The sequence below is a fragment of the Manacus candei genome, unplaced genomic scaffold (assembly GCF_025592945.1).
Source record: "Manacus candei isolate 608988 ecotype Guabito, Panama unplaced genomic scaffold, ASM2559294v1 h1tg000067l, whole genome shotgun sequence".
Taxonomy (NCBI): Eukaryota; Metazoa; Chordata; class Aves; order Passeriformes; family Pipridae; genus Manacus; species Manacus candei.
Genome location: NW_026138115.1, coordinates 2,309,723 through 2,380,543, shown reverse-complemented (window position 1 = coordinate 2,380,543; position 70,821 = coordinate 2,309,723). Strand labels below are relative to the sequence as shown.

The 70,821-nt window shown below is 40.7% G+C and overlaps 4 protein-coding genes and 1 long non-coding RNA gene across 10 annotated transcripts in view; 1 reads left to right on the top strand and 4 right to left on the bottom strand.

The window, feature by feature from the left end:
* The window catches only part of LOC127479554 (alpha-1-antiproteinase 2-like), a 9,565-nt gene extending 7,379 nt beyond the window's left edge, over positions 1–2,186 (bottom strand). The window contains exons 1-2 of one of the 2 annotated variants that reach the window (XM_051806691.1): positions 2,081–2,121; positions 1,502–1,593 (exon numbers count right to left, since the gene is read on the bottom strand). The gene's annotated coding sequence lies outside the window, so the exon portion shown is untranslated. Of the gene's footprint in view, positions 1–1,501; positions 1,594–2,080 lie in introns of both variants that reach the window. The other variant, XM_051806692.1, reaches the window with a different exon arrangement.
* Positions 2,187–26,209: 24,023 nt separating this feature from the next.
* LOC127479556 (alpha-1-antitrypsin-like) lies at positions 26,210–33,074 on the bottom strand. 5 transcript variants are annotated; one of them, XM_051806697.1, is made up of 7 exons: positions 32,470–33,074; positions 31,799–31,870; positions 31,003–31,052; positions 29,497–30,144; positions 28,608–28,878; positions 27,902–28,049; positions 26,210–26,536 (listed from the first exon to the last, which is right to left on the bottom strand). In XM_051806697.1, exons 4-7 carry the CDS (start codon positions 30,125–30,127, stop codon positions 26,327–26,329), a joined length of 1,260 nt encoding a protein of 419 aa, XP_051662657.1. In that variant the 5' UTR covers positions 30,128–30,144; positions 31,003–31,052; positions 31,799–31,870; positions 32,470–33,074; the 3' UTR covers positions 26,210–26,326. The 5 variants fall into 5 exon arrangements, with proteins under 5 accessions (XP_051662657.1, XP_051662658.1, XP_051662656.1 ...); XM_051806698.1 differs by lacking the exon at positions 31,799–31,870; XM_051806696.1 differs by lacking the exon at positions 31,003–31,052 and having other exon boundaries at positions 31,799–32,006; positions 32,470–32,724.
* A 5,770-nt stretch (positions 33,075–38,844) lies between these two features.
* Positions 38,845–46,582, bottom strand: LOC127479553 (alpha-1-antitrypsin-like). The gene is made up of 5 exons (XM_051806690.1): positions 46,391–46,582; positions 42,850–43,519; positions 41,119–41,389; positions 40,318–40,465; positions 38,845–39,346 (listed from the first exon to the last, which is right to left on the bottom strand). Exons 2-5 carry the CDS (start codon positions 43,502–43,504, stop codon positions 39,155–39,157), a joined length of 1,266 nt encoding a protein of 421 aa, XP_051662650.1. The 5' UTR covers positions 43,505–43,519; positions 46,391–46,582; the 3' UTR covers positions 38,845–39,154.
* On the top strand, positions 43,766–46,381 carry LOC127479570 (uncharacterized). The gene is made up of 3 exons (XR_007907601.1): positions 43,766–44,483; positions 45,104–45,193; positions 45,316–46,381. It is a non-coding gene; the product is annotated as an uncharacterized LOC127479570 (long non-coding RNA).
* A 10,461-nt stretch (positions 46,583–57,043) lies between the features above and the next one.
* On the bottom strand, positions 57,044–61,575 carry LOC127479550 (alpha-1-antitrypsin-like). The gene is made up of 5 exons (XM_051806682.1): positions 61,441–61,575; positions 60,000–60,689; positions 59,262–59,532; positions 58,396–58,543; positions 57,044–57,688 (listed from the first exon to the last, which is right to left on the bottom strand). The coding sequence occupies exons 2-5, from the start codon at positions 60,670–60,672 to the stop codon at positions 57,482–57,484; spliced, it is 1,299 nt and encodes a 432-aa protein (XP_051662642.1). The 5' UTR covers positions 60,673–60,689; positions 61,441–61,575; the 3' UTR covers positions 57,044–57,481.
* Positions 61,576–70,821: the final 9,246 nt, after the last annotated feature.

Sequence of the window (70,821 nt, the reverse complement as noted above, 5' to 3'; positions counted from 1 at the left end):
GTGTGTTACAATGACAATACATTTGTGGTATTCAAGAATATCTTGCTTAAAGAAGAGCTTTCAATCGAACCAGATAATGACACAAGCACATGCCAACGCTGGGAGGACAGTGTTTTCAGCAATTTATCTGTAGTAGACTTGGTGATAACACTTGCTGAGTATATTACCTCTTCCCTCTCACACAATCTTCCCTACCATGCAACTCAGCAAGAAAATGGAGAACACTGGGATTAGCTGAAGCTACCCTAGAATAATTCCACCAGAAAACCTGGAAGTGAGCTGGACTGAGTTTTCTGACCGACAGAACTTGCTTCTTTGTGGATATAGCTAATTTATCCGTTTGGGGGCTGATTTTAACTCTATGATTTGGAGAGACAATTCTGAAGACAACTTTCTGCCTTTAGAGTCCCATGTAATATTCCAGGAGATGAATATTCATCCCATACTTCTCCCATAAGGGGTACTCCTGATAATCTCATTTCAGTCAACATGAAAACTTGCATTACTCAAAGACATATGCAGGCATGAAATAGAAAAGCTGTTTGCTCACCAGATGGTGCTGCTACCCTCCTAATTGTTTCCGAATGAGGAAATCTGAGAAATTTGTTTCCTGAAACCTGCACTATGGGAGCACCAGGCATATCAAGACACAGCACCACCACTACCACCATCAGTGGGGTCTGCTGAACTAATATCAGCTACTCAGAAATATACAAAAAAAATCACCCAAGCACACAAAAAAACCCACAAAAGAAAGACTTGACTAGCCATATTTGTGTGTGAGAACATGACCTCAGGATCCTGCTGTAGGACTAGCTACTCAAACAGCACAACAAACTCATGTGTTTTCCTGGCTGGCCAGAAAGCTCTCTGCATACTTCATTATATGCACCTGGACATGATCAGGGCCTTTTCCAGACTGATCATCTAGACATTTACTTCTCTTTTCATTCAGAGTTTTGATGCCTCTATGCCTGAGGCCCCCAAAAGGTTGCAAACACAAACCAAGGGCATTGGATTCTTCACAGAAGCTAACCACTGTATTTCATTAAAAGTAATTCCTTTCACAGCAGAAACATGGAAGCCAAGTTTACATTATCCTCTAGAAATGTATGTGACTATTCACAGAGCTGTTTTCTGTTTCTTCTATCTTCTGTAAGCCAGTTTAGCATTGCGGAGCTCACCCAGAGAGTGGCATCACCCACTTCTAGGCCTCCTTTTACCTGGAAACAGGTGAACATGAGCTTTCACTGTTCTACCAGGCCATCACGTGTATTTGCTGTTGAACCTGAGTTAATGCACACACTCAGAGATGAAGCATTACTGAGGCCAGAGGATGAAAAAGTAGATAAAAAAGAATGAGTGCAGTGGTTAGGGAAGTCAGGTGAGACAGCAGAGATTTTCTTCTCTCTGCAAGAACAGATCAGACCAGGTTCCCAGTTTCTACTTTCCAGTGTACACCTGACCACAGCCCAGTCTCTGGCTCATTGAGAGTGTTGACCTCACTGTGATCTTCACTCCCCTGAGCACGTGAAGTTTTCTCTCCTTCCCTCTCAACGGTCCTGTAATCTGATGATTAGTGCAATGTCTCCTCTGAAAGGGAAGCAGATAATAGATATACCACCCCCTAAGCAAAGTATTTCTTGTAGACCTTCAATACAAAAATCAGCAGAATTACTTAAAAAGAATCACTAATACATTAAAAAAAAAAAAAAGCTCTAATCACCCACCCTCAGGCTTTTAATGGAGCAGAGCCTATTTCTTCTAGCAGGGGGTACATCACGGAAAGTCCCACTTTTAGGATTTCTTGGGTCCAGAGATCACCTTGCTGTCCTGCAAGGCAACTAGATACCCTACTCTGGTTTTTAGATTTTTACTCCTTCTGTCAGCCACCTGACAATGTGTAGGCAACTCATTGCCTCAATTGTGATACCTATGTCCTTTATATCCAGTTGACCCAATAAAAGCCTCTTTATCTAGGACAGATTTCAATTTAAGATGAAAAGATTTAAAATCAACTGCCTGCAAAAAGAGGAGACACTTTTGAAGTCTCTATAGGAAGCAAAAAATCACTACTTACAGCAGCTTCAAAGGATTCTGCTGTCTTCAGCAGGACTATCCCACAGCTCCCTCTCTTATTTATACTGTTAAATAGCATTATGAAAGCAAAGCGTCCTCTAGAAAACATTAACCAGGGCAGACAAGTGTTACTACTTTAGAAATGGTGCAGAGTAAACAGTGAAGACAATTTTTGGGGGCAGGCACCTGATTTTTGCTGTATATGCATGGCCAAACCCTGCCTTTGCTTAGAACAGTCATAAGAGTCCTCCTGCATTTCTACACATCCTCCTGCTGGGAATCCAGATACTACTCACTCTACCAAATACTTCACATGCATCATTAACTTCTGTAAACTGCATGAGTTCATATAGTAGAAGTACTGAAGTGAGTAAAATTAAACATATATATAATACTAGACAGGAGCCTAAGGAAAAGACAGCTGGATGAATGTTGCAGCCAGATCTCAAGTTAGTATTTTGCACAGAAATATTTTGCTTCCTCTACACCAGACTTTTCATTGCTTTTCTTTGTCATATTTGTTTAAAATGATACATTATTTCTTAATTATCTACATTACCATTAATAAGGGCCAATTTCTGGGGACATCTCTAATAGTTATCTTAAAATACAAACTGATGTTTGTAGTAGCTGAGGGTTACTGTAGGGATGGCAGCATGAAGGCAGAGATGGGCATTCAGGAGCCCATGGTACCCAGCCCACCTCAGCCAGACTGGGGTCACTCTTTACCTCATGCAGCAATTGGTTGAAGGACAGACTGCTGTGTTGTGCTCCACAAGTGTGAGCTGGCACAAGGTGCAGACACTGCCAAAGGACAGGCAAGGAAGTGGCAGGCCAGTACACCAGAGCATGTTTTCACACAGAGCTGGACCCATGTGGTCACACCACCTGTGTTTTACATGATCCCCCTGTAAGGGTGCTCCTGCAGCACCCACGGAGGGGCAACCACAGGGGTTGTGCTAATGTGGGTATGGACTGGAAAAACTCACAGGTCAGTGCCCTGGTGAATGCCTTCCACTGAGAAGGAGCATTCCCTTGGGAGATAGGCAATTCAAGGAGAAAAGGTGCTATACTTAGTAGGATCATAGAATCATTTAGGTTGGAAAATACATCTAAGATCTCTAAGTCCAACCATTAACCCAGCACTGCCAAGTCCACTACTAAACCATGTCCTTAAGTACCAGATCTACATGTCTGTTAGATAACTGCAGCCTGTTCCAGTGCTTGATAATCCTTTCAATGAGGAAATTTTTCCTAATACCCAAACTAAACCTCTCCTGGTTACCTCAGCAACTTGAGGCTGTTTCCTCTTGTCCTATACACTTGTTACTTGGGAGAAGAAGCCTCACCTTGTTACAATCTTCTTTTACGTAGTTGTAGAGTGATAGTGTCCCCCCTGAATCTCATTTTCTCCAGGCTAAACACCCCCAGCTCCTTCAGCTGCTCCTCATAAGATTTATGCTCCAGACCCTTCACCAGTTTTGTTTCTCTTCTCTGGACATACTGCAGCACCTCAATGTAGTGAAAATGTCTTTTCTTGTACTACACTTTCAAGGAAGAGTCTTTCAAAAAGAAAAACTTTATAATAATGGGATAAATGTTTTGGTAGGATTCTCCTATGGGTTAGGAATAAAGGTAGGCATTATGACTGCACATGCAAAACTACTAGTAGGTTCAGCATAGAAGGTTCTGTGCATATTGGGCTGTTGGAGCTGCTGCCAATCCTTTCCTTCCTGGCTTCTCCTCTCTTTCTCCTCTTTCACCTGCACAAAGGTGAGCAGAGCAGTTCAATACGAGTTTTGGTCCAGACTGCTATGAAACGTGTTTGAATTGTTTACGGGCTGAAAAACCAGCAGCTGGGCACATGCAGACTGCTTCTCTGTAAACTAACAAATGAAAACAGCCTCTGAGGTTACATAGACTTACCTAGAACATATTCAGACTGAAGATGAATAATACTTGCACCAAGAGACAAATGAGAACACAATTAAAAAAAAAAAAAGTGCAGCTATGAATAAAGTTACTGAGAAAAGTGAAGAAAAAAACAATCGACCTAACATGACTTCATTTAAGAGCAATTTGGTCTTGCAATTGAAAGTGCCCTTCACCTGCTGATGTTTCTGTGGGAGTGCAAGAGGGAAAATGAAGTAAAAAAAATCTAATCTGCATCAATCTCCAGTGTTATATGCAATGCGAAAACTGATTTCTTTTTCCTCATATATACAACAGTTTCATTCAATCATGTAAGCCATCTTGAAATTTGCTGAGACACTGTTTCAATATCTGAAATTAGAATATGTTGCATATGAACTTGCAGCTCTCTCTTTGTGCAGGCAGTAGGCTTATGTAGGCAGTGCTCTGATATTCTGAAAGACAGGAATCCTTCCCTTTGGTCCTCTTGGTCTGAAACAGTAGATGTTTTATTACTTTGAACCCCAAGTTACTTTGTAGTTTTTAAAATATTATTATTATTACAAGATCTTAATAATACTATTTAATTTTTCAGTAAATTGGCAACATTAACAAGAGTCATCCAGCATGAATTCCCTTGGAAACAGGCTAGCTGTAGTCCAAAAAGAATTAATTATTTAAATTAGAAGAACTGTATACTTGCTTTTCTAGTACAGAAACATTTTTGTATTTTTAAAATATTTAGCTAATTTCTCTAAAAGCCTTTTTAAAACACAATGAATTGTGTCTGTTCTGATAATGCCCTCTGGAGTACAGAGAGCACAGAGTCCCTCTTACAATAGTGCTGAATGTAAATGTCAGCATGGAGCTGATGAAAGCTGTATCTTTCTCTGCACTGCCAGGCCAATGTTTAATTTGTGGAGCTCTGTTTCTCACCATGCTTCAAAAGAAAAGGTTAGATGGAACAATTCAGCAGTGACCTGCTGGAACAAGTGCCAATACAGACCAAGTACAACTGTGTCAAGGGGCTGCTCCAGTCCTTCCAAGTGACCATGCAGCAGACCTTCAGCTTTAAGTTAATTCTTTGTTTTTCGTGCTTGCCCCCTGCCAGCCTCCACAATAGGTCTGGGCTCACTCCAAGGGGGAGTGTCTTGCTCAGATGTTAATTCCAGCTCCAATTAGGGAACACACACACAGTATGGTCCTCTGAGACAGTGAGTCCCTTCCCTTTTTTCCAGTCTAGCATCAACCTCTTCCTGCAATACAGCATAGACTCTCTGGGTCCCAAGGAGACTGTTACTTTCTATCACTTCCAGAATTTGGCTTGGAGTCCACTTCTTTTTTTTCTCAGGCTGTGGTTTCACAATTGTTTTAACCTGACCAAAGTGCAGGATGCTGCTGCCAGACATATCTCATCCTTCTACATCCTTGCTGTCTCTTTGAGATGGTTGATGGCCTCTGGGAGCTGAAGCCCAGGACAAATGGGGAGAGGCTGGAGGAGCTGGTTTTTTTCAGCCTGGAGAAAAGAAGCCAAAGGGAGAGGCTGTACTTGCTGTTCTCACCTACATAATGGGCAATGTTAGAGAGAAGATGGAGCCAGAGGTGTGCACTGGTAGTGAGTAAGGCAGGGGATGAAAGCTGCAGCATGATAAACATAAAAGAGATGTAAGGAAAGTGATATTCACAGAGAGGTGAAATACAAGGGCACATCACCATGTGAGGCTGTGAAATTGCCATCCTTGTAGACATCCAAAACCTGGCTGGACATGGCCCTGGGCAACCTGAGCTAGATTCCAGGCTGGTGCTGCTGTGACCAGGTGGTGGGATTGGGGTGCCTTCCAAAGTAAATTATTCTCCTTTTATAATAAAAATTACTGAGAAACCATGCTCTCAGGAGTCCCTGTCTCCACTTGCACTGCAGGTTTGCATTTCACTCTGCAAAGAGACTCCCCTCTGCTTCTCACCACATGAGTACAGAGGCTTTTCCCTGGAGCACTCAGCCCCCCAGGAAGGTGTCATCTCCCTTGTCCCCTGGTATGCCCCAGCACAGCCAGCACAGGGCAAGCAGACAGCCTCCGTCCTGGCTGCCCAGACACAGGCTCTGCCAGAGCACAGCACACAGTTATGCACACAGGGGACATACAAATCTGGTGGACCATCTGCCACGCTCCCAGCATGCCACAGCCATGGCATGTGGCACACACTCCTCTGTGATACTGCCTATGCTCAGACTTGCAACACTGCACAGGAGTCTGCTTTTCTCCTCAGAGTCTTCAAAAGTTTCCAGCACTGACTGGATCTCAGCAGGATTCACGTAGCTGCCTTGATTTCTCTAGACATACCTGTAATTCAGGCCAGCTACTGATACACTTTCTAATAGTCTACGTGGTGGGGAGAAGGAAACTGTTGAACTTTGGAACAGCCAAACTTGAATGGGCTATTTAAAAATTAGAAATAAGTCGCTACCAAAGAAACATTTGATACTGCCATTTTCCTTCACATATGTCCATTAAGATGGTAAGTTTTAGGATGTGTCCTTAGTGGGGTGTTCAAGAGGTTGCATTTTAAATCCATTTGCTTCCTTAGTGTGCAAGAAGCATCTCCAAAGAGGAAGCTTTTGATAGCCATTGGGAGAGCTGTCTCTGGTGACAAAATACTTTAGCACAGAAGAACAGAGTCTGGAAAATGTTCAAATGCATGTTTGATTTTGCACATATATATTTATTATTATCTGAGTAGACTTATGCTCTTCTTTCTTGAGCCATGAATAAAAAATATATGTGATTGGGTCTGAGAACACATGTCGATAGTTCTTTACCTTTTATGTGGTCAAATTGCCTTCCTCTCTGTGTTTGTTTGTAGTTGTTCCCTCTGGAGAACTGTGGGGAAGAGGAAGATTCAGTGAACCTGTTGTTTCTATGCTCTAAAATTATGTCATCTGAACATTCTCAGTGTTAGATCTTTTTTTGATAATAGTTGTTTTTTTCACTGAAGAAAAGCCCTAGGCTGCTGCAGGTTTAAAATGTCTACATGCCTCTTGCCCTGAGCCGTGAGAAATATGGTCCATAAAAGATTTGAACCTTGGAAGCTGCTCAAGGGGATACCAACTTCTGCACATGTCCTGTGGAAACATTTTCTTCTTTCAAATACCTCCTTAAAAAGCACATCACCTTTGCTCAGATGCCTTTAGATCTCTCTGAAATGGCTAGGAAGTTGAAGACTGGCCACTTACAGAAAGACCCAGCAGACTGAAAACTAGCTCATTATTTAGCTTGATTGACCCCATAAGTCTACCATCTCCTGTGTGTTAGGCTGATTGCTCCAGCATTTGCATTGTCTTGTCTTCCATAGAATCTCATTTTCTGTTCCATCCACCATCTGTAGCAATTATTATGCACACCTCAGAAAATGGTAGTGTGGGATACTGCAGGTGATAAAGTCTGGGACTTTTGGATGGGCTGTCACATGCCAGGCACCTCAGCAGGACATATTAACTGCAAACTTCTACTGTTAGAGAATGCCAGGATGAAGGTGGTTGTGCTGTGCTTTTTGGACCGCTGGGGTCCTGCCTGCTGACACTGATTTGACATTACATTTCCAGAGAAAAAACTGGATCCTCCATAATCCTGTACCCAGCTGCTGTATCCTGCCCCTGGGCTCCACTCTGCCTCTCCCCCCCGTCATACCTGGTGTTTTATACCAGTGATAATGAAAATGTTGAATCAGCCTACACCCAGAGCACACTCCTGAGAAAGCCCAATTTTTCCTTGAGGCTGGATCACTAAAACCTTTGAAAATTGTTTCCAATCTTGCACTAATATTATAGTACATTTCTGTACCTTATGTAAGAATATGTCATGTAAGACAATAATGTCTTACTGACCCTAAATATAACCTTGCTGTTGCTCAGCTAAGCTGTACTTTAGCCCAACTATTTCCTAATGACAAGCCTTGTTACTCTGCCATTGGAGGGGATTAGGTTGGTCTGATGTGGTTTGTTTTTGACAAAACCATTTTCATTTTGTCATCTTTCTTTTTTTTCTTGCTATTTATCATCTTTAGATGCTTTCCTAATATTTCCAGCATTTTCCCAAGCACTGGAGTTGGGCTGAGCAGCTTATAATTGCCTAACTCTTCTTTTCTCTCTCTCTCTTTTGTTTTAAGAAAACTTTTTTATCCTTTTCCAATGCTCTGAAAAAAATTTTTTTGTTTGTTTGATTGGTTAGTTTGTTGCTTTTTCTTTAATGTTGGCTTATTTTTCACTTTGAAGCACAGTCTTCTTTGACCCTTTGTTGGATCTGAGAGAGACCTGGGACTCTCAGAGGAGCTAAGGGGTATCTGTAACTGGGGTGGGGAGCTGAGGGAAGCTGTAAATGTAAATCCAGTCCAACTGTCCAGTCCAACCCAATATTTTTAAGAACATTGTCCCCTGAACAAAAAATCATTGACGTTTTTCACTGAGCAAACAGGACTGTTCTTGCACTCTTGGCACTGGAAAATATCTCCCACCTGTGCTGTGTAAAGATAGTGAAAACACCATGCACCATAGGAAGGCTCAAGCACATTGCCAGGCCTGTCGCACACATCAGTATCCCCACAGATGGATAACATAAGCATAGTGGTTCACTCTCATCCTTAATTAAAAAAAGGAAAATAAAATAAATCTCATTCTGACAGACAGCTCTCTGTCTTTGGTCTAATTCAAGCAACCCATGAGAGAGTGCTGTGGATTGTGTAGGCATAGGACAATAGGACAATAGGAATTGTCTTGTTGAGTTGAGCTGAGGGCTGGGGTGAGAGCCAGTGGTGACACACCCAGGCACAGAGAGGGTGCTCTTGTCCCTGGAGCATATGAAGGTTCTTAGCTAGGAATGATGCATTAACGTACTTTTCATCAAAACAAGAAGGAATTGCTTGGGTCTGGGTTGACGAAATGTCTTGTGGGTAGGCAGACCCTTCTTGAAGGTATATACAGAGGTATGTCCAGGCATTGCTCATCTGCTTGGAACAGCACAGTTTCACTTCTGAGTAATTCCCAATAAGCATGGGCTGTTTTGATGAATACTTTGTTCCCATTCATTTTCCTGAACAGGTCCATTCACTCATGTCAACTGGACAATCTTGGGCTACACAAGCATTTGCCACTGTTCAGGAAAAGAAACCTCTAATAAAGATTAAAGCAATTAAGTGACTTTACTGTTTTAAATATTATAGAATACTTTGCATCCACATCAAAAAAGTCTTTATTCACAACCACTAAAAGTTACTGTTTGTATTGCTCAGGAGACTGGCTCGTTGCAATATCTGGGACTTGTACACATTATTAGGGTAACTGAGTGAAGATTTTGGCACAAGTTTCACTTCTTTGTACTTGTGACATGTTTAAACTGGTATCATCTTACACAGACTACATAATCACCCATCTGCTCTGTAGTTATTTGTAGCAGATGTTAAATACTGTATACAAATATACCTACAATATATAACAATATAGTTTTAATTCTACCACATGTATGCAACATAGCTAGTAATCTTTTGCTGGGTCTGGTTGTGAAAGTATCTGACAGTGAAATGACCCTGCACTCTTCAATAAATATTCAATCAAAAATCTCAACAATTTTAAAACAGTATAATTATGTCTTTGCAAGTTACTTACAACACTTTTTGCACTAAATTGTTTTTAAATAGATGATCAGCCACTGGAACTCCAGATGCTCTTCCTTGGGAAAAATTTTCCTGCTTCAAGCACATTTAGGCAAATGCAAAATCTTTTTGAATTGAGACTACAGGTAGCATCAGAAATATGACACTCTTTTAGTCTTTTACAAAGCTTTTAGGTGGATTACTGGTATTTTTAGCATCAATAGAGTTCAAAACCCTATACCCACCATAATTACACTTGTATGCTTGCAAATTAATATCTTTTAGAAGTACCTTTGTCACTATTCTTACTGCAAATGACAGAACAAAATTGGCCAAGACAAAATTTCTGTATGCTTTTCTACAAATGCACCCAAGATCTGCAGGTCTCAGAGACAGAGTGACTGCACTCAAATGTTCATAAACGCTCGTCAGTATGCACTGTGTTGCAGCTAAACACTGCATGATCCATCTCTCCAAAAAGCCACAGGCTGATGCCTCTGGAGTGTATTTCACACCATACTTTGTGGTTTAGAGAGCTCTCAGCACTCTTATGGCTTTACATAAGTGCTGAGTGAGGAGTAACAAGCTCACTGAAGATGGTTCTTTCCTCCCAGGTGTTCCAGGGCTGCAGTCCTTGCTCATGGCACTTGCTGCTGAGTGGGGGTAGCATCACACTGTGCCCCTAGGACCTCTCTGGCATCACAGAGGTGACTGGGAGAGATGAATGACATCACTGAGTGAGATGTGGCAGGACTGCACATACTATTCTTGTATTGTGCTTCCTACAATGAGTAAAATGTTGTTGACAAGAATTATCACTTTGCCTATGGGATCAAAACCTTTGGCTTCATAAGTGATTTTCTCAAATGCTTTCTGCTTTTTGTAGTTACTGATCTGCTGGTCAGTTTTGGTGGAGCACCAAAGGTCACTACAGAAAGCATCTGTTTCATAAACATCTTTCACCTCTGTAGTAGCTGCAGTCACTTAACTGTGAACTTGACATTTCCCACATTTAATTTTATGAGAATATTTTATGAACAATTTAGCATCTTAATGAGATGACATGAGCTTTTTCTTATCTCCTTTTCCTCAATTCTCTGGCAAATTAAAGAAAAAGCCTTTTTGTGTTCAGGTCATCCTGGAAAATCTCTTATCCAACACTAAGACTGCAAAAACAGTGGAAGTACTGATTGCGAAGAAGAAAATATTTCAGAAAATATTGTGGTTTGACTCAAAAAATGTGCATTGTCAGGCTGGTCTGTGTCTTTGTGATGATCAACCATACCCAAGCTACTGAACAGAAGGGATGGTAGTAGTGTAGGATCCTGTGATGCCAAATAGCCTCACAGACACTAGAGTTTTCAGGCTCACAATTTGCTGTGGGTCAGGGAGGCCAAGACAGGGAGTGGGTTTGCTACTAACATGATGTTGTTTCCACAGTATCACAGCATATTTCAGTTTGGAATGGACCTTTAAGAGACATCTTGTCCAATCCTCCTGCAAAAGATCAGGTTGCTCAGAGCCCCATTCAGACACATGAATATTTCCAGGGATGGGACATCTACCAACCTTCTGGGCAACCTGTTCCAGTGTTTCACCACCCTCACTGTAAAGAATTTCTTCCTCATATCTAGTCTAAATTTACCCTCTTTTCTTTAAAACCATTACCCCTTGTCCTATTGCAACATGCCAAAAGTTTGTTCCCATCTTTCTTATAAGCCCCCTTCAAGTATGGAAAGGCTTCAATAAGGTCTCCCTGGAGCCTTCTCTTCTCCAGGCTGAACTAACCTCAACTCCCTAAGCCTGTCTTCACAGGAGAGTTGCTCCACCCCTCTGATGATCTTCATCTCCTCTGAACTTACTCCAACAGGTCCATGTCTTTCCTGTGCTGAGGACTCCAGAGGTGGATGCAACACTCCGGGGAGGGCCTCATCAGTGCAGAGTAGAGGGGCAGAATCCCCTTCCTTAACCCACTGGCCTTGCTGCTTTTGCTGCAGCCCAGGATACAATTTGCTTTCTGCAAGTGCACATTGCCGGGGCATGTCCAGCTTTTAATCTACCAGTACCCCTAAGTTCTTTTCTGAAGAACTGCTCTTGATCCCTTTTTCTCCCTGCTGTATAGATACTAGGGCTTTCCTGTATTTGTTCTGGTCCTGTTGTGGGTAAGAAGGATTTCACCTCCCTCTATTAAAGGTTTTTGCTGTTGGCTGGTTGCCTTCCTATAGGCTTGGGGGAAAATGCTTCTTACATTTCTATTCAGTTCTTCCTGCCATCTGTATATTCCTCTGCCATATTCTCAACTGCCTGTGCAACCCATGACTTTCGGCTTTCCAGCACAACTCCTAATTTTTGATTCTAAGTTGTATAGATGGAAAAAACTCAGCTCTGGGGCCTCAGTCTCACTTTCAACCAGAGATATTCATATACTTGAGACAAGCAATATCCAGCATTTTTTTCAATGTAAAAATAAGGTGCCTTCCCAAAAGCAGATTTAAAGATATCTGCATAGGTGGTCTTGAGACACATTTGTCAGGGCCACACCAACTTCTGTATTTCCTAATATGTAAACAGACAGTTGTGCAAATTCAGCATTGATTTAGCTCAGTTTTTAGTTGACATTGATTATACTTTGTTTGCTACTATTTACATGATAGTGACCATGGACATGTAGCAAACAGACACAACTTTTCTTGACCATCACCATGAGTAACCTGGGTGTATACAGACATATCCAACACAATCTGGCCAAATAGTGCACTGATATTAGCAGATAAGAGTTACCTTATGTCTTTGGGTAAAGATAAATGGCCTGACACACTTCTTATTCACTAAAAATGCATTTTAATGCCAACTTTCATTGTTAGTCTTGTTTTGCTTATAACAAGACTTGTGTGGTCTTATTTTGACTTTAAACTTCCTACCTTCCTACCTTCAGAAACTCACCCAGATTTTGGGAGATGGTGGCCATGGAAGGGATAGGAGACGACAAGCTAAAAGGAACAGCTTGGTCTTTTGGACCTCCAAAGGTTTCAGTTTATGGAAGCTGTTCAGTAGCTGTTTCTAAATCTGGCCATTTGTTGGAGATACATATTCCTGCTCTAGTCAATTATTTCCAATGTACATGGAGAAGGTCAGAGAAGCGGATTTCTTTGAGTCTGTCCTGTTCTTCATATTTCTTCAGCTGTTGAACAATGTTATAAACCCACACTGCATCAAAAACATTAACCAGACAAGGGACAGATAATCACTCCCGAGGAACAGCCAATAATGTAGATATTGCCTGTGTTTCTTTTGTCACAAATAGCGAGGGACTTTCTACTTAGGGGAAGGTCAGCTGCATGGCAAAGAGGGGACAGCCTTTGACAGGGTGAAATATTCCTGTCAAAGCTCATCTTCATTCAAGCATATTGTGTCAGGTTGCCCAGAGCAACTTCTGAAGCTTTTGCTGAATCTGCTGAATAGTTTCTCCCCAAATACTGTTTAGATGAAAAACTAAAGCATTTAATTTTGACAGTTTCTGAACTGGAACAGTATTTTAAAAGCTTCTTTAAAATGTTGTCTGACTCTTACAGTACTTCCTCTAGCTCAGTAGTGCACTGCTTTTCAGCTGGGGTCAAACAAAACATGCTGATCACTTGGAGAAACTTTCAGCTCATTTACTTAGAAAATGAACTGTGGTTTTCTGACAGTGTTTTTCATCCAAAGGGCAGAATTGAAACTGGTGCTTAGATCTGCCCTAGCATGGTGTTTCATTCACTCAGGAGCAGATCCGGGGATGAGATCAGTGGGAATTAGGGAAGGATGTGGAGGACTGTGTACAGGCACCAACCTGCCTCCAAGGGGAAATGCTCCCATCCCACACACACTCACTTCAGCAGCAGCTGAGTCCTGCTTCTGGTAACTGAAACTCCTGAATGCCACAAAATTACAAGGAATAGATGGCATAACTGATGCATGGAAAATTCTAGTAATCAATTGCTATGAAATATTAATAATAGTGTTGCTCTTACAAAATCTGTTTAAGTTTTGGAGGTTTTTTTCTTCTTTGTTCAGGTGTGTTTAAGGAGAACAATACTGATGGTTGTGAGAGACCAGCTGGTCCCAGGTCTGAGGTGGAAATCAGTCACCTTAATCAGTCAGAGGAGGTCCTGTGTCTTCTGGACTCAGGTAGTTTAAGCAGAGGAGGGTGATCCAGCAATGTGAAATGTACACTTATTTTCTCAATAAATTGAATTCACATTTGGAAAAAAACAGTTCAGGAAGAAGGCTGTGTTTCTGGTTAGGATCAAGAAGGAAAATTTCCAGTAAAATAGAAGTGGAAGAAAACCAACAAGAAACCAGAGATAGTCCATAAGATGATGAACTGTAATGTGGAATCTGCCGGTGTCTAAAGCACATCATTTATATCCTCTTTTGCCCTTAGACATGCAACATAACACTTTGTTACAGTTTCCAACTCATCCCTGGTAAGGACCAGCTGCAGTTGGTGGGTTGTGAGCAAAGAGAAAGGGAAGGACCAGTGGAACTGTAGATAGTGGAGTGCTGCCTTGCCCTGGTAGTAGGAACATTATTGGACCCCCTGTGACTTCTTACCAGGCAACCCAATAGCCAAAGAAAATGAAAAGTGGCCGGGCACTTACCATGATCAGTACAGAGAGCAGCGTGGATGTCTATTGATAATGCTATTTAGCTATTGTATTTTTCCTGTGCCTAAAGCAGACTGGGAGGGGCAAAGATGTAGTTGCAGACAACAGCATGTTTAGAGCATGTCAGTGGATAGACACCTGCAGTGGCTGCTACACACCCCTATTCCCTGTGCCGCTCTGCCTGTCAGCCCAAGCAGCAGCAGGGAGGAAGATGAGGGAAAGTGATGAGCAGTGACTGGTGGATCTTTTCCACTGAAAGGAAATGTACAAATCCAATTTTAGTAGCACAGGCATTGCAGGGAAAGGCTGAGCACAACATGTCTTTTTCTTTTTTATTTTTTTCCTTTTTCTTTTTTTTCCCTCTCCTCTTAAAATGAGTGTGGTGGACCACAAGGGTTTCAGAATCAAAAGAACTGAGCTGATGTTCAGAATGGCAATGGGCAGAGAGGTTCTTCATTACCTCTGAAGTGTTGTTAACTGAAATGATTAATAACAAGCATTTGGAATAAGGAAATCAACAATCCTTTCAAATCCTTCTGTAGCTTCTTAGGTCCCTGGTCCTCAGGATTTCCCCAGAAAGACTTCTGGAAACCTGCACTGGAATTTGTTGGGAGGATCTAATTTTCTCGTTCTGTCTAAGAGAAGAATTTGTTTCCTTGATGAGTTTCCTAATTCTTGAACTCACTTCCAGTCTTCCCTGGATGGTCACACTGCACTAGCTTGGGGTCACAAGGTTGTCTGCTACAAAACGCTCTTCCCCCTCTAGGTGTCGTTTGTTCATCTGGATTCTATTCCCTACCAGAAGCTCAAGATGTAAGAAATAATTGTTAACCATGACATCCTAGTACTATTTACAAGAATTAAGGATACTACGAAGTCAACTTTTTCACCTTGAACTCTGTCAGGAATTTCCATGTGTTTGTTCCAGCATGTTGTGACACCAATGAGGGCTCCCTCTGTTCTTTCTTATTTTCTCTCTGTTCTTTAATATTTGCAGATCAGCTATCCAGATCTCCCGTGTTTTGACTAGTCAGCACACTGTTGCACATTGGGAATAGAAATGTCTTTAGGAAAAGGTGATCATGGAGTGAAGGACTCTAGGTCCAAATGCAGATAATTATTATTGCTGTAGAAGTGTTATGTGGAGTTACACAAAGTGGGAAGCTACTTACAGATGATCAGTTAGCAACAGTAAAAGAAGCAGCTACCAGTAGTGTCCCCATGCAACAATCCTAGAATTTCTTGAGACTTTTGTCTTGGCGGTGTCCTGTATGTATCATGAGTTTATATACAGCCAAGTATGCCATATGCTCTCAGTTCTTCTCAGATAGGGATCCCAAATTCAGGTGTTATAAAGATGAAAGAAATTGAGAGTGGAAAGTGAATGTTTACATGCAACGTTCTTCCAGAAAAGTGCAGTTATTGCTAAGCAGGTTTTCTTTTTCTTCCTGAAGAGGATAGGGCTTTAGTATGGATACTTCTGAGTTAGACATGAGAAGGGAGTTGGGAGATATGGTCAGAAGGAAGATTGATTTAGCTGGTGGGTCTGAACACAGACTTAAACACTGTGCATCTGTGCATGTGTTTAAGCAGATAGGCAGTGGATAAAAGCAGTGGGTGGCAGAAGTCCTTAGCTGCAGCAGAAACCTTAGAAAGGTGTCCCAGGGGACGAAATTCTCCTCTCCCTTACCTGAGGCTGCCGCTGCAGTGGCAGATGTTTTGGGAAGGGTTACACGCTCTCAGATGTGGCAAAGCATCTCTATCCCTTAAATATTTCCATCTCAATTCTCTTTCACAATTCTGCTATTTTAATTTATTCTCTAGGTAATCACAGATTTGTTTTTCAGGCTAGGAAGTTTTTGGGAACCTTCCAAAAGTATTAACATCATGCAGCATTTAGGAACCCTCCAGAAGCTTGTGAATTAGTGATGCTTGGTCATCTGCTGCTGTCATGCTCATTCAACAGCTGGAGGAAACGCTGAAAACCCTCAAGGATCTCTTGCTTCTCCAACCTTTGTGTAGCTGATTCCATGTGGCCATTTTGGTCCCAGGAGAGCATTGCAAAGATCATGGAGATGCTTAAAGAAAGGAAGAAAATTACACTGTCACCTGCTTCTGCTGAGGCCTGATTTTAGAATGTAATGCAAAGTTAGTGTTCCTGGAGGCTGCTTAGGATCAGCCAGGTTTTCACATCAGCCCCTCCTTCATTTGGGAAATGTTGCTCTTTCTGTTCACTATGATGGTCAAGATAGGGGCTGATACGGGACTGCAGCTTGGGATATAGTCAGCAGCACACTCTGGAAAAGGACTGTGCTCACTGTCTGCTGTGACCATTCTCTTGGATAACGTAACATTGGTTATGAGAATCTGCCTGTGTATTTTCCAAATGGCCAAGTCACAGAATCACAGAATCAACTAGGTTGGAAAAAGACCTCTGAGATCATCGAGTCCAATCGATGACCAAACACCACCTTGTCAACTAGACCATGGCACTAAGTGCCACTTCCAGTCTTTTCTTACACTTCTAGGAATGGTGACTCCACCACCTCCCTGGGCAGCCTATTCCAATGTACAGTCACTCCAGTCCTGCTGTTGCTCAGTGTCACCATCCTCAGCATGCTTTCATCACCACTTCTTTTTTATCTTCTTATTGGTCTACTTATCCTATCCTCTTTTTTCCCCTCAACTCCCTCCTGTCCCTTTCCACCTCTCAGTTGCCTTCACAGAAAGGGCCCTGATCATCATTATCCACATTGGCACCAATCCTTTCATGCCCCTCAGATTCCTGTCCTCTGACCATACCAATGACCAGACACAGGGTGTCCATTCATACAAAGCTGTAGATTTGCTTTTGAGTTTCCTGATTCTCTCTGCAGGTTTTCTGCTATCAGACTCCCTGGATCTATTCTATGCTACGAGGCCTCTGCTCTGACAGGTTCTATGTGTTGAAGTATGTGGGAGTAGTCATCTATGTACCAAGGAAATAGATACCCTAGTTATCTGCTAACAAGGAGAACTAGTCCTTCCCAAAAATCCTTCATCTTTCTATAATTTTTGCTCAGTGATTCATGTTTGCCCTATTGCTCTTTAAAAATTTCACTCAAAAATCACCTTCCTGGTAGTGAAAACCTCCTCTGCCTTCTTAGCTGGCTTAAAGAAGAACTTCTTTGTATGACATAGATTGCCATAGTGAGCTACATCAACTGGGCATGAATTAATTAAAGTATTGAATGGACTAATCTATGACACAGATAGCTAACATGAGTTTAATGTCCCTGGCTAATAAAATTTACTGGTATTCACTGCACTTTCAGAAGGAGCGCACCACATTCATCTGACCTTTACTGCTTTTTGCACTGTTTTTATGTTGTTTGAACAGGCTTACACAGTGAGCACACTGTTATACATTAAACAGAGCAAATAAAGTTCATACGGTAGCTGTAGAGCAAGCAGTGACAACATTGCTTTTCTGGGCACAGATTCATGCCAGCACAAGAGAGTAAAAATAACACAAACTTAGTGTGTCTGGATCCCAATGGCTCCACTGTTTCTTGCTGTCTCCTAAGGCTGATGTCAGAAATGAAAGGTGGGGAGATTTTCACACAGCTTTTCTTGCAAAAAGCTGGAAGGATGTAGTAAATACTCTCCTACCCCTGCTTCTCTGTCTCAAAGTCTTCAGAGGAAAGGCAACAGCAGGCTGGCTCCAAATTCAGAAATATAAAGTAAAGCTGTTTTCTTCATAAATCCCAACAAGTTATAGTACTAGTTGCATGGGACAGATGCAACATTTCTTGAGACATCTTTTCTAAATTGCATTTCATACTTGAAAAATCCACCTCTCCTTTGAAGCTAAGCATCTCTTTTGTTCTCTTCCCCATATCTGGTTACTAGAAAGAGATGATATTTCAGTCAGTTAAATTTCAAAATCTAGAGAAATATTAAGATTAATTAAAATAATAATTACAAAGTTGAACCCAACTATATTTCATCTGGTACTTTGAATAAACTTAATGACAGACACTATGCTGATCATAAACAGCAAATCATGTCTATCTTAGTTTATTTAATATTTGAGTGTTGAACAAATTTTCCTAGTTTATGGCTCTAAGATTAATTAAAACTTTAGACCCAAGTTAGCAATGTGGTGTCATGATGAGATGCTCTTTGGTTAAGGCTAAATAGGAAGCCTTTAAGTGGTATATTTGTAAATGAGATGTCTAGTACCCTGAATATTGCCAGAGATGCTTAGGCTGACTATACCCACTCTAAAACATCCCTAAGAATTTTGATCCCTGTATCTTGCAAGGCTCAGCGTGATGAAGAGTTCAAGGAAACAGCCCAGAGTTCACAGAGAGCAAGGTTTAGTAAAAACCTTGTGTACCTATGTGCAAGGTTTCTTAAAAACTCTTGAAGCCCAGTTCAGGAAGACCAGATACCCAGTTAGAAGAACAGAGTGGTTAATTAGAGTGACCTCAGTATGGGACTGGGAAACTGGGTGTCCATGTGAATGAATAATGAGAATTCAACTGTCTTAAATATGTGACCTAAATTGTGCTTGGGTTAGTGTCTGCCTGCACACAGGTTTGTGGTTTCCAAGTCTGACCACTATGTTAATACACCAACTGTTTTGATAACCTTTGTGAGCCTGTGTCAACCCAACTGGAGCCCGAGCTGGCATTACCACTTGGAGCAGCAGCCAGGCTGTTGTGTAAATGAATAAATCAACAGAATGCGGGGGGCACATATTTCTTTTCTCTGGGCTTCCTCACTCAGACCCAAGACTTTGACCCTTTGAAGATTTCAATGGCTTTTCTTTGTTATTACTGCACTGGTAATTCCTTCTCTTTTGTTTCCAAGCTCTTTGTAAACTCTGACCTTTTCTATCATCTCCTATTTGGTATAAAGAAGTCAAATCCCATTTTTTATTCAACTTTTGTGATAATTTCCATTTGTACTGCCAGAAAAATACTTTAGTTTTCACTCCCTATTCACTGACTCACAAACCTATTTTAAGATAGTCTCCCTAATTACTCCTTTAAAGTCTCTCTTGAGCATAAAACACCCAAAAAATACTATTTCACAATTAAACTACTCCTTATAGTGTTGAAGGAGCTAAGTAGGGGGACTTATAGTTTTCCATACTGGAGTATCAATTAGCAGGCTCTGCTCCAGTAGGAAGGGAGGGAAATGGTCTTATTTCATTTGGGATATGATGACCACATGACCATGACATGGGGTATAATGACCACTGATTCCACATGACCGCTCTGGGGGAAATGCTAAAAGAATGATTCACTCTGCTCCTTCCCACCAGTTGTGCAAGATGCTGAAGCTATCACCTTTGAGGGAATTGTAAACCTTGACATCACAGCCCACAAGCAGAAATATCCTGGGAAGAAAAGGCTTCCATTCCATATATGCCATTCAGCTTCAAGCAAAACTAGGGAAGGAGCACTTCCCCCTTTCACAGTAGACCTTTAGAGGCAAAAGGGGTTTTTCCAAGGAGAATGAGAAATGTATTGCCCATGTAGTATTGTCTGAAAAGCAAGAGACCACAGTACACTTGTATTGTCAAGGCATTTGTTTCTGTACTTTCCTGGCCTCAAGTGCATGTAAACATAGCAACCAATAAAAATTTATACTCCAATGAATTTTTTTTCTGGGTTTTTATTGCATGTCATTCCAATGGACCTTCTATTCCTCCTTCATTTTCATTTCTGTAAGATAAACAAAAAGAGATTTACTATGTCTATGGGATTTCACCACCCAGGCAGGCAGGCAGTCAGTGCTTGTGAGGCTCACTATAGTATTTACTCAGTTTGGTCCTTGTTTGGCCTTTAACTGATATTTTGGCATGATCCTGGGTCATTTTATAATGAAATTCTTTGTTCATGAGGCTTTTGAGAAACAGTGGAAAATGAAGCTAAAAGAAGCAAAAGAGGAATCATTAGGAAATATTCAATGAATCTTGTTTAGCTAGGTTTGTTTTGATTTTTTTTTTTGACCACAGAAATCTTATTTCTGCAATGGCATATTTACCCTGTAACCAAATGGCTGGATTCACCAAGTAGTACTCATAACTAGTGGTGCTTTGAAAGTTTTACTGGCTAATAGTATTTCTGGTGAAATGCATAGAAACCGATTTTCTTTAAGTCTGCAGTTTTAGGAATTCTAGTTTTCTGAATTGCTTTTCTAAGTTGTTTCTGCCATTTTGCTGAGGCCCTTGCATATGTTTCAGATCAGCTCCAGATCAAACTGTCTCATTTTTGGATATACAAGGAAATTAATAAACCCTCTATTTCTTTGGTGCAACTGAGAATTCTTGCCCTCGACCCTTACAACATGTGGTTCGATGGCTGAGTCAGAGAGCTGGCCCATGTTTAGCTTATATTTAATTTACTTTCCTTCTGTAATAGCACAGGGAATGCAAGAGATAGGGATGTAGATGGAAAAGCGACAGGCATTCAGAGATTTTATTTAAGATAGCTGGTTGGCTTTTTTTTTTTTTTTTTTAGTTTGGAATTGTTGATATCATCCAACTAATTTGAAAGTTATGAGAGGACTTTCACACAACTTACTTTCCATTTACAACCCTCTCAGATTACGAAAAATCCTCTACACCAAACAGCTTGCAAGATGGAAAATTCAATTGTTCGAAATTGGTTCTGTCAAGGAGAAGGAATCCTGATACTGTTTTCTCACTTTCACATCCATACGCACATGTGGGCCTCAGCAGGGTTGTAGGTGAGGTAGCAGCGACACTGGGAAATCTGCATCTCAAGCTTGACCTACTGCCACCTGCTGTTTTGGGGAGGAACCTGATTCTTCCATCTGAACTGCTTCATCAGGGTCAGCTTGACTACTTTCTGAACTTTCACAACACATTTACAAAAGTACAGCTATAGATTTGTTTAGTTCTTACGGTGAATGTCCAGCATTGCAGACTGTCTCTCAGAGGAGAGAATAGATAGTGCTCAGTTTTGGGCACTTTGTTCTTGAATGAGAGTTGAACAAAGGGCAATGTAAATGCACTGTACGTGATTGAATGCCACAGATCCTGCAGAGATTTGGAAAGAATGGCTGTATTCCTATATCAGACAGAAGTTGTGGATTTCTATTTCCTTTTTCAGTGCATTATTTAAATGCTATCTGCAGTACAGACAATCAATACATATCTATAGCTCCCACTGACTTCCACACAGCACGTAGGCATGCAAAATTTTAATGTAAATGTGATGTACTTGCCTAAAGGCTCACAGATTCACAAATGAGGACTAACAAGTTTCATGGAAAACATTAACAGAGCTAGAATGAGTTACAGTTTTAAAAGACTAAAAACCTGATGTGTCCCTTTGACACAAGCTGCCCCAGCACTGCCTGTACTGGCACATCTTCAAAGAAATATAGCTGGCAAGAAAATCCACTTGACTGTGCATATAATAGCTATTGGCTAAGCCAGAAGTTTTCCCAAGGGCTAACGAGAAATTCTTTGCTTGAATTCTCAACCACCAAGGAGCTCCAGGTGTTACTGGAAATAACACATGCCAAGTGGGGTAGCAGTACCTGGTTTTCCAACCAAGGAAGTCAAGTGCATTGGTCTTTTCCACAGTCTTATGAAATTCCTTTAATGCACATGGACCTGAGATCCCCAGATGCAATTCCTTCCTTGCAAGGCAGTTGTGAAGGAGATACCTTAGCAAACTGGGAGGTACTGCAACCCTGCAGAAGAGAGGGACTTGAGAGACCCGGAACAGAAAAGGACTCCAACCTAACAAGCTGTTGTAATACACTTTTAACACATGATTTTATGTTAGCCAAGGGCAAATCATGGTGGGTTTTTCCAGAATCTTTCTGATTTGGGGCTATTTATTGTTATTATTTCAATAGGTGCATTTCAGATAAATCAAGAGAGTTCACAGTAACTTTCAAGTGCAATATGTTGCTTTTCAAATATGACAGCTTGCTGTTTACAACATTCCCTGTTGCTTCTAAAAAACCATAAAATTGCTGGATGTCAGGTCAGACTGTTTGGAAATACAAAACATAAGCACTGCTCAGATAATCTCCATCCCCACTTATGGCTGACTGTAGGTAGTGCTGGGTCAGGTTTCCTGTGACTTAAGCAACAGCATTGCTGCCTCTGAGCACTTCAGAAATGCCTTCTCAGCTAGGGCCTTGACATGAAAAGTAGCAGAGACAGATGATTAATGAAGGCATAGAGAGACCTGGCTGTCAAAATCTATGCAAAATGGAGGCAAAAGCTTGCAAAGTTAATGCAATCTAGTTTTAATTGTCAATGTGCTTACAGATGCTGTATGCCCAATATTCCAGTACAGTAGGGGTAGATGCTACTGTTTCAGTTAACAAAGGAAATCATCAAGGATCAAAATCCCCATCCTTGAGATTTTAGCTAGTTACCTGCAGGTGCTATTCTGGTGGAGGACAAGGCAAGGTTAGTTATCCCCTGATAACACAGGGGCACAACACATGGGCAGTCCACTCTATGTGCTGGCTCCAAGTTTTCTTTCCCTTGTCTTAAGTGTCTTAAGTGTGAGGAGCATCGGGATGTTGGAGTGTGGCCAAGGGTTCCTTGTCTTCTTCAGAGAGATTTTACTCTCCCACCCCTCTTCTTTCCATGTTGCTCCAGAAAACATGAAGGCTCAGCAGTCTGCTGGTGTTATCTTGGCCCAGGGTGATTTGTTTTCCTCTTGGTAGAATTTCAGTTTCAGCCAGAGGTGATTCAGGATATCTACAACTGGGCCACTGTGTTGCCTTTGGTTTTATGGCAGACTTTCCAAACATCTGTAAACCTTTCAACTTTTTCTGTTAAATCATCATGTTCTTGCTATACTCCCCCTAGCTCCATCATGGAGCTAAAATTGCTGAGCAAATCAGCTCAACAGTCTTGTTCTCTTCCAACTCTTTAAACCCCTTTCCAAAACCCGTATAAATCTCCAATAAAGTCTTTGAATTAAACTGCTTATTTGAGAAATCACTGGTCTGCCTTTTAAAACTTTTTTTTTGAGTGGTTGTTCTTATTTGCAGTTGCAGGGAAGTTACAAAAACATAGCTGGGACCCATCTTCTCAGCCAAAATAATTTTTCTACCCTCAAAGAACTGCTTTTAGGCACCGAGCAAACTTGTACTATTTTCCATAAGAAAATCTCACAGTTCTGATAAAGAGATAATTAAGAATTTTTACAAAGGTTTCCATTTCAGATACTTATTACTAAACAGTAAAACTGGAGTTGTTCCTGGGTTTCATTTTCCAGAATTGGGCAGAGCAGGGGGTAAGCAATGAGGCAATATGAACAGTTTCCTATTTACTCTTACTCTTGCCTTCCCTCTAACATGTCCCAAGTAGCACACAGTTAACTGCTCCCCTAAACCTCACCACTCCCAAAGCAGGGGAGCAGTGACTGGGCAAGCTGTATTAGTAGCTGTGGATGAAAAGACTTGTAGCTTGTGCTACAACGTGCTGTGCAACGCTGAAATCCTTGGCTTGGCTCCAACAGCAGACGTTTGCCCCTTCAAGCAGTGTTGAAACAATTGATTTTATTTTCCTGAGAGACAAAATGAGCTAGACAGGTATAGGTGACTCAGATTTTCCATGAAGCATTGCTGGGTTTCTGTCTTCAAACTTTAAAGTGGTTGATTATAGAGAAAATATTTTTCATTAAGCAAGTCTTTGGGTCTGCGTGAGTAGGTTGGCTAGAGGTTGGGTTTTTTCTGCCCGTAGGACTGGGAAAAGGTCTGTGCTTGCTCACATGAAAGGCTCTATTATCTTTCACTGCAAATACACACACTATGGTTTTCTCTCAGCTGTATGACCTGTCAGGGCTCTCCCAAACCAAACCACAATGGGAAAAGGATTTAGCAGCTCTGACCCAGTCTATGCAGAAACCACAGCCCTCCAGCAGTGTCAGGGAGTCCCAGGCCTGCTCAGGGGATTGTTTGAATCCAGCTTTTCCGAGGGAGGAGAGCAGAGCTGAGGCTGGAAACCTCAGAGGTGGGGTCGGGGCAGGGGAGGGAGAGGTGCTCAGCTCAGGCTGTGTTTGAGGAGTGCCCTCCAGTTCTTGATGCTGAGAGGATGCTGTGAAGGGAGCCTAACCAGAGCTCCTGGCAGTTCATTAGCACCATCAAAGTGTTCTACCCATCCATTAAATCGCATTATCCATAGTGAACCTCATATGAGGATTGAGTTTCTGCATACCGGGTGTCTGTGCAGAGGTGCTGCCAGAGGGGGCTGCAGGGTGGCTTCTGTGAGAAGAGGTCAGGGCTGTCCCGTGCTGGAAAGGGCCAGTTCCAGATGGCTCTAACAGACCCACCACAGAATACACCTGAGCCCCTTAGCCAAGATGGTGGCATCTCTGGGAAGCATATTTGAGAAAAGGGGAAAAAACATTGTGTGGCAGCTCTGAGAGGGAGAACTCAAAAAAAACAAGTGAGAGAAGCAGCCCCACAGACAGTCAGGTCAATGCAGAAGGGAGCAAAGGAGGTGCTCCAGGTGCTGGAGCACAGATTCCCCTGCAGCCCCTGGAGAAGACCCTGGTGAGACAGGATGTCCCCCTGCAGCCCATGGAGGACTGTGGTGGAGCAGAAACCCACACTGCTTGCTGCCCTGGAGGACCCCACATGAGAACAAGTGGATGGATCCTAGAAGGAAGTTGTAGTTTATGGAGAGCCAACTCCGGAGAGAGGTCCTGGCAGGAACTGCAGCCCCATGGAGACGAGTCCATACTGGACCAGTCTGCTCCTGATTGTATCCTGTAGGAAAGACCCATGCTGGAGGCATTCGTGGACTGTCGCATATGGAAGGGACATCATGCTGGAGCAGGGGAAGTCTGGGAGGAGGAATGATCAGCAGACGCGAAGCTTTGTAAACTGACTGCAATTCCCATACCCTCATACCTCCTTTCCTGTGCCATTCAGAGGAAGTAAAGGAGCTAGGAGTGAAATTGAGCCTGGGAAGAAGGAAGCAGGTTGGGGGGAAGGTGTTTTTAATCATATCTTTGTTTATTACTATCCTACTCTATTTTTAATTGCTAATTAATTAATTAATTAAATTTGATACTGCAACACAGCTCTCCATCACATGGTAATGCTGGTAACACTGGCTTCTGCCTACTCAGCACTCAGGAAGGTGTCCAAGTCACCCTTCTGTACCCTCAACATCAGCTTAATGGCAAGAAACCTCTTGGAAGCACTGATCAACCTGAGCTTGCTGAAGCGAGTGGAGGAGAACAGGATCAGCTGGCAGGTGGACAATGGAGACATGACCCCCAAACAAAACCCTCTGTTTGGGTTTTGCCAAATCCTGTTCTCCTAGGGATCTCATGCTTTACTCTGCACGTACAAGGCTATTAAGCATGATAATTTGAATAATTATATTCAACTTTCATAGACACAAAAGCTAAATTCTTGCCCTGCAGGAAAAGTTTGGCCCCTTATTCTGGAGCAACTATTGAGGAATGCGGAACAGAGCGAGGGTTGGAGATGGTAGGGGGCAGTTGCCAAGCTGGAAGAAAGAGGTTTATTCTTTACCAAGGAGCATCCATCATCTAGGAGAGGAAAAGTTTAATAGGTCTATGTCTCTGTTTCCCTTCTTAGCCATTGAGCCCTGGAAGGTGAAGGAGACTTCTGCTGGGATTCACAGTGGAATGAAAAGGAAGGAAAAGATGGTTTTTCAGCTGAAAGGGATAGATTTGGGGTTTGTGAGCTGAGGACGGGGAATGGGAAGCATTGGGAGTTTCTCAGCCAGCAATAGGAAGCTGTATTTGCATACAAAAAACCCTGATAGCAGTGATAAGTGCATGGAAAATGTCTGTTGAAGATCCCACGGCTGCCTCTTTGGCCTGAGTCATTTTGTACACATGGCCTACTCATGTTTGTACCCAACTCTCTGTTTCTAAGTAAAGAAAAACTTGACATAATATTTATTTACTTATTAATTCAGGATCAGATCAATTCTAGTCCCATCTTACAAAGAAATTCCTGGGATGCACACAAGCTTTCTTCTCTGCACTTGCGAGTACAAGTGCTCTGGCCTAGTCTTCCCTAGCAGTTGGGTTCACAATTTTCCCCAGGAAGAGCATGCTGTGGGTGGTTTTGTCAATAATCATCATCAGGAAGGGCCTGTTGAAGGTGATGTGAAGCGGAAGAGGAAACCGTCGAGACAACAGTGTTATTTCTAGCATGGTCGCTGCAGAAGCCTCTGTGCCATTCTCTCTAACATCGACCGTGGCCTTGTGAATTGCCTGGAAGGAAAGTAAAGATTAACCAGCTGGGGAAAAAATTGCTTGCCTTAACACTGTGAGAAGGTAATCTTTAAAAGAAATCACAGAAATAAACGTAGAACTTGTGTGAAAAAAATACTAACGTCCAGCCCTTCCAAGACAAGCAAAGCCTGCTCTGAGTTTAGGGAGAATTCTCTTCAACACTCTGTTGGAGTCAAACTTGGCTGCTAGCAAAGACTGAGCAACATAGAGGATATTTACTGTTCTGTTGTTTCTCAGAGTAAGATTTTGTCCTTAGTATTGAACATAGAAGTAAGTTTTCATTTTGCATCAATTTCTGTGTATGCAAAAAAAATTCTTTCTGCAAAGGCACAATAGTGACAAGCTTTATAATTTTTCTTTCTGTAACATAGCCCACAGATAAGACTTTACAGAGCTTTCTATGGGAAGTATAGCAAATTCATATTTAGGAATTCACATGATCTTATTTCATTGTCTTTGGTTAGCCCTCTGCTTTCTTCTTTCATTGTCCATAGCACATCTAAAATTTCCTCTCATGAGTCCCTGCTACCCTTCCTCTATTTACCTGTCCTGTATCCATAATCTAGATGTCCATATGTTATAAGACATTATACATTATGAGGAATTACCAAGTCATTAAACAATATATAATGGAAGGACCTGTAGAGGCCATCGAATGCAACCAATGCTACACTGTGTCACCTCTCACACTGGATAAGGTTACACGGGGTCTAATCCAGTCAGGGTTTGAATATTTCCAAGGATGGAAATTTCATAGACTCTCTAAGTAATCCATACTAGTTTTTGATCACCCTTGTGGTGAATTTTTTTACATATCTGATCAGAATGTCCTATTTTCTATCTTGTGTGTGTTGCCCCTCGCCATATCACTGTGCATCTGCAAGATTGTGTCCACCTTCCCTGCATCCTCCTAATAGGCATCTGTAGCCAGTGCTAAGAACTCCCTCTTCACCATCTCTTCTTCTGACTGAACAACTCTAGGTCTCCCAGTCTCTCCTCATACATCCAGCGCTCCAGCCACATAGCCATCCTACTCACCCTCCAGTGGACTCACTCTGCTCCCATGTGTCCACATGTCCCTTGTGTTGGGAGCCCCAAACTGGATGTTTAGTACTCCAGATGTAGTTTCACAAGTGCAGAATAGAGGGGAAGGATCACTTCCCTCAGGACACAAAGCATATATCCCACAGGACACTGGAGAAATAATTTTGTTTATCTGTATATTCATTTCTTGTTTGTGAAATGGGGCTATCCCGGTGCCACAAGTCTGTTGTCCATATAAATTCTGAAGTGCTCAGATAACAAAAGCTATATACATAATACCATCTCTCTTTGCATACTTACTTTGGAAACCTTCAGAAGGGTTTCTTCTGCCACTCCGGAGAGGTCAGCCTGGTTACTGAACACCTCTGTCACACCCATTTTCTCAAACAAGCTCTTAACATCATAGGAGCCAGAGACAGAGAATTTTGGAAGGTCCAGGTAGACTTCTCTTTTCAAAAATAAATGAAAAATGTGAGTTTGTTATTGCAAGATTCCTTGATGCAGTAGCTATGGCAGGTATACACCCATCCCAAATACCTGTGGAGCTAAGGTTTGGCTTCCTAAGACAGAGATAAATCTCATGTTAGAGAAGCAGAAACTGAGGTACCTATACCACCAACCACAGCCTGATCAGTGGTGCAGGGACAGAGTGATAGTCTAGGAAAGTGACTGGCTGGAAACTATCATCCAGACTGGAGAAAAATAAATTGTATTTTCTTTTGAACTAGATTCTTCCTACTGAAGGCAAGTTCCTGAGGGCAATGTACCCATGTGCAGGATCCTCACAACTGGTAGCACTCTCACTGCTGTGACTAAGGGGGTTGAGTAGAGGGTTGCCTTTAGTTATGAAATCACATGATTCCTTGTCTGAGTTAAAGAAACTAAGCAATGCTTGTTCCTCAAAGCTGTGCTTAGCAATTCATTTTGACATCCTAAGCTTTACCTTTCCCAGATGAGTAGTTTTGGCCAGTTCAATATTTAAGCAAAACCACAATTAAAATATTACCTTATTTTAAGTGATTCCATCCAGTTGGACACTGTTTCTTTCAGCAGAGCATCTTCCACGTGTTTCATTTTCCCTTCATCAGGCAGAACAAACAATGAAGTAACATTTCCTGTGTAGGGGATTTCTACTACCCAGCAAGACAAATTTTCATCCCTGTGAATATTAAAGGCTTTGTTTTGATGCATCATTTTGACTTTAACAGAATTCTTGGCATCCAAGAAGAAGTCATCATCTCTCGTGTTCAAATTGTTGAAAGGTTTTTCCCAGGAACCTTTTGACAAAAGAATGAGTACAGAATTCAAAAAAGAGACTAATAAAGGCATGTAGCATTAGTTGATGCTTAAAATGTTGTAATTGAACAGTAGAGGCAGCAACCAGCCTATCTCAGTTTAAGGATGCTTTGGAAAGAAACTTTACCTCCTTTCAATGGTTTTAATAGAAATCACACAAGAAAATATAAGTTGACGGTTGCCATAGAAAAGAGATGAGTCTCTGCCTGTTGAAGCAATGGTAAATTTTTCATGGACTCCAACCATGCAAGTGTCATCCATGTTTGACCATGTTTTGCACAGCCAGAAAGGCACAGAAACCTGTGGTTTTCAACACATGATCATAAGTTCCCAAGCTCATACTTTCTGAATATTTTCAGCTCTGAACCTGGCTTAAAATTGATATGATATTAATCAGTTCTTTTATTTTTTCTTTTTTTTTTCCTCATATAGAAAATGATTTATCATACCTGGCTTTCAAATATTTAGCTATATAATTTAAAAATAGAAAGATGTGTTTTAAATTAAATGATAGGATAGGTTCACAATCTGAAAAAAATTACTTTTCTTAGAACTTCCAGAGCTTATATGTATAACTGCTACTCGTGTTTGTCACTCACCTTTAAAGAAAATGTAGTTAACAAGAACCATCATGGTGTTCGGATCAAGACTCTCAACTAAATCAACAATTTTGCCATGTGTTTTTCTTTCCACGTACTCATTGATTTCCTTTATAGCCTCTGGAGGATTTTGAAAGTTACTAGAAATAGCTTCAGAATAATAAAAATGTATGACATCATCCAAAAATTTTTGAAGAAGTTTCAGTCGATCATCTATGAACAGGGCATTGCCCATGTTCAACTGGACTTCTCGATGAGGGTCACTCAGCAGCTGGAGGACACACCGAAATCCTTCATGTATCTCCTGCTTCTCCATCTCTGTCTGGTTGAAGAAAAGGCCTTTGTGCAGCTCTCTGAGTGTGTTTGATCTGGCCCCCAGGGACAGCATTGCAAAGGCAGTGGAGATGCTCAAAGGAGAGAAGAAAATGTTCTTGTTGCCTGCCTCCTCTCTGACCTGCTTGTAAAACCTAAATGCAAAGTCAGCGTTGCTGGGGGCTATCTTGACATGAGGGAGGTTTTCATCTTCAGCCTGGGAATGGTCTTCTGGGGAATGGGGTATTTGTTGTTCCTGCTGCTGACCCTGGACTTGAAGTCCAAGAAGTAACAAACACAAATACAATGCAGACTTCATTGTCCTTCTGAAGAGTTCTGTTAAGAAAGAACAGAACAACTTTTAGATCTAGAGAATTTTTTCTTTCCTACATAAAATGTTTTTGTGTTCTAGATACTGAGTTTCGGATGCCAGTTGTTAAAATTACTTTTCTATTTAGAAATACTCTTCTACTTGGCCTCCTGGATGGTCTATGTCTAGTAATTTCTCTTAGTTTGTGACCAATGAGCAAAGGAAGAATGATAGTAATGTGGCATTGCCAGGAAAGAATCAATGTTGTGTAGGCTTTTGTGAGGTATTGTGTGTGAAGTAGTTCTTGCCTCTGACCAGCATGGCCTTAGTGCACTCCCGAAGTGCCTTGGGATGCATGACTGAGTTAATCCGTGGGCACCCATGTATGTGGTAAGCACTTTGGCAGAGGGACCAACTTTTGCTGATATGTTTCTCTACTACCCATGGTCTTGTTATGACATTAGTTTTCAAAAACTGCAGAGATACAGTCAGTTATAGCTGTGAATAAAATCCACCTCAATGCTCATCCCTTAAACTTTTCATGTCTTTCTGTCTCTTTCATAGCAGCTCTGACTCAAGACCTATATTATTATTTCAAGATATTACCTTCAATGTTTCAGCAAATTGAGGACAAATTGAGAAAGTTTATTGGCTCTCTCTGTTGCACATAAACTACCAATAAGGCTGTGTAGCCCGAGACTCGAGAGCTTAGGAAAAGCTACAGTGGAAAATGCCTTGTTGTGTATGTGTAATTTGATGACATTTTCTCTTCCTTTAACTGATTTAAGCAAATTCTACACAACCTCACAGTCTCTCTTCTGCCCTTTTCAGGGAAAGAACCATGAAATATACTGGAGAATAATGTTCTCCATAGAGTTCCTCACCTAAATTATCTTGAATGACAGAAAATCAAATCCATGAAGTGGGCAATGGCCTGCAGGAAAATTGAGATGGTCTGAATATTGTTCATAGCAGCTATATACTCATCCTGGAGCATGGGATTCTGCCCCCAAATCTGCCTCAGGCTGTGTGTCTAATGCCAGGTTTAGGTCTTGCATCAAACTTTTCATGGGAGTTGTTAATTCCAGGTTCCCCCTTTTCTGGCTGCCCGTTATGAAACACTGGAGATACAAGCTATGGAAGGGCTGAGTATGGGAGTTGTGCTCAGCATGTGTAAAATTCTGGATAAGAACATCGACTTGGGAAAAAAAGCATTCTAAATACTGGTAATTCATTTTGGTCTGGTAAGCATTCTTTTCATAATTCCCCCAATCTGCTTTTGAGAGAGATTTGATTTATCTTTCTGGCGTCTTAACTGCAAGTCATCTGGTCTTTAAGCACACTAGAGAGAAATAATGCAACTACCTTTATTCCTGCATCAGCCTAGAATAGTCAGGACATTGGGATTACAACTAAATTTACTCATTAGGCATCTTGGTATTGACTGTTGAGTATTCATTTTGGACTTCATGTCCCAACCATCCTGTCACTACAGCTATGAGATAGATCACTGAATGAATCCTGCTTCAAACATCCTGAACATGCTTTCAGACCCTAAAATAACTTCCAATTACTGTACAAAATAAATTAATCTCAGAATTAAATACTGTACATTAAATAGCAGGGATCACACACAACATAAATTAAAAGACTTCTAAGAAAGTACAATATGGTACTTACCGTGCTGGACCGACCTTTCACAGTGCTTCTTTCCTATTCTTGATTTGCCTTCTAATATTAAGTTAATGTCCACTGGTAAATATTAAACAGGGCAAATAAGATTTATTTGCAAAGCAAAGGTTGAGTAAGCTATTTTTTTCTGAATATCAATCACTGTAAGTCCTTTGTCTCCCGTCACACAGGCAGAATGATGCCAGCACCTAGGGCTCTAAAGGGAGAGAAAGACCATGGACTTTGCTACTCTTGGGCTTGAACAGAACTGTTGGCAAAAGAGCTTTGCAAGGTGGTCTGGCATAACCATGGTAAATGAGTTTTAGACAACAGAACATGAAAAGAACTGGAAAGCTAAGAAAGGGCCAAAGCACTGGACACTGTGCCTGCACCTTGTAACTGAACTCTCTGCACAGGATTTCCTGATGAAACAATGCCATCTAACTGAGTACCCAAGGCAGCAGCAAGTTTGTTCAGGAACAGCTCAGTATCTCCATCCTGCTCTGTAGTGCACACTGTAGGTATACCCTAACTGGTATTATTTGATGGACTCATTAACTTATTAGAAAAAGGACAGTTGTGGGAGAAAGCCCTAACTACGAAATGTGGAAAGAACACCTTTGGCAACAGGATCACCACGACGGCAACCCTCCGGAATTAGACAAATTAGAGACACTTACAGTTTAAGCTTAGGACTTGTGGTTGTTATTGTATGGTTTCACTTTAAGCTTTGTTATTCCCCTCCACGCAGCTTCCCTGGACAGCGCCATGTTGTCCTGCCCACTGAGCCAGCCCCGCCTCTGTCCTAATCCCATTGGTCGTCTCACCCGTCTCTCCCCAATCCCTGGGTTCCTATTGGGTTTTGATCCTCCCGTTTCTCCCATTGGCTAGCTGAGTACCTAAGCCCCTCCTTCCCCTGAGCCTTTACCCAATCACATCTCACTTCCTGAGCCTTCCCCCAGAAGCCTTATGAATCCTCTGTCTGTTTGAATAAAGGCTTTTCAGCATCGGATCCTCAGGGTGTGAATATCGTGGGTTTTGCCACCCGGCACAGTCGCTAGCACCATCCGGCCCCGTCTCTGAGAGGCTGTCAGTGGGGAGCCGGTCCCTCGGTCAACACCTGTCAGATAGTCAGAACACTGGTTAGGTTTTTGAAACGCCTTTGATGGGTATTTTAAAAACTACTAGAGCAAAAAGTAAAGTATAGTATAGCTTGAAAAAATAGCTAAAATAAGAAAACAAATGGAAGAATGAAATGGGCAAGCTTTCCCACAGCAAAATTTTAGCTGGGGAGAACATTCCCCCCCCCCCCCCCCCGTGTTATATACGCAAAGGAAAAGCATGAATTGTATACATACAATATATGTCATTACATATATACTGTATACTACCTTACACTGGGTTCTCTTTCAGAGGAAGCTGAAACAGGCACAATTTAGCTATTTAGAAGGTTATTTAAGGATGAGATGCATGTCACCCATCCTAATTAGCAATGACTAATTATTTCCATCAAATGTACATGATTTTGCCCCAGGTAAACTTACAACTTATCTACACATAGGAATCAATCCACCATAGTTGTTGCTATGTAACTACTCTCTCTTACAAGACAGAGGTAGGGTTGGTCAGAATGTATTTCTGCAGAGAGGGGTTTTTTCATGACGTGCAAGTACCCAACAAGTTTATTTTAGTATTATGTAAAAGGACCAACTCTCAGGAGCAGCAAGTATGCTGTTGCTTAACTCTAGCAATGAGAAGCTATTTTCCTCAAGTCTAGGCCTGCCTACATAGATAGCATTAATCTTTCAGCCCAGTCCTAATGCTTGGCTAATCATCTGAAGGATGCTATGTTTCCAGAGACGAATTTCTGGGAATGGCAAAGCTGCTGCAGTGATTCCTCTACTTTCTCCCAGGACATGCAGCAGCACTCAGCATGTCAGAGAAAGGGTGGAAAGTTGCATCTGTCTCTGCTCACCACTCCCAGGCACCAGCTTTTCTGATCTGACCCATCTTTTCCTAGGCAAGGTCAGCAGTTACAGCAGACCCACAAATGATCATTTGCGAAGAATCAGTTTCCCAGCAATTCCAGACAGATCAGCATGGATAATGAATGCATCAGTCACACCTAGTCCTTTGAAAATCTCCCTTAGGTCATAGGTGTAAGAAACAGAGACTCTTGGAAAACGTGTCTCTTCTGTTGAATGCAATGGAAAATGAGGGTGAATCACCACATGTGGGTATCACCTGCATGTCTGCCAGGTGGCAGGTCTGTGAGAACCCAGGGAAGGGAAAACAGTTTGTTGATTCACTGCACATTCCTGTAGGTGAAAATGTCTGTGTCCCCAGGACAGGTGTCACTGGGAAATGCAAGGCTAAGCTGGAAATTTTGTGCAGTTTTGCAGAAAGGAGATCCATCAAGGGGAATTACACAGAAGAGAGTATGGAGCTCCTGGATGCTTTGAGATATGCAGTGGCTGGGACAGGAGGACTCTTGCTCCAGGAGCCAGGGGACTCATAGAAAGGACTGACAAACATGCTTTTCCCATTTCCCTAATAATGGTCTATATGAAAGGAATTAAGGAATAATTTAATTATCTCTGTCCCTACTGTCTGCTCAGTTATGCAACGTCTTGGTTCCACCTTGCAGGAGCAGTTTCATCCTATATCATTAACTTATTTCTGTTGCTGTTTGGTCATCAGATTATTCTGCTAGCTTTGAAAGTTATATTTCTGGGTATTCCAGGGCAAAGGATTTATGACTGCAAAAAGAAAATATCAGCAAGATAAGGATTGAGCAAGATGAATGTGTACTTTGCATGATAAATCCTCATCCTATAAAGATCTATCATTCAACATATATCTGTGCAAAGTTCATCTAAATAAACTTATTGATACACATAAATCCAGTAAAATCAGGAGTTTGGTATAATCGCAAAACCGCTGTAACTAGAATAAAATCAAGTCCTCTCTGTATACTTATCTTTTTCTGTAAAAGGCATCCCACATGTGCTCTCCATGTCTTACAAATATTCATCCTTTTCTCCCCCAAAAATGGAAGTACTTCAGGCTCCCACTTCAAAAAGCAGCATGACTGACAGAAAGAAAAAATGCTGAAGACTAAGCAAAAGTATGTGACAGAACTGGGAATAGAAGCTAGACCTTTTCTATTTTGTTTTCAGCTTCTTCCACCAATGCAATAGGAATCCTTGAACCAAATTTTCATATAAACTCGTAGTCTGCTAGATGGAAGTTTTATAAATAATCTATTTTATTTCTTTAGTGTTATGTCTCAGAAGGAAATAAGTTATTACCAGGGTGTGATTCCATTTCTCATAACAGACATTTTACCTCAGATGATAATTTCATCAGTGTTCAGAAAACAATATTTTATGTTTTCTACTTTTTCTGTACCTAATCTCCTAGCATTGAAAGAAAAAGGGTTCCCAAGAGCATATAAGCATTTAAGACCTGATGTGTATTGCATTGGAGTCAATCAAACAGCATTTTAGTGTTCAAGATGGTTAATCTGTCACTGACAGCTCATCTCAAATTCTACTAATGTATTTTCCATACTGTCTTCCCAGATGAAGATATTGGTGTTGTAGACCTACTTAACAGTATCAAAGCTTTTCAAAATAGCTGTTATAAGTTTTATAAAAATCACTCAAATAAAAGAGAGGGAAAAATAAGTAATAGTAGGTAAACTGTGAGGCCAGAATTTTGCTCTCAAATTGAATCTTAGCTTGAATTTCTTTTTCCATCAAACTCAAGTAGTTAAGACTGCAGACTAAAACCCTTAATTAAGTACAACAGTACAAGAACTTAGACATGGCACATGTAACTCCCAGAATTAAAATAAATGTCAGAAAATGAAAAATGGTGTGCCCTCCTGAGTGTCAGTGAGGTTAAAACCCAGCCCGTCCAGCACCTGAGCCTGGCTGGTGGCTTTGGAGACCAGGGCCAGCAGAGCAAAGGCAGCAGAGATTCTGACTAGGGAGAAGAAAACACTCTTGCTGGTTTCTTGGGCTGTCAGTGTGTGTTCCTGAGGACTTTCCATTTGCAGGACCCAAAAGAATCTCCATTGTGGGTTTGCTGCTCCTGTGGTGCTTAGTTTTCTTACACTGCTTGTGGCCACTGGACTGTTGACAGTCAGGGACAACAGGCTCACACGCAGCAAAGGAGCATTGCATGCAATTATGTATAAAGAAAAAGCAGAATCAATTCAAGGTTTCTTGATCTAATTGTAAGTAGATTTCATATCTGGGTACCATTCCAGAAACAACTCCTAAATTCATCCATCTGGCCCTTTGAGAACCTCTATAGCTTTATCAGGTTATAGCAACATTTGTCTTTCTGACTTGCCAGTAAAATAGCTTCTAAAAATTTTTAGCAATCAAAAAATATGAGTTTGCCGTTAGTCTGGCACTGTCTTTGAGGCTGAATTAATCACCTGGGATCTGGTTATATCTGTCTGACTCAGCACTAGTTTGGCAGTGGTATTACTGCAGCCACGGTCTGCTTTGTTTAACATCACTGTCAGATTTGAGGAGTGAGGAGCTATGCATTTTATCACCTCCATCTCTGCCTGCCTCTGCACAGTTGGAAGGACAGCTGTGTGACATTGACTTTGGGTGCTGAGTCTTCCTCAACAAGGGATCCACCTGCCAAGGGAGAATCTCCAATGGCCTTTTTCTGCCAGCTCATTCCATTTTGAAGTGTAAGGCTGTACCTAGTAAGCAGCTAGACCTCTGAACTAGTGACATACTTTCTGGATCATAACAAAAATCTTGGTTTCAGTATTTTTAAGGAGTGGATATAGATGATGGACAGTGTCTATACTTCCACAGTAAGTTCTATCACATTTTAAATTGCCTTTGAGTTCATTTATATTACAATGCAGTAGAATTAAACTTGTACTTCATGATAGTTTCTATGTGCTCATTTGTGAAATTTTAAAGGTATCTACATCATCAAAGCATTACTGTATCATCTGAGGACCAGCATAAATTCCTAATGAGGAGCAGCCTTTTGAAAATAAGCATGCACAGTTACTGTGACAACAAATGCACAGGACTATTTAGAAGAAACCACCAAAACACATCTATGCTAAGTACATGGGAGTCTCACAATCTGTGCCTTACAGTAGTTTTGAAGGATGTTTCCTGAACTTCCTAATCTTATTCCACAGAAGGGCAAAGGGGCTCCAGTTCCCTCACTGTTCAGAAGTAGCTGGTGAAGGCCTATCAGCATTACCTGGAACTTAGTGTCATTCAAAAAATGCAGATCACCAGCAGAGTGGGAGCTTATAGGGCTAAGTGCCAGAGGGACACTTTCTGACTCCTCAGTTGTTCACTCTGGCTCCATTTGTCCCAGTACATTGAGCAGTTCTGGGGCCCAGACCTGGCCATCAGCCTGTAGTCACTCACATCCTTATATTTTTAGTACAGCTTCAGACACATGCCATCTATGATTCTTCCAAACAAGTGCTAAGCATGCTTTTGGAGTTAGCACAGGCCAGGGGGGATTCCCAATAAGCAGCTTGGATGACTTGCAGGGTTAGAGTTAGGCAATGTGGATATAAGCAGTGATGAGCCATTTGACCTCATGGTCAGAGAACAGATCTCGGAGCACTTTATTTACTAGCATAGATGTAAACTCTGGAAATATGATTAATCTCAATGTTTGTTTTATTCCTTCCAGGTATTCATACTCTATTGCTTCTGAACTTCTGTTTAGAGAAACTTCTATTTACAAGAAATACGTGATCAAGTCTATAACACAATTTTAGTAACGCTTTTTGTGTATTTAGCTGACTAAAGCATTCCCCAGCTCTAATTTAGCCACTGCTTCCACTTAGGATGTTTATGTAGCATTTCTTACTTAAAGGGGGACTCAAAGAAGCCAAGACATTGTGGGTGGATGCCATCAGCTCTGAATGTCATAAAGGGGAGTATAGTAAAAGACTTGACCTTCAAAGGAAGCGCCTAGGCATGGTCTGAAAGTGACTGACTCTCCCAATGTGTGGTTTGCAGCTATGCCTTCCTTTTACTGGAAACCCTACCAATGTCAGAAGCTATAGTTGCTTCAGCCGTTACCTACTCAACAGTGTATTTTGCAGAGAATTCATTTGGATTTATCCACCAAACCCATTCTCCATCCATGGAAGGGCAGGTCTGTACTTCCATCTTCTAGGCAAAAATCCTTGCCAGAATTTCAGGTCCAATGCTAACTATCCTTTTGCAAGGGTTGACCTGACCAGCCTGGAGTTTAGGATGTTGGAGGTGTGAGACTGTCTGCCTTCAGGAGAGGGGTACATCTGACCATGAATGTTCCTGAATATCCTGTACTCAAGGCAGATTCTCTAACTGCACAGACTGGTGTGGGTAGGTAAGAGTTACCTTGGAGAGATTGAACTCTAGAGAGTAGCTCCTTCTTGGATACTAATTGCTCTATTATCAAATTGACCTCATGACAATATTGACTCAAATTTCTGATTAAATTCCTATTCACCTCTTTCATTATATTTAAAGAAATTGAATCAGGACCAACACACTGAGAAGGGTCTGGTTTTTTAACCTCAGTCCATGTTGCTATACCCCTGAGCAGTGTTAAATATGTTTATCACTCTTAAGCATCTGCGTTTGATCCCACAGGATGGAACAGGGAGGGAGCCAAGCTGACATCACACCAGACTGGCTCTGTTTCTGTCAGCATCCATCTCTCGTCTTGCTCAATATCTTCTCAAGTGCCAAGTCTTGGATTTGGATTTTGACACTGCCTTGGATTCATAAGGCTGCGTTAGGAAAGGTGTGTCAAATTGACACAGACATCCTCAGAGAGGGGAGAAATCATTTTCTCATGGAAATAGAACATGACTTTTTTCATCAATAACATTCACATGGAAGAGAAGAACTAAAATATTCCTGAGTGGACTACATTTGTATTTTAAATTTCCACATCAGCCCTTCAGCACCAGGGCCTGGTGAGAACCAGCAGCAGCTGGAGCAAACCTCAGCACTTTCTTTCCTTCCTACCCACAAATCAGACATGGCCTCTTAATTTGTACTTTATTTATTTACACTGTTTTAAACTGATTGTCTCAGCTGGATATTACCTTGCTTTTCAAACATGGCATTTATCACTAAAAGTCTGATTTACAAAATTCTTCATAATTCACTAACAGGTGTATGTCAGTTGTTACTTTCTACTGAAGGAGAAAGCAAGAACAGTGTTTTTAAGACACACTCTTACCTGACTTCTTTGGAAAAAGAAAATTGTTAGTAGCTGTTTTGATATAATTTTAAACATAAGGAATGATAATTTTATAAAATACAATTCAAATCAATAAGACCAGTCACTGACTAGTCATTTTTCAGTTGGATTTACAATTTTTCCCATGAAGAGGATGCTCTGAGTATATTGATCAACAATCAACAGCAAAAATGGACGGTCGAACTTAACAATAGGAGGAACAGAATGAGGAAGAAAATCTATGCCAGTGACTGCCGCAGCCTCTGTGCCATTCTCATGAATCTTCAACAGGGCCTTGTGAGCAGCCTACAATAAAATACAGCAAGAATTAATGTATATGGAGGATGCACTGTGAAATGATTCAAAGTAACACTAAGTTAATTCAACTACTACCTTTCACAAAAACTGCTGGTAGGCCAGGAACCAGGAAGAAGGGCACTACAGCTCGTGGTTTTTTAGCAATGGTGTCTCAATAAGCAAGTATTCTCACATTCAGTGTTCCTCACCCCAAGTGCATCCAATACAGACCTTACCCACTGCACGTCTTGTGGAATTAACTGAATATTCAAGCAAATTCACAAGGAGTGACAGTTTCAAAGGGAAAGGAAGCCAGGCTCCAGAACCACTCTATATGTATTCCTAACAGCACATGCATTACAGTTTAGCCAGTAGACTACAACCCTGATACCAAATTTTTTATTAAATTATTTTTGGGCATTTTTAATATTTTTCTTTTACTAGCCCCAAGATGTTAGAACACTGTAAGTGCTGCTTTCAGAATGGTTGTAAGAATACTAGTCTTTGTCTTCACATTATTTTCAGTAAGTGGGATGTTTTCCTCAAGTCTCATCCATCTTACATTATTAGCACTCATCAGAGCCTGCGACAATAACATCAGTTTTTAAATCCTTTAAAATTATACAATGAATCTTGGAAAAAGGCTGCTTTTTCTGGTAGATATGCTGATGCAAGACATCCCCAACAGTTATCCATGGATTCTTCTTTCTCATGCGGAAAATGCACTGTGTTCAGTTTCCGGTAAAGTGCTAAACCCACCTCTCCACCCACCCACCACCTTTGCCTGTCAGACAAAAGACAGATCTTATCTCCAGATCCTGGAGAAGTCTGAGAGAGTTTACAGTGACTTTATCAGCTAAATGTTCTATTTCAGAGTATCAGCCAGCCCTAGCAATAAGTAAAATTTCACAGCTTAGCTTAGGATAAGGCACTCAGGTGTTAAGGAATCCACAGACTATTGTTTCTGCTGACAAACTTACTTTTGACACCTTCACATCAAGGTTTCCTGTGATTCCAGACAGATCAGCCTGATCAGAAAACACATCAGTTACACCCAGATTCATTAAGATCTTCTTTAAGTCATAGGTGCCCAAAACTGATAGTTTTGGAATATGCACTTCTATCCTCCTGTTAATTCAAAAGAAAATTATGGTAGTTATTGCAATCAAAGCATGCCTTGGACTGAAGATTCCCAACTTGCTGGTGGTTCTTCTGTGCTAAAATGTTAGTCTTTTAATCTAAAAGAGATGGCAAGAAAAAGAAGATGGGAAGACGATAGTCTGGAGGATAAGGAAAGTATGGAAGGAGAAAAATATCAGTTGGGCTTTCTTGTATGATTCTGCAACACAGTCACTTGGTAAAACAACAAGCAGTGGTGCCGCCAGCATTTTTGGAACAAAATTTGCATTTCTTTTCTAACCCTGATGGTTTTTCTTTTGGAATTCACACCCCATTCCCTCTGAGGGATCTGACTGCTCTGTGTTATGTTAATGTGCTTAAGACAAGAGAAATGGAGACACTTAATATCAACTAGAAAATATATGGGGAAAAAAATTTAATTTTCCACCTCACAGACCTCTTCCCTTACCACAAGGCAATGCTGATTCCAATTTCTGCTGAAAGTATCAAATCATCAAATCACTTGGTCTGACCCTTTACACTTATTCCATTGCTTAAACCTCCCATCAACATCACAGGCTTGTAACTGTAAAACCTGATCATAGTATTCAGACTTTGGATTCTGACTACCTCGAATCATCAAATCAAAGTTCTATATTTACCGTCTTTGAAGTGATTTTTCCCATTTAGACACTGTGTCTTTTGTCAGGCCACGTTCCAACTGTTTCATTTTTCCTTCATTGGGCAGGATAAACAGTGCTGCAACATCTCCCTTGTAAGGAATCTGCACCACCTTGCAAGACAACTTCCTGTCAGAGTATGCTTTATAAAATCCATCTCGAGTCATCATCTTCACTTCAACTGAGGTCTTCGCATTCACATGGAAATAATCCTTGTGGGTCCCTCTAATACTGAAAGGATTTTCCCAGTAAGCTTAAAACCAAAAGAGAAATAATGCAATTGAATACTTACTTCAAGGAGGATATCTTAATATAGTCTAGACTAATGTACACTAGATAAACCCATATCTGAAGATTTACTTGAAGATAAAAGGTGTTACGAGTTTACTAAAGGTCTCGTTCCCTGTCATCTTTGCTCTACTACGTTCAGCAACAACTAAATATCTCAGGTTAAATTTTGTAGGGACTTGTACAACACCTTTCTAAGTCAGATAAATTACATGAAGTAACTTCCTTATATTACCTTATGTTTTATTTGAAGCAAATGAAAGCTGACCAGGATCCAGTGACTTGCTCTCTGTTTTCAGAATATTGCTTGTAAAGCAAGTTTCACAGCAGATGTCTGCCCTTTAAAAGGTAACATGTTAAGCTCCTTACATGCTTTTTCGTGTTCTTCATGTTGTAGCACTAAGGAAAAGCTTACATGCCAGAGCAGCCTGAACTTTTGGTCCTGAACATAACTGCTTTATGTTAAATGGAACAGGGCTTCCAGGTCTTTGATCTTCAAAGTGGTTTTCTCTTGATGTTTATTGAACTGAATTTTCTATGATATTTTATTTTGTATTAAAACAGGTCACTCGCGAAACAAATAGGGATTACAGCTTGCCATTCTGTAAGTATGTTCTTTTTTAATATTGACTAGAAATAAACTAAATTTGAAAAATAAATAATGGAATGTGAACTCCACAGTATTCTGATTGCTTTATAACCTTTCCTCCTTGCCTTCCAGAAAAGAAATATACTCTGGTATGGTACTCAGACTAGGCGCCCGAGACTAGGGCATCCAAATTTAACTTAAGAACTTGAAATTAAATCTGTTTTGCTGAAAGTTCATCTATTTCTAAACATTCATTTCTGAGTGGAAATTCTATGTGTGTCCTGCATGCTGCTACAAGTAGATATAACACCTAGGAAGTTAATCATTGCCAAAGTAATGCATTCACTAATACCTCTTGGGATATGTATAATGTGGTGACAAGTTGTAGAACATTTAGACTTCAACTCCAGAGGTACCTACCCATTTTAGACATGGACTGTAAATAAATTAAAATTTTTGGTAATTTTTGTTAATCAGCATTTCTAGAATTTAGTTTTCTACTCTGTACAGCATGTGAAAAGATTTTAATTTTAAAAATAATAAGTAGATGAAGTCTGATGGAAAAATTTAACTATGCATGAATCTGTTGTGCTCTGGCAATTCCCTATACTTGAAGTTTGCAAATAAATGGACTTTTATTCTTAGAAGTCTAGACATATGCTAGAAAAACTTAGACATGGAAGGCGTTTCAAAGTGTGAGAACTTTCAATATTTTTTCATGATAGCCTCCTCCAAACACTTGCCTTTTTTTAAAAAATTATTCAAAAATAACTTAGCATATTTGTTTTAATGCAAGTGAAGCAGGTGCTGCAGTAAGTAGCATCTATGTAACTTACCTTTGAAATAAATATAGTTAACAATTACCATTAGGGTGTTTGGATCAAGTTCTTTAAGTATTTGCTTTATATTCCCGTGAGTTTCATTCTTTACATAATCATTGATATCTTTTTTAGCTTCAGTGGAATTCTGGAAGTTACTAGAAACAACATTTCCTCTGTACAGTTTTTTGATGTCCTTCAGAAATGTTTTCAGTGGCTTCAGGTGATTGTCCATGAACAGGGTGTTCCCCATACTCAGCTGCACCTGGTTGCCAGGGCGGTTCAGCAAGAGGAGGAGATGACGAAAGCCATCATGTATCTCCTCCTCCCGAGTGTTGGTGAGGTTAAAGGCCAGTCCTTCCAGCACCTGAGCCTGGCTGGTGGCTCTGGAGCCCAGGGCCAGAAGAGCAAAGGCAGCAGAGATGCTGACTGGGGAAAAGAAAATGTTCTTGCCAGGTTCTTGGGTGGTTGCTTGCCTGTAAAACCGAAAGGCAAAGTCTGTGTTGCTGGGGACTATCCGCTGGCAGGACTCAAGAGGATCTCCCTCGTGGGAATGTTGCTCCTGGGGTTCAGTTGCATTGGGCTGGTCACTATGGTGGTCAGTCTGGGTCAGGCTGTGAACGTTGAGGTGAAGCAAGGCCACCAGAAAGCACAGTGAGAGGGTGGCCTTCATCTTTCTTCACAGCTACTGCATGGACAAAGAACAAAATGGTCTTGGATGCTGGAGGTCAGCTGTATTGACATCTCATCTTTTGTTTCTATCTGCTACTGCCTTCAACTGGTAATCACTGTTACCTCCTGACCTGCTCCTTTGCTATGGAAGTGGTTTTTTTAAATCATTTGCTTCTGAGTTTATCTGTAATTCCTGTCCATTCTGTTGCTGCCTACTTCAGTTCTGCTTTACTCCAGCTACAAAAGTTCCTTGTTACTGGAGAAAGAAACGTGGAGAAAGAAAGAAACAAGTGAGTATTAAAGGAAAATAAGAGTCAGAGAGGGAGAACAAGAGAAAAGGCTTTTTTTTTTTCTTTTGTCTCTATGTAAATCTATTTTAAAGCAAGGCAGCACAACAGAAGCATTGTGATTAATTCTTTTATGTTCATCTCTTAAGAACTCTTGGGATTATTATGTTATTTGTGATTGAATGAGGCTTACGTTGAATGACAGTGCAATGTCAATGGAAAACAATATGAGATTGCAGCATTCAAAAGTGATATTTTCTCTTTTTCCCGACTCATTTTAGCATACAAACTGACTAATCATGAGAGCTGGTAAAATTTTTCTGCTTCAATACCTGATTAGGTTAAAATATGTTTGTTTACTTTAAATGACCACTCATGTAACGTGTTCCAGATGGGGGATACACACAGGAAGGAACACATCCTGTCATGGGAGGGTGAGGTCACTGGTGTGGGCTTGGCCTCTCCTGTCTTTCCAAACTTGGTATCAGCAGGAAGGTCTCCTTTTGTAAGGTAAATGGGCCTATAGCCAGAGTAGCGCTCAGCAGTGAGACGGGATCATGACATCTTAGACATTTGGAGTGACTGGGCCTGATTTTTTGTTTGTTTGCTTACTGCTTTCTCTTTTACCAGTTAGACCCAGAACATGCTGGGATGATTTGTAATGTCTAAGATGCTTAACCTGTCAGAAAACAGGTAAGAGCTATTCCCATTAAAAAGATTGTATCATTGACGAGAAAAGTAACTCCAAATAGCCTTCCCTTTATGTCCTACTTGAAATGGAACAGCTGCAGGGCAGATGATCATGAGTTACCTGCTCACCCCCCAATCAGTGGTAAAGGCACTCAGCAGAGCGGATGAGAGGTTTACTGGTACTTTCCCCACCCTGTGTCAGCACTCTGGCCACTAAAATTCGAGTGAAAAGGAGCCAGCTTGTCCTTCTGCAGTTTTGCTCTATGTGATCTGAGTAAATTGGGATTTACAGGAGAAGTTGGCAGAGTAAAATCAATTTGTGAATTCTGTCTGGACCATTTACTCATTCATTTCAGTTTTGGTTATCTGGTTGTAGAATAAAGGTCTCTATGTAACCTTTGTTGATCTCACCAAGGCTTTTGATACTGTGAGCAGAAAAGGTCTGTGGCAGATTTTGGAATGTTTAGGATGTCCCCCCATTTCCTTAAAATGATCATCTCACTTCATGAGGATCAGTGTGGCCAAGTCAGATATGGTGATGCTCTCTCTGAGCCCTTTCTAATTACCAATGGTGTGAAACAAGGCTGTGTTCTTGCACCAACTGTATTCACACTCTTTTTCAGCATGATGCTCCAAAGGGCCTCTGCAGACCTCGATGATCAAGACAGTATCTGCATTCGATACCGTACTGATGGAAGCCTTTTCAACCTGAGGTGACTGAAGACCCACACTAAGACCTTAAACCATCTTGTCCGGGAGCTGCTTTATGCTGATGATGCTGCCCTTGTTGCCCACACAGAAGCAGCCCTGCAGCGTTTAACATCCTGCTTTGCAGACACTGCTGAGCTCTTTGGGCTGGAAGTCAGCTTAAAGAAGACAGAAGTTCTCTATCAACCTGTACCTCGGGAAGTCCCCCATCATCCCCATATCACCATTGGCCAATCAGAGCTCAAATCAGTCCAGCAGTTTAATTACCTAGGTAGCCTCATCTCCTCGGATGGTAAGATTGACGGAGAGATGGACAACAGGTTAGCAAAGGCAGTGCTTTTGGAAAGCTTCATAAAAGAGTTTGGCAAAATAAACACTTGAAGAAAAGTACCAAGATCAGTGTTTACAAAGCCATTGTGCTGTCTACTCTTTTATATGGTTCCGAGTCATGGGTCATCTACCGCCACCACCTGCGTCTCTTAGAACGCTTCAATCAACGCTGTCTCCGTTCAATCCTAAACATCCACTGGTCAGATTATGTAACCAATACATCTGTTCTAGAGCAAGCAGCTGTCACAAGTATTGAGGCCATGTTGCTGAGAACACAGCTGTGTTGGGCAGGGCACTTCTCAAGGATGAAGGACCACCACCTCCCTAAGATCCTGCTCTATGGTGAACTTGCCACCAGCTGCCGCATGAGAGGAGCCCTGAAAAGGAGATACAAGGACTCCCTAAAACAACATCTCAGCCTTGGCCATATTGATCACCATAACTGGTCTATTCTGGCCTCAAATCAGGAGGCCTGGAGACACACCATCTATAATGCAGCTGTCTCCTTTGAGAAAGCACACAGGATCACTCTTGAGGAGAAAAGACAACACAGAAAGAATCGTGCCTTGCAGAATATACCACCTAAGGAGTCCTTCTGTTGTGCCTTTTCCAATCGGCTATGTCTGTCACGTATTGGCCTCATTAGCCACCAGTGCTCTTGTAACAAATGTGGATAGAGCCTTTCCCAAATCTTCGTTCGCGAAGCCCAGCCATGATGACTATTCAATATTTCTCAAAATCAAGTTCACCTACCATTTGAGTGCTTAGAAACCAGGTTTCATCCTTGAAAGCAGATGTGCTTTATGACTCACTTAGCTAAAGGTCAGATAGCTGTATCAAAATCATTAAATTAAAGATAACTGGGTACTTACATTACATTCAGAAGGCTCTTGCTCTCATATGGGTTGTGCTGTTTCTTGCTGCTTTAGTCATACTGCTGTTTTCCTCTGTTAAACATTACGTGGCTTCAAATACATATTACCTAGAAGCACAAAGGTGAATGCTGATGAAGCTAGTTTTCTTGGATGTTATATGCATCTGTCCACATTTCCTCACTCCAAACAGAGAGCAAAGACCATGGACAGTAGAGTGGAGTGTTACATCCAAAAGAGTAAGCAAATATTTATTGGAAATGAAATTTTGGTGCCAAGAGCAGTTACTTTGCCCTATATGCTACCTGAGATGGATATAACTGTTCATCTGGAGACACAATTTTGCCCAGCACTAAGCTTTGAAGACCAGGGTGAGGGAGCTGCAAGGAGCCCCAGTTGTGCTCAGCCATGCTACCCAAACTACTGGACTGCACTTATGTGTCAACATGTCTTTTATTTCTACGCAGTAGAGACTCCAGTGGTCACTATTCAGAAGCCAATGAGTTGTCTTGGCCTCATAAACATTTACACTTCTGTTAAACATTACATGCATCAAAAAAAAGTTATCTGAAGACACAGATAAATGCTGATGTAGACATGCAGAGAAGGTAGAAGTCAGTGATCACAGGGCCAGCTGGCTTTTATGTTTGCTGTCCCCAACATGCATAATTGCCATCTGCAAACACACTTTGAAGAGGAGAGGTCCATGGCCATGGGCAGTTGTACTACCACATACACCTTTCTAGCTTATTGCCAGCTAGTGACAAAAATGCTAAAACGTCTCGTGAGGTGTGTTATGGCCTGCACTGGGGCTTTAGTTTTTTGATCATGCAGCTTGGGGATCTGTTACAACATGCTAAAGCAAGCTAACTTCTTTTATGGAAAGAGCAGAAAAGGTAACTGATGTGAAACTTGTTTTTTCTCCCCAAATGAACTTGGCAGCAGTTCAGAAACAGTCCCACACTCTGAGGCTTTCTTTGAGCCTTGGTTTAGTCACAACAGAAGAGGAAGCCTGGGCAGTGGAGTCCACTGTGCAGCTGCAGGGCCAGCTGAAGCAGAAAGTAACAGGAGAGAGACTCAGTGCTGTAAAGAATTACATACAAGAGTTGGGGCTGATTCTGGATTCCCTGCATGCTTCAATACAGTGAGAAAACTGTCAGATACACAAACACAAATGTTTTTGCTGTTCAGACATTCATCTGTATTAGTCTCTTGTTGAAAGTCAACATGGATCGATTCTGAAACTCTTTAAAATCTACCTCTCTTTGCTTCATTTATCCTTTTTCTCAAGAGGTGGTGGCTTGAAGAAGAGGTTCATTGTCCTATCAGGGAGGTCAGCAGAGGTTCTACAAGCCAACAGCTGGTCCACCACGGGGCCTATTTCTGGAGAGAGTAACCTGCAAAAGGTGCTTAGCAGTGTACTTTGTTTTACACCCTAGTTCCTTCCTAAACATGTGACTGTACTGGTGCTATTTGACTCCAGTGCTTCTGTTACAATCTGCCTAGCTCCTTTCTTCTGCAAATGCTCAGCATACCTTGCAGGCAGCCCTGGCCATGCCCCCTGAATGCAATGCGTGCTCTAAGCATCATTCTGTAGAAACATTTTCTAGGACTGTTACAAAATTCCTCTTGTTTTGGACACTGAAAGAAAAGCAGAGGCACTGTCTCAAAGTAGCAAAATGTCAGTCTTGGCTGGGGAAGGACCTGAACCAAGTGTTTGCAGAGCAGTCACAGCCACCCCGCTGATCTATAACATCCACATTATAAAACATATTTCTAGTACAGATGTATTGGCTGCCCCAAGGCTGTCTTCATGTTCCATCCAAAAAGATGGTATATGCATTGCCAAAATTCACCACTGCTTACTTTGGCACCAAACTCTAGCTGAGAGGATGCAGTCATTGTTGGGGAGCTGGGGGGTGGTGGCTCTGGAGCAGACTCAGTGTTAGGTTGAAGAACTTACCTAAAGTATGTCTTGAAGACATATATGGTCGCAGTAAGATTTTGCCATTAATTTCCGTTCTTACAACAGGACTGAAAGGTCTGCCTGCCCCTGGCCTTCAGTTCAGCAAGGGAAGGAAAATGCATGGAAGGTAAGCCGTGGTCAGTCTGGTAGTGGTTCACATAAGAATTTTCCCTGCATTTATTTTCCTAAAAATACCTTTTTTAGCTCTCTTACACCATTTGACAGAGCTCAGTGATGCAGATGGAGATTAATGAGGAGCTTGTTACTCTAATGAGTTTTTAATAATATGCATACTTTGAGAGGTAAACATATCCATTTCAAGCAACGGTAATAGAAGCTGCAGATGATGAATGGTATTGCCAAATTATTCAGAAGAAACATAGATCTATGTTTCCCATTTAATCTGTGGAAAACTGGGATTCACACGTCAGTCAAACATAATGTAGCAGTTCAGTGTTTGACTGCCACTAAAATCATTACTTCAGGATAAAAAAATTGGTATTTCATAATCTGAAAATGCATTCAAGATTTTCCGTAGTTTTCTTTTAATAGTTACCTATGTAAAGACACTCCCAGCTAGAGGAGTGCAGTGAGAAACACAACTTGGTTATAAAGAGGTGTTCAAAATAATTGTGTTACCATTTCCATATTACTAAGCCTTGGAAATAATAGCTCAGCTCTAAAGCCTCAGGAAAGAAAGGAAATATTTCTTTTCCATGTATTGTATTTATTGATATCAAGGAAAACTGTAGAATTTATGTACTAAATACATAGTTTTCTGTATCATGTGGAAAGTGAACTTCTCAAACCAGAATGGCTGGAAATAGATTTTCTAATTCCATGTTTATAAACCAAACCAAAAATGTCTTAGTAATCATCTGTACTTCATGACTACATTTCACAGATGTTTGAAAGAAATGTTAAGGTGTTTGATATTTGCTGGCCAAGTTATGTTTTTATGCAGGAGCCCAGCTGTTACTAAAAAAGTGTAATTTTAAAACTCTAACTTTGAAAACCCTAGTTATGCTAGCAGAAAGTTTGTCCATGAAAAAGTGTTACTGATCCTAAGCAGTTGTTATTTAATCTATTTTTTTGTTTTAAAGTAGGAATGATTGGTTTAAAAGAGGCTTTTTAAAAACAGCAACCTAAAATCTTATGTAAGACATGCGCACACAGGCTCTGGATGCACTAAATGTCTCTCGCTGGCTTGTTTCATTTTTCTCTAAAGAAGCACAATTTTGCTCTTAGTTCTAATATAAACACAGTTCATGTGCAAGGTAATTGTGATCTGGTGTATTGTGTTTATACTTCCAAGGCAGAAAACCATGTGGATTTTTGTAATCGATATTAAAGAAAACTCTAGCCTCATGTTTTCACTTGGTTAGGACTGTAAGCATTGCTGATTTCTGTAAGCAGTTACACAGTGGCTATTTAATGAGCCATGCCTAACAAAGTAATAAGGTTTAATTAGCCCAGCTTAACCTGACAGCATGCTGCTGGCACACTATTTGTTTGTACAGCTGGCTAGTGATGCATGTATGCATATAAAATAAAGATCACTCCTTGAAGTTTTTCTTTACTTTTCAAATATTGTGTAGTTGAATTTCATGTTGTCTTCATACAGACTCTGCTTCCTCCATACAATGTAAAATCAGATCTCAGTTAATAAGATTAACATATTCTTCATTTTGAGTTTTGATAGAGGCTACTTTCAAGTTTAACATTGGTAATGCCTATACAAATTTCATATTTCTGTTTTTTAATCATGGCAAAAATTTGGGTCACACGAGAAACCAAAACCTGTGTGGACAAGATCCTAATCTTGTAAACAATGTACCATTGTTTCAGGGGGCAAAAGCTCCAAGTAAAGCACATAGATAGGCTGCTTAAGGCAGGATTAGATCTGCACAGAGATAGTAATTGATTAATGTTTATAGCATCTTCCTTTATACTTTAAAAATAAGATTATTGTTTTGTTCACATGTTGATGTCCACCATGCCTTACATGGATTTTCAAACCTGAAACTCTGAGCCAAGGTTTCCTTTTTTTCTGTTGTTTGTTTGTTTTGTTTTGTTTTGTTTTGTTTTGCTACGGAGAGTCTAACCTACAGTTGCAATCAATGATAACCACTGAATAGTGAGAGGACAAGAATTAAATCTATATTCATCAGCCCTGGCTAGTGCACTCTCTGTATTCTTCCCAGCAAAATTCAGCAGGTCTTTGTGAAAGTCCCAAAAAGAAAGTGGGGGAGTTTCATAGGAACAGAGACTGGATGGCAGAAGTGTAAAGGGAAGTCCCTGACGCAGTGACTCCTGGGAGCAATTGCATCTGAGGAAACCCAGATCAGTGACTCTCTATCTACCTAGTGGAGAGCAGAGCACTGGAAATGCCAGAAAGAGGCTGAAATGGAAAAGTAAGAGAGAGGTAGTTTGTGCTTCTATAACAAAACACATGCATCCACTCAATAATAAAATCTTCAACTTCTGTCCAGCCACAGTGTCTAATGGTTTCTTGAAGCAACCTTATAATCAATATGGCAGAGAAACATTAAAACTTTGGGATCATAATCAGTCATTAAAACATTATATTTCTAAATACTGTCCCTCTATACAACATATTTTACTTTTCAGGGGAACATAGCCAACAAGTGTGCCAGTATGTTTTCCCCACAGGTTTGAACTGCATGGCTGCTTTCCAGGAGATGTGTAGTAATTTACAGCTCTCAAACTGTACTGTTTAGTGGAGTGTCCAGTTAGTATGTAGGAGTGAAACCTAATCACACAATGGACTTGTTATTTGCTGGCTGTCATTTACAAGAAAGCGAGGAATTGAACTGACATCTGAGTGAGAAAGCATCATGAAAATCCCCCTCTCTGCACAGAAAGCCATCAATATTTGTCACAGGTTAATTTTATGCTAGTTTGGATCTATTAACTCGAAATCCAGTGTGAACACAATGAGGAAAAAAGGGGTTTGAATCAATGTCTTTGAAGTAGTTTCTAAAGAAAGACTGGAACACCCCTAAAATCCACAGAGTGCCAAAAATAACTCCTCATTTTTGCCCACAGAAATGAGATACAAGGCTTAGGTCTCAGTGGTTAGTTCAGTGTTGCCAAACTCCATGAATACTGAAGTGTTTGGAGAGGCTGTTTTCCCTTTAAACTTCTTCTGACCTTTCATAATCTTCCCCCGCCCAAATTCCATCTCCATCCAAATCACACATATCACATCCAACTGGAGTGCCTTGGAAAGAAAACGGAGTTGGATTTCTTGGGGGATCAGGGGAAGAACATTTTGGGGAATCAGTCAGTAAAAAAGAAACTAGATAAACATAGTCTTTACTGTTAAAAAATAGAAATAGAGGACTTATCTGACCACTTTTACTGCCTCTAAACAAATTTGTTCATTCATTTTCCTGTGTTAAATTAAATTAAGATGTATATCTGCAGTGCCTCTATCTGTACAGCAATACAACCATTGAAAGATACTTTTTTTAAAGAAGCAAGTACTAAAACTACCTGTGTTTACCCCAGCTGTGCTTTCGTCCTCTGTCTTTTTTCTTAATTTCTTTTTTTTAGTAAAGAAAGTGAATTATTTAAGGAACTGCCACGTTATATTATCCCAAAACTGGCCAAAAAGTGAGTCATCTTAGATTGGAATAGCTCTGAGTTTCATTTATGATTCATAGGACTGTATTGAATGAGTTGGATGCCTGAACTAAACATTGGGTTTAAATCGAGCACACCAGATCTACATAACCAAAAAGAGAGAGCTAATCATCATCTCAGTGAGCTTGGAAGGGAGCATTCTTTGAGCAGACACTGGAGTGGAAATTAGAACAGATGTAAACATGTCTCTAGAAAGAAACTCATTTTGCTGTGATGCTCTACAATTTCTACATGCCTTGGTGCAGAGAGAGCCTCTCCTACTCCCAAAATAAGGAAGAAGGAGCAAGAAGTGATTTGTCACATCAGCTGTCATCTCCTACACATGAGCTTGCCTTGGGGAAGAGAGATCACAAGCCAATCCCAAAGACTCAAGGACATGCAAGAGTCAAAATCTTGAAGATCACTCAAAGTTTCTTTTTATGGTAACCACTGTGCACCACTGGTGCAGGTTCTCCTTGTTGGCCTTGCCTGTGCTCATCTAAAGCCTTTGAAGCATATCTGGTTTTGATCTTGGATGATGGAGAGTGGACATTGGATTGGAGCCCTGCTTTTCTGGGTTATCAGGATCCAAGGCGCCTCAAGCTCAGCGGTATCCATTATAGGTGTATGGTTCTAAAGCCATGTTATCTGTCTCTGTTTCAGCCCCTCTGATAGTGATACTGATACTGATATTGATACTGATACTGGCTCTTGAAATCCATCCACCTGCCACAACAGGTCATCAACCTGTGCACTCTTTGTGCAGGTAGCCTTTTCTCCAGTGGAAGTATCTGGATATCCACTGCAAGCTACCACCTGTACTGAATCTCCTTCCTTACCAGTTCCATCTGGGTGGAAGCAACAACCTTTTCAGAGGCTGTATAAGTAGACACACTGGTTTTTGCTCTGAGGCGAGTGCCCACCGTTATGGCAGAGACCTGGAGCACTTAGCACTTACCTGAGCTGTGGGTCTACTTGAAGATTTCAGCACCCTCTGTGCACACCTTGCCTTCACCAACTGCAGCACTACACGCTTCTGATGCACCATGCCCTGTTTGCTGTGCTCCCTAGAGCCATTTAAATCTCCTGTGGATGCTCCTGACAATGCTCCCTCCTTGCCAGATTGGCTTGATAGAGGTTCCAGGTCCTGATGGGGCTCTGGACTGCTGCTTGAGGGTCCCTGAGCACAGGTGATTATGCTGTTGGTAACTCATTCTGACATGCCAGGAGTATGCATGTGGTATTTGGGGTTACCAGTGCTCTTTGAAGGTTGCAGGAGAACACTACCTTGAGGAATATGTCTCACGAGGACTTGCTGAGCCCAGAGGTTATTGTGATTTGCTGATGATGGATGTTGGCTGTGCAGATCTTGACCATGGCACTTTCATAGCTGCCAAGTTCCTAGTGACAATAGTAGTCAGGTTATCAGCCCTCATTAATCACCAAGTTCTTTCAGAGCTGAGAAATTAGCTTAGTATTGCCAAGGAATATCTGTTAATTACTAATTGTTTGACAATTGCTAGACTATTGGAAAACAAAATTAAATATATTACATCATAAAATCATAGAATGGGTTGGGTTAAAAGGGATGTTAAAGATCATCTAAATCAAACCTGTACCATGGGCAGGGACACCTTCCACTACACCAGCTTTTCTCAAGCCCCTCCAGGCCGGCCTTGCACACTTTCAGGAATGGGGCATCCACAACTTCTCTGGGCAACAAGTTCCAGTGCCTCAGCACCCTCAGAGTAAGGAACTTCTTTCTAATATCTAATCTAAACCTGTCCTCTTTCAGTTTGGAGCCATTGCCCCTTGTCCTGTCACTACATGCTCTTGTAAATAGTCTCTCTCTATCTTTCTTATAGGCTCTCTTCAGGTACTACAAGGCCGCAATTAGGTCACCACAAAGCCTTCTTTTCTCCAGGCTGAACCACTCCAATTCTCTCCATCTTTATTTTGTGCATTTAACAGAGCATTAGTAGGTATTTCTTCAAGTGTTTATTATGCCATACTCTTTTATGGAGTTTTAAAAATATGGAACGCTTCATGAATTTGCGTGTCATCCTTGCGCAGGGCCATAGTGTTGTCTACTCTCTTATACGGTTCCGAATCATGGGTCATCTACTGCCACCACCTGCGACTCCTAGAACGCTTCCATCAACGCTGCCTCCGTACAATCCTAAACATCCACTGGTCAGATTATGTGACCAATACATCTGTTTTAGAACAAGCAGCAGTCACAAGTATCGAGGCCATGTTGCTGAGAACTCAGCTGTGCTGGGCAGGACACGTCTCCAGGATGAAGGACCACCGCCTCCCTAAGATCCTGCTCTATGGTGAACTTGCCACCGGCTGCCGCATGAGAGGAGCCCCGAAGAAAAGATACAAGGACTCCCTGAAACAACAACATCTCAGCCTTGGGCATATTGATCATCATAACTGGTCTACTCTGGCCTCCAACTGGGAGGCCTGGAGACACACCATCTATAACGCTGCCATCTCCTTTGAGAACGCACGCAGGATCACTCTTGAGGAGAAAAGACAATGCAGAAAGAATCGTATCCTGCTGAATACACCACCTAAGGAGTCTTTCTGCTGTGCCTTTTGCAATCGGATATGTCTGTCACGTATTGGCCTCATAAGCCACCAGTGTGCCTGTAACAAACGTGGATAGAACCTTCCTAAATCTTCTTTCGCGAAGCCCAGCCATGAAAAAACAAAAAAAAAAAGTAGGTATTTCCAGAAGAATATGCAATTTGCTTTTCAGACCATGACCTTAAGGATGTTTCTGCTACGTGCCTTTAGTTTCTTCCTAGTGGATGCTGCACAATACTGGGAACAATGACAGACCTGTGCACTGGCTCTAATCAGTGGCTGTTTGAAATATGTTATTTTCTTTGATTTACTTCAAGCATGCTATTTCCCTCTCTTCCCCAATACTTGTTCCTTCTTTATGGTCTTAAACACTACTCAAAGTTGCTGCTGGTTTTCTTCTAGTGCCTGTTGAACTTCACATAGTTTGTAAGTGACAGTTAAATCTACCTCCACCATTGATTAATCTGGGTTTCAGAGCTTCTCATTTATGTTTTTAGCCTTTGTTCCACTTCTAGTTCCTAGTTATGACAACGAATACAGTTTGCTGCTATTTCTGCACTGCTTGTTTTCGTTTTCTCCTTATTTCAGAGAGTTGCTCAATGTGTGCTGTTCCAAAGCTTCTGCCATGTTGGCAATTCTTTTCTGGCTGTTAACCTAAACAGCCTTCACAGAAGATTTCAGCCCTACATAACAGATTTCCCTTAGTGTCCACATAGGTTGCATCTCCTGCATGTGTATGGTTGCATGCACTGCCATATCAGATTTGTGCGTAGACACCAATGCAGGCTGGGTTAGAAGATGTCCTTTGCACTTTATCCCTCATGTGGTTCATCAGACCAGCTCCATCCTCAGCAATGTCACTGCATTGAAGTGGCCCATCGAAGTACTTGCATGCAGCAGCAGCAACTCTTGATGACCTAGGATGAAAGCCCTTCCTTGGCTGCCCTGAGGCTTCTTGGTTACAAAATTCACAGTAGAGAGCCAACCAAGAAAAAAAAATCCAGGAAAGAAGAGACAAAAACCCAGCAGACTGAAAGAAGAAACACTGTCTTGAGCAAACCATGACTGCAATGGATTTGTGACAACCTTAATGCTGACAATTTGGGGGGGTTGTGCAATCCTTCTGTGCTTATTATTTACTATAAAAATTTGTTGCATTTTTCCAGTGAGGGACATGACTTGATTTTTGCCAAATTAGAAAGAAAACCAAGGCAATTCATGTATGGTTCCCACTCCCATCTGAAGATGATTCCCTACCATGATATTTTCAGTTGTCCAGTTCTTAAATCATCTTGATTTTTCTCTACCCACTTTCACATGCGTTAAGCAACAAGGTTACCTCTCAAAGTGAGATGTGGTTGGTAAAATACCGTCTGGATATTTTTTTCCTACTAACAAACGGAGACTATTGATCTGAGGTCCGTGAGGAACAACAAACACAGTCTCTTGATATTTGCCTACAGAATCATTTGTCATTGCAAAGTTGGACTTTGGAAATTCGTCCTGAATTAGCCCTGAGACTTTAAAAGAACTTTTAAATTATCATCTTTAGAATCAGTTTGTCTGTATTAGACCATGTCCTGATATGTCCAGAGATATAAAGCTAACTGTTTGTTACTAAATACTGAATATACTAAACATATTTATGAGTAAGAAACTTTTGTCATTGGTTTATGTGATTCTGAAGAGGACTTTCAATGTCAAGTGTTACATGTCTGAAGATAGACATGGAATGTTTTTTCTATTACTTATTGGTATTCTTACAGCAACAATTAACACATATTGATAGCATTAACTTAATGTCAAAGAAAATAAAGATCCCCAAACAAAACAAAAAAATGTATTTTAGGAATATTCACCATAATTTTTAAGTTATATTTTTCACAAACATCTTAAGAAACTAAGATCTAAAAAGTTGCCATTTATATTTTTTCCACCAGTTTGAGTTATATAAAAAAAGACTTAATCAATCTATAATCTAAATACTTTTACTGCCTTTCCATATGTTAGTAAGATGTGGTAAGGATGTTGACTAAAAAACTAAAAAGCAATAATAAAATAATTTTAAATATTTACTGCTTTGTGTTTCTTTCCTTTCATAACCATGTAACTATCTAGTGTAGTTGGACTCAGGAAACCTTAAGTGGAAAGGTACAAATATCAATTCACAATCTGTTTTTACTCTATAATAATAATCCACTGCTAACATTTAGGAAAGTGACTTCTCAAATGTTTTCTGAATTTTTTATGTGTGTTTATGATAGCTTAAAGCAGGTTAACAGTCCCTAGGCTACCACTGAGGAGGAGACAGAAGAAGGCAAGCTAAAACAGCTACATTCATCAACTCTTTACAATGGTGCGTCCTCCAGTGTCCCAGTCAATGATCCCACAGTTTCATGCCATACTTCGTTACAAAACCTAAAGAAATTAATGAAAATTCACTCTGATATTAAGGGGATCTATATTTAAGAATAATCCTCAAAGGTTAGTGGATTAAACAGACAGGTCTTACACCTTGTACCTTCTTTTCCCTCTTTCCCTTCTCCTCTCACAGGCACAAACTGTGATTGTACAGCAACAGCTACATCATCTGGAGACTTTGAAAAATCTGAATATCCTACAGGATCATGTCAGAAAAGACATCCTACAAAACTGGTGAAAAGTGACTTGTATTTCATTAACACTACAAGCTATACTCAGCTGTAGGCTGGGCAAATACTAGTGACTTTTGGACAAGGAAAAATTGTTTTTATGTTTTAAGGGGTGATTATGTTTATAAGGGTAATGGTTGAAAGATGAGCACTACAACGTAGTGGTATGCATACATGAGTGTTTCACGGGATCACAGGAATTTAGCCAGCGATGTGCTGAAGTCTTGTCAATCAGTCATTTTTCTGAGGGTTTACAATTTTCCCAATGAAGAGGACAGTGTGGGTGAATTTATCCAGAATCACCAGGAGAAAGGGCCTGTTGAATCTGACTCGAGGCGGACGAGGAAAATCACCAGATCTCCAGGTAACCTCCTTCACTGTGACCCCTGTTGCTTCAGTGCCATTCTCATGAACATTCAGCACAGCTTTGTGAATCACCTGCAAGGAACAAAGCAAAAGAGCCTCCAGCTGACAACCCAGCCAGAAGAGAGCAGTCTGCCACCCTCTTCACTCTTGGCAAAGGGAACCCTGCCTGGAGCGAGATCCAGCAGCAGCCTCTGGGAAGGTCATCACCAGTTGCTCCCCTTCCCACTGCAGTGCCAACAGCCATCACTGCATGTGCAGAGAGTAACCCTCAAACTGCGGGCAGCCAAGGAGCAGTCAAGATGACTGATGGCAAGAAACTCTGCAAGGAAAGAAACCTGGTAATTTAGCCTAGACTCAATTTTGTCTTTGGCAGCTTCATGTATTATTGTGAATTTACCCTGTCATCTAGCTAAAAAAAATAACTTTTTGAGAACACTAGAAGGAGAGGAATAACAGCCTTTTGCCCTCTGTAGGAGGAATTAGAGGAAATTTTACCAAAGCTAATGTGCTACATTTAGATAATTTTGTTTGGTAGCCAAAAGAACATTTAATTATATGTATGTCTTCTTCCTCGTCCTGGAACCATGCATTTCTTGTACCTCTTGTACGCATATTTGGCTCCAGGTTTATGGATGATAGGGCTTGCTTTGCCTCCAGACTGGCAGCTGATGATGATTGAGTGATGCTTCAGAGAGACTGAGATAAGCTTTTCATGGAATATTAACATCAGGTTCCTCAGAACAGACAAATATTGTGGTTGCTTTCACATGCTTACTTACTTTTGAAACCTTCAGTCCAGGCTCCTCAGTAATCCCAGACAGATCAGCTTGGTCAGTGAACAGATCGATCATACCCATTTGTTTGACTATCCTTTTCACATCATAGGTACCAGATATAGAAAATTTTGGAATGTGCAGATGTATTTTTCTGTAACAAACAACACAAATAGGGACAAATTGTCATCTAGGTAACAATCCTCAATGCTTCAGTAGATTGAAACCTCACATTTGTTTTTCTAACTGTAGATAGTCTTCTCTCAGGGTCCAGATATCATTTACGATCAGGTTAGCTACTTAATGTGGAGGGTTGGAACAGAATGAGGCTATTAACCCCTACCTCCACAGTGGGGTTCAAGGAGTGAGGGGGAAGACATAGCTATGCCAACTCAATGACAGACAGAGCTACTACTGCCAAATAGGAGTGTTTTTTCAAAAGATCATACCTAGCTACCCTAAGGCTGTTCAAATATACGGCAGGCCTGGGCCACCACAGAAATAGCTGCAGTAATGGTGAATTAGTCTGCTTTTACTTACAATGCCCACAACACACTAACATACTACAGGTTCTCTATCATAGTTTCCCAATGCTTGTATGAAACAAGCTTCTGTTAACTTCATCGTGTTGCTAAGTAACTTTTGGTTGAACCAGGAACTTAACCCAAGATGGATCCCAAGTTCAATACCCTATTTTTTCACTAGTCATAGCTCTTTTTCATTTTCCAACTAAGAAAAGGGAACTCCACGCAGAGGAACAGTAAGTGTATAGAGTTCAGTAGAATAACCTGGCCTTTATAGTTTTGTTTTGGTGAGATAAACACTACTAATCTGTGGCGTGGTCACCTCTTACCTTAACAAAGAAATCTTACCTGTCTTGGAGGGACTTTTCCCATTTAGATACAGTCTTTTTCAAGAGAGCATCTTCCACCTGCTTCATCTTCCCTTCGTCAGGCAAAACAAATAATGCCGCAACATCTCCTTTGTAAGATATCTGAACCAGCCAACAGGACAGCTCTTCATCAAAGTAATTTCTGTAGTGACCCTTTCGATACATCATGTCAACTTTTACAGATGTTTTCTGATCCACAAAAAAATCCTCCTGTCTTGTATATAATGTACTGAAGGGTTTCTCCCAATGAGCTTATGACAAAAAGAAAATTTATTCAGTGGAATACAAAGAGGAATGGTCACAGTGAATATAACAGGATCCAGTTCCACAGCCTTCCTTCAATTAGAGCAATTTTTTTTTCATGTTACTGCATCCTCAGATGTTATAGCATTGTATTTTTTTTTAAGTGCTTAGAGACAATTACAGACAGATAATACTGAAAGCGCTGTCTTTCACTAGAGCATGAGTCTGTGATCACATTAAAGAATTTACAAAACTCAAGAAAGATATTTGTATTAAAAATTCACTAAACCAGGTGAGGACACATTTTTACTGTCAACAAATATACATGGATTTATAGCAATACTTTCAAGATACTGAACATGATTTCCTCAATTTAAAATATTTAAACTCCAGTTTCTTTCTTTTAAGTTTTCATTCCTTGTAATAAGCATTAAATATCTAAGCTACAACCTTTGCACCCTTTGATATTTCTTACCTCTAAGGAAGACATAGTTAACGAGAACCATTGCAGTGAGAGGATCAAGATTTTCCACTAGCTTAACAATTTTCCCATTTGTCTTTTCCTCAATATAACTGTTGATCTGATTCTCAGCGCCAACAGAGTTGTTAAAGTCAGAAGAAAAGACTTCAGATTCATAAAAGCGTTTGACGTCATCCAAGAACTTCTGTACTGGTTTTAGAGTCTCTTCTATAAAAAGGGCATTTCCCAGGCTCAGCTGGAACTCACTGTCTGAACGGTTCAGCATGTGGAGGAGTTGGCAAAAATTGTCATGTATTTCCAGCTCCTGAGTCTTTTTCAGGTTAAAGGCAAGCCCTTCCAGAATCTGTGTCAGTGTCACTGACTTGGCACCGAGTGCCAGCATTGCAAAGGAAGCAGAGATGCTTATGGGTGAAAAGAAAATATTTTGATCCATTGCTTCGGATGTGACCAGCTTGTAAAACGAAAATGCAAAGTCTGTATTGCTGAAAACTAGTTTGACAAACGTTTTGTTCTTAACTGGATAAGCTCCTTCCCACTGAGAACTATGTCCTGGATAATATGTCCCTTTAGCATCATCCTGCTTACTGCGGTAGCGAGGGCGCTGATAACACTGGGCAACAGTATACAAAGCAGCCAGCAATAAACACAAGGAGAAGGTGGGCTTCATTTTCCTTTTAGCTGTTTCTGGAAAAGAAATAGACATACAAAATATGGCATGGAAATTAATCTGTTCATGCTTCAGTAAAGTAAAATGACGGTCTCAGAATATACTTTGTTTTCCAAAGTCCCACACACTTATAATTCACATTCCTGATGCGTGTCAGTGTGTCCTAGAAAGAATATGACTGCTAATACACTATTTACATAGCCTAGTTCTCTCTCAAAAGAGGTAATTTTAAACTTTTAAAAGTTTATTAAATTTAATGTTAGCATATTAACAGTCCTAGGCTAAGACTGATTTTTTAAAAAATATGCAAATAACTGGAAACTTATGACATTTTCCCCAGAGTAACTGGTAGGAGTTGGTTTTGTACTCAGTACTGCAGGATAGTTACTGCAGCCCTGTTAGCCTTCCTCAATTCATCAAATAATTAGAAAATGAAATCTGTGTTAAACAAAAATGTGACAAACATAGATCATACTGTCTAGAAAGAAAATTTCAAAATACTCTTACAGTTTCTTCAAAGATGAAACACTAGATCAATGTGGTAAGAAATTCTATAGGCATCTCTATTGTTTCCACACCAATTTTTTATTTAATTATCTGAAGTGTCTTCTTCATATCTGTTCTTTCTGGCCTTTGAAATGTTTTGACTTTTCCATAACAGTTATATCCCCTTCTTTAGATGTACAAAGGTGCCCTTCCCAGGCAACAGTGTAACTCCCCAAAATAAAATGTCCAAATAATCCAAGGGAAAACTAGAAGGGTACTTACATTGCTACGAAAAAGATCTTGATGCATCCATCTAGTCTTGTCTGCTCCTTCTTCTCTTCAGTGCCATTGAGCAGCATTATGCAGAGCACCCCCATTAATCATTAATTAGTTCAAACAAAAATTGCCAGTGAGGATGCCCAACAAGCAGTAATGACATGGATATTTTGGACAATTTGTCCAAACCAAACACATGCCAACAGTGCTGGGTGAGGGGACTACAGACAGGAGGGAACAGAGCAAGAACTGTATCTCCTGTTGCTTCCATGCTTGAGGACTGACAGGAGAAGCCTGCTGTTGTGGGTGTCTGGCAGGAGAACCACAGCCATACCCTTCGTGGCTGCAGCTGAAAGCTGTGAAGACCACTCCTTGCCTGGGTCCAACTGAGCCAGCACAGGTCACAAGGGAGTGCACTGTCCCTGCCAGAGTGTCCACTCCACTTCATCCTGGGAACTGTAACCTCTCTGTCAGGATTTCAAAACAGGGTTTGGATTTAGAAAGCCCTTTTGCCTCACTGTATACCTCAGTCACAACCTTTGACACCTTGTTTAATGGTTTCAGGGCTTTTCTTATGGAGGGCAGACTGGTGATTGGCGAATGGTCTCTAGGTTTCTAACAAGAATAACATGTGACATTACCAGTCTAGTAAGACATTTACAGTCAATACAGTTGTTGTTGGTCTTCACCTCTGGCTGAGTATTTGGGGAATTGGTGAAGAGCTTTTCCTTGGCTTTTTAGAAAATATACAACAAAACAACCACTGCTAAGAAACAGTATTTTTGGTGGCTCCAGAGACTGACTGCAAAGGGAAACGTGGTCAGTGAATACCTTCTTTCCTTGGGTTAGTATCATATGCGACTGAAATGGACATCAGGAGGACTCAAAACAGGCCAATTCACCTTTCATCCAGAAGGTCTTAAAAAAGACGTGCTGGCATCACTGGATGATATTCAGGGTTGAATATAATATATGGACAAATCACAGAATATGGACAAATCACAGAAGGAGAAACTAAGGTAGGAAATGAAATTTTTAAACCGATACGTACTCTCCTCCATTGAGTAGGATGGTTTTGGTGTTCCACTTAGCACTTATAGTGTCATTCCAATCAGGTAGATGTAATATATGCAATATGCATCCCATTTATTCCACATTACCAGCAATCCAAAATGTTGATGGCCACCATCAGATTTTGAAGTGAGGTTAAGATCCATAATCCATAAATCACTGAACCATTGCCCAGTAATTATAACTCGATTATGAACTGTCAAAGTAGCTAGCAATGCATGTGGTCACTGGCCTATTATAGCTTACAAAACAGTGAATAAGATTTACAAGATGGAAAACAGGAACTTGAGTATTTCCAGTTTAGCAAGGTCTGCAAACATACCAATAATCCTTAATCTTCATTAACAGAGATCAACTTGTTTATTAGCAGTGAGGCAGAAAGTACATAAATGAAGGGATGGCCTGAAGGATGACTCCTTTTTGACTGGAGAGGCATGCAACACCCCACACTTGCAATGAAATGCTGTAGTACCTCTTCTCTTTAAAGAATAGCAAATTATGTACACAACCTCTGCTGGGAACACAAGTTCTTTCTACTTTGTTCATTAGTCCTTGTTATTTTCATTGGTTTTTAACCAAAAAGGTATATTTATCAGCCTCAGGGATTCTGGAAGGAGTTCCATTTCAAGATACCTTCTGCTGCTATCTAAAACCACATAAAGCAAGAAAAATTTATGTTGTTTGCAATAGCAAAAACATATTTTTTAAGGTCTATAGCTTTCAGAGCATCGTGGAACTATGATTTACAGATTGACTACATCATGGGATAGCAATTCAGTGATGCCATATTGCCCAGCAAATAGCTTGTAAATACATTGAAAGGATTTAATTTTCCAGGTTCCACCTAATTCCTTCCTTATTCTCCAAGACAGACAACACTTATTCTTTTCTGTTTTCTGGGGTTTCTTGCCATTATAGCTTTAAATTTTATTTCGTTTTCTTACATAATATTCCACCTGGCTAAGATATTGGGGAGAATAAAAAAAAATTAAAATAACTTAAATTAACTAATTATAAATTACAACATGCCAAGAAGATGGAGGGTACCTTGTCAGCAATGTTAAACTGTTGGGTTTTAATAATGACAACTCTTCCAAATGTTCCTGGAATTATGCCAATTAACCATGTCGACAACAAGTTCCATCACACTTAACAGTAAGTTGGGAAGACAAATGTTATCATTCCAAACCTTCTTCCCTCTTCTTCCTTCAGATTTACATGCTGAGCACAATGGTATGAAATATATAGCATGAAGTGATATGAAATATGATTTGCAATATTCATTGGATCACTTGGAGTCATCTGTTCCAGCTGTGTCCCCTCCCAACTCCTTGGGCACCCCCAGCCCACTCACTGGCAGGGTGGGGTGAGAAGGAGACAAGGCCTTGGCTCTGTGTAAGTGCTGCTCAGAAAGAACTAAAACATCTCTGTATTATCAACACTGTTTTCAACACAAATCCAAAATAAAGCCCTATTCCAGAAGATGCTTCTCATTTTCCATTAACTCTAGACTGCAATTTAACTTGCGTTTGTCCATCATGGAACCCAGAAATGCTCGTCCTTTCATGAAGGTTTTGCTTCATTTCTTTTCAAGAAATTAATTCCTCATGTAAAATCTTGATAATTTAATTTTAAATATAAAAGTTGAAGTAAAGTGAACACAAGATATATATAAAAGGATTTTATTTTGTGGATGTGGGCTGCTCATGTGTTGGCATTGTTACTTACTACTGAGCCATATGCAGGAGAATGTCATCTGGCAAATGTGCTTATCAAATACAAACTTCAAAAGGAATACAGTGTAATTATGAAGATACTTTGTAAAAGACATAGATACATGTAAATACACACCCACACTCCCCCCCCACACCTGTAAGTACCCACGGTATTGGAAAAAGATCAGCTCATATGATGTGTTGATCTAATAATACGTGCATAAGCCTGGCAGACAGGAAACTTGGGTTGCCCTCTGAGGACAATTCAAGTAGAAGAAGAAACACAGGCCCTAGGAGTTGTTTTTTAGTATGATAACTGATTGCACAAGATGTGGAATTGTTAATAATTCTAGTCATATGAGCAGTGTGTGAATGGTTCCGCTGAAGATAATCATTTAATCATTATCTTTGCTAAATCAGAACCTGTGGCAATAATAATTAATGCTTAGTGATTTGAACTGGAAAAAAAAAGGAAGAAATGCTATCTCAAATTAATTGTGGCATTTTGATAACAACAGTAACCTCAAAACATTTTTAACAGCTTTGAAGGATTGCAAATTTGCAGATTTTATATGCAATTGTTTTGAACCATTTTTTTACTAAAGGCTAGTAAAATGAGGATTTTTTTCCATTCTGAAATGAAGTAATGTAAAATAGCATATTCTATTCTGATATCAGATTCTCTGAAAGAGTTAATGTCTCTCAACCTTAGCGTTTACAGTCTAATCAATTTATGTCTTTGACTTACTTTTAATATACTATTTTTTTCCTTTCATTTACACCTGATAGTGATTCTCAAGTGTAAAATATTTTTACATCACTTAATATCAAACTGGAAAAAAATTCAAATTGCACTTGTTCCTCACACACAGAGAGCCCTTTCTGTGGAGAGTGCCAGTGTAATGGAAGGACATAACACATTGCTTTCTGCAGCCTGTAATAGGGATTTTCTCATTTATCCTTCTGTTATTATAGGACCACGTGTGGATGGTCCAGAGATTTAGACAGTGGCATGATGATTTGCTATTGATTTTCTCTTTTTTCTATCCCAGTAATTTTTAATATTTAATTTGCCTCCTTCCCCACTACTGAGCTGATCTGCATACCTGCTACCCACCATGACACCAAACCCTCACTTCTGTGTGGCAGCAGTCAGTTCAAGTGCAGCATTTCACCAAACCTGCAGCTAAAACTTAACAAGAAAATCGAAGCTCCTACCAACAGAGTAATAACAAGCCAGAAAGCTGCTGTTCTTCCTGGTTTCAAAATGAGATAGAATTTGTCATGTCCGTTCCTTTATTTTAACAGGAGATGGTGGCACAGGACTCCTTTTCCTGTAATCCCCAGAACTCAAGGCTCCATGCTTAACAGTTCTACCTGCAGAAAATGGTGTAGGAGAATCACACTAAAAGCTTGGTTTCTTGCAAGAATCTTACCACTCATAACTGGTATGTTGAAATAATAGCATTCTACTAGCAGAATTTGCCCTATGGACCTTTTTCTCTTGGTGTAAAAGAACCCTTTCTATGCAAACAACATTTTGAGCGACAATTTCACCAGAGAATAAAAGTTCTCATTTTGAAATTAAGTTGTCTACCAGAGAAATCCCTTGGCATTACTAAATAAATTTAAATTGATGCCTTACATTCTTTATTTCTGTGACATAGATGTGGTCAATTGAGCACTAAGAAAATGCCTTCTGTAGATATTTTGGAATTATACTTGAAGTTTTTTGCTTCCAAAGCCAGATAGAAAGAATTAGGTCTAAATTTTGCAAGGTGTTATCATTTTCTACTGTTTGATAGATTAATATTGTTGGCCTCAGTGAAGAAGCAGAAGGATGATCAACTAGCCGAGTGAATATATTCAATAAAAGTAAATTTATTATATGATTCCATTGCTCATATCCATTTTCTTAAACAAGTCTTTGACACTGTGAGATTTTAGAATGTAAGATTTTGAGGATTCTGAGAGGTCACTGAGATGGTTTAATGCAGCAATTCTCTTCCCTGTTTCAATGGAGGCAAAAGAAGAGACTGTGTGGTTGCCCTTAGCCTCTGCAGATCATAATCTGGCAGGTCAGCACAATTCCATTTCCATCAACGACTTGCATTAACATGCCTCCACAGGACACTTTGGGATCTAGACTGTACCTACATGAGCTTTCTCTCATGATTGCTGCACCATCTTTCACAACCTGACAATCTAGAAGTGTACAGAAGTATTAGAGCATATTTGCTTCTGTTTGATGCCTCTCTTTGGTCTCTCTTGACACAACTGTGAATGTCAGGGCTATGAAACACAGCACAATGACAGGCATGGGCATGAGGTAGTAATCTCTGCCCAGGGCAACTGAGACAGAAAATGCCTTAGAATTTCACCCACAGGATTTACCCAAGGGACACAGCTCAGACTTGAAAGATAGAGGAACAGAAAATAAATTCTAGTATCTGTCCCTTGAAGATGTAAGTTATGGTGTGGTTTTTCTAAAGGCTAGAGAATCTGCATCTGTGAGAAGAGCAAACCTAACAGTATTCATATGCATTAGGACTTTTCATTACATCTTTCATCTCCTCTGTGCACAGATGTTTTCTCCTGCTCTGAAGTTGCTCCCTGGCTGCAACCAAAGTTCTTATGATGACTAGAACATTTAGGTTGGGCTCAATGATCTTGGAGTTCTTTTCCAACCTGATTCTGTGATTGTGTTGTCTTATTCTATGTTGTTTTTTCCTTTCAAACATTTTTCTTGATCAGAGCATCTTTCATATAGTCTGTTTTTTCTGCATGAAACATGGTAAACAATATAGTAACTTTTCCTCAGTAAGACAGTTGCCCAAGTCAGACAAAGTCTTCTTCAGACCTTCCATATGAGCATCATATTGCTGTTAACAGTTTTCCAACCTCAAAGGATATGTTCTTGTTTAGTTATGTAATAAGAATTTTGTTTCCAGATGGCTTATGGAAAAGAAACTGAATGCAATACACATAAGAGAAACAAAGGCTCATTTGCATAAATAAGATTAAAATTCATCTCTGGGGGTGGGATTGAACTGAAAAGGCACTTTCATCATAGAAATTCTTTTTTTCAAGAAGCCAGCGAAGTCATTTACAGCAGCATCAGTGTTTAGCTGACTTTGTGTAACCAGGATATTAATCATAATCAATGACATCTACGTGAAATGGATGAATGATAGTTTTCTTAAAAACTGTTAGTCTGAGGAAAGCACAATTACCAAATTATTTAAAAATGGATTCAGTGTTATACCTGGGACTGGGAACTTAATGAAGGATGCTTCCAGACCAGTCTTTACTGGCTAACAGTTTAAAGGCAATGAATGATATTACAAATATGCTTAGTTTAAATCTAATGAAAACAGCCCCATGCTGCTTTCATGGGGTAAGAGCAGATGTGCAGTATCCAACAAGGAATGCTGTATGGATGGGTAAGATATGGAGGGTGTGTTACAGGACTCAGAGATACATAGCCCATGGCAGTCTTCATGCTCCTTTCCCTCTTGATAATTTGCACTTGCTCTAACTTCCACCGCAGTGCATATTTAGAGATTTCAGTGAAATATCTGCATTTTAGAATGTTCGTGTTTCTCTTGCGCTTTTTCTCTGCTTGGAAATCCTAGTGCCTCTCTGTTTTGGGGGCAAGAATTGAATGCTGGATAAGGGATTAACACTGCTATGAGGGGTTTTTTTGTACCACTAAAAGCTGCCAAGACTCATGTCAAAGATAAGCAGCTGGGTTGTGAGGCACTGAGACTGCCTTGTATCAGCCTACGGGTACTCCCAGTTCCCAGAATACACATTCAGAAACCACCCTGCCTGGGAACTATCACAATCATCTGATTCTTAAGAGCTTAGTGATTCTCTGCCTGAAATGAGTGTGAGTAAAGAGAAAAAGCCTGCACCTTTTGTTGTGCTGAATCTACTGACACAATCAGAATAGGGTTGACTTACATCTAGGTGAAGACCTATTTCGTTAAAGTAGTAGCAGTGATCAAGGGCTGAGCAGATGACACAGCTGGGGGGAGAGGACTGCTATGCCTATTCAAGGGTAAGTTCTTCAGATACCAAGGCTGAGACTCAAATTGCATAGCCAGGAATAAGAAAAGAAAGTCCAAAGTACTGGTAGCAGCTGAAAAACAGGGCTTATGTGAACAACTGGTTCTTCTATAACTATTCAAATGCTTTATGCCTTTTGGCATTAAGTCAGCTCCTCTCCTTTCTGATGAAAGGTAAAATGCATTGAACACATACTACATTAGCCCTGCCATCCTACTGCTTCATGTTTTGTAACAACATTCTACTTGGACTCTGTCACAGGGCAAAGCAAACAGAGAATTGCTGACAGAAGCTATCCCATCATCAAGAGTCCCAGTGGACCACAAACAAGGTCAGACAGAACAAACTTACAGTCTCCCACATGGCTCATAGGCTGCCAGGAGAAGTCTGTCCCTCTGGTCTGCTGGGGCACAGCTAGGCTGCCTTTCAGGGACCCCGCCTAATGGATCTGTTTTCATTCACAGAGCTTATCAGCTGAGATATGCTCTGTTTAGGTAAGTCTTTTTCCTCAGAGCTTCACATAAGCATGTCAGGTCAGGGCTAAAAGACCCACAGCAGGTCATTTCTCTTGGATGTTTATGGTAGGGGGTCATATACTTCACTGTAAGCTTTATTATCCCCTTCTGCTGACTGTCACTGCAGAAAGTAAAGTGGATTACACTTTTAGGTTATAAAAATGGTCTAGCTCTCTTTCAGGGCTTAGTTTGGATCCTGCTGCCCCATAGGCTGAAAAAATGCATGAGTGAGAATTGTAGGGAAATATTGAAGAATGTTAATAAAATCACCTACAGATGAATGAGAGATGCCATAAAATACATGTGTTTGCCCCAGATAGAATGAACACACAGTCCATAAATGAAAATTAAACCATTTATGTCTACCACAATCCTTCCTTTCCTTCTCTACCATTAAGAATTCTAGTAGCATGAAGAGGAACTTTCCCTAAAACATAAAGACACACAACAGCTACACAGACAATTAATACAAGGTAGACTGTCCTAGTTAGAGCAGCTGGGACCGATTCATCACTGGATGGGTGTAGCCCAAAACTGTGTATTCTATAGCCTTCCATGCCATTTTCCCAGAAACTGTTGTCAGTAGAGGCCTGCGAGGTGGGGGAGGATGTTCCTGAGCATCCTCATACCCTTTTATGGAATTCCCCGCTCTGAGGGAAGGACTAAGCATCCTTTTATGGAATTCCCCGCTCTGAGGGGAGGACTAAGCATTCCTGCCTGAACTGGAGAATATATAGACCTGGAGGTTTGGAACCTTTCTACCACTCGTGGGATCCAGAGGAAGACTGCAGCTCACCGCTCTCAACCGGACTGAGACCACCACCCTCAACTGGACAGCAATTACCACTATTGACCAGACTGCAACAGCTCTCCCACCAGCAGGTTTTTCCCCTCTCCCCTTTACTTTGGACTCGGGGGGGGGGGGGGGGGGAGCAAGGAACACCACTTTGTTCATGCCCCAGGGTGCTGGGTTATACATTTGGGTTTTGTGGGTTAAAACCAATTGCTTGTCTGTATAATTGTACTTATTGTATTATTTTATTAAATTATTATTCTGACTTATAATCTCTATTTTGAGTTCAGTTCATTTCCCCTGCTGGTTAACTTTTAAACCAGCACACAGACTAAGACAGATTTCTTGGAATTAGGACAAAATACCCTATCTCCCTACAAAAACTTTGCAGAATTGTCCAGTTCCTAAAGAATATCATTAGAACAACGCTGAGAGTAACATCAGTGTCAGTCCAGGCTCTATAGATCTATACTGTGAACTATAGGCATCTATAGATCTATACTGTGAACTATAGGCATTTTTCTGGTTTCAGTGTATGTATAACACAAGACTAACTAGTTTCCTGTTCCCTCAATATCCCTCCCTTCAAGAGAGATTTGGTGTGATCCCTCTTCCCACCACAGGTCCCTGCTACAACTCAGGCCAACGTGCTGGTCTGGAGCATGAAGTTGTCAACTGGAGGACAACTGTGGTAATGCCCCAGATCGTGATAGATAACTCCCAAACCAGCATTCAAAGGTGTCTCATTTGATACTTTTACCAGGAGCAGTCACTTTCCACAGTCCAGTGTGGAAACTCCCAAAGCAGCTGTTGTCCTGCTGTTCCTTGCCTCTGCTCTCAAAAGTAAAGCCTGAGAGGTAGATGGGGCATGAAGTTGCTCCATGTGTTATTTCCTAAAGCCTTTGCTATGTCCTAGCAACCATGGGTTTTTTCTTAACTTCTTTCCCTTTAGTAACAGGCCAAGAACCTGTTTTTCTGCCACTGCACCCTGATAAAAATCTCATTACTCAGATAAAAATCTCCCCATCCTACCTTCTAGTCAGTTCTGGTGCACAGATTTATTGGGATGGGATCTCGTGGGAACTGCTCCCAACGCTTGTTGAGTTTGTATGGCCATCGCAGAGCAGGCTGCCTCACACCATAGCAAGTATCATTGATCTCAACTCTGTAAAAGCCGCTGCTTTGCACAAAAGTATGGTCTCTCCCAGTCCTCTGAGTGATG

Bases quoted from the DNA above. Each gene is read 5' to 3' on its own strand.
- LOC127479553 (XM_051806690.1), bottom strand. From the start codon at position 43,504: ATGAAGGCCACCCTCTCACTGTGCTTTCTGGTGGCCTTGCTTCACCTC. The intron at 41,390-42,849 runs GTAAGTTACATA...TTTGGTTTTAAG, and splicing joins TAACTATATTTATTTCAAAG to CTTACTGGGAAAATCCTTTC. The intron at 39,347-40,317 runs GTAAGTTTGTCA...ATTTTATTGTAG, and splicing joins TTGATGTGAAGGTGTCAAAA to GCTGCTCACAAGGCCCTGTT.
- LOC127479556 (XM_051806697.1), bottom strand. From the start codon at position 30,127: ATGAAGTCTGCATTGTATTTGTGTTTGTTACTTCTTGGACTTCAAGTC. The intron at 28,879-29,496 runs GTGAGTGACAAA...TTTTGTCAAAAG, and splicing joins TAACTACATTTTCTTTAAAG to GTTCCTGGGAAAAACCTTTC. The intron at 26,537-27,901 runs GTAAGTATGCAA...CTTTCCTTCCAG, and splicing joins CCCTTCTGAAGGTTTCCAAA to GCAATTCACAAGGCCACGGT.
- LOC127479550 (XM_051806682.1), bottom strand. From the start codon at position 60,672: ATGAAGCCCACCTTCTCCTTGTGTTTATTGCTGGCTGCTTTGTATACT. The intron at 59,533-59,999 runs GTAAGAAATATC...TTTTGTCATAAG, and splicing joins TAACTATGTCTTCCTTAGAG to CTCATTGGGAGAAACCCTTC. The intron at 57,689-58,395 runs GTAAGTAAGCAT...TGTTCCTTGCAG, and splicing joins CTGGACTGAAGGTTTCAAAA to GTGATTCACAAAGCTGTGCT.